Source organism: Ranitomeya variabilis, chromosome 4, assembly GCF_051348905.1.
Source record: "Ranitomeya variabilis isolate aRanVar5 chromosome 4, aRanVar5.hap1, whole genome shotgun sequence".
Lineage (NCBI taxonomy): Eukaryota > Metazoa > Chordata > Amphibia > Anura > Dendrobatidae > Ranitomeya > Ranitomeya variabilis.
Genome location: NC_135235.1, coordinates 474,436,462 through 474,508,550, shown reverse-complemented (window position 1 = coordinate 474,508,550; position 72,089 = coordinate 474,436,462). Strand labels below are relative to the sequence as shown.

The window sequence follows — 72,089 nt, the reverse complement described above, 5'->3', positions numbered from 1 at the left end:
GTTACCTAAAAATCCTAGACGTCTCTTCACGGCCTGAGAAACTGACTATTCCTGGAGGGAAAGAAAGTCCTCTCTTGCCTCAGTGGAATGACCGCAAAGATATAGAATAGCCCCCCACAAATATTAACGGTGAGTTAAGGGGAAAGCACAAACGCAGAGATGAAATCAGATTTAGCAAATGAGGCCCGCTAATACTAGATAGCAGAAAATAGGAAGGGAACTGTGCGGTCAATAAAAAAACCCTATTCAAAATATCCACGCAGAGATTGCTCGAGCCCCCGCACCAACTAACGGTGCGGGGGAAGCAACTCCGTACCCCAGAGCTTACCAGCAAAAAGAAATCACATATTAGCAAGCTGGACTAGACTCATCATACACAGAAATCATATTGCAGGCAGATGAGCAAAAAAATATTCAAACAGAACTTAGCTTATCCTGAAGAGGCAGAAAACGAGATAATCAGGAGTAATCAGAATAGCACTGAATACATTGACAGCCGGCAACAAGTGGAAGTGAAGCAGAGCTAAATAGGAGCCTCCCTGGAGAATAACGAGGCAGCTGATCCAGCCAGACCCGCAGGATAATAAACCAAACCACCAGGGGGAGCCAAAAAACCAAAGTCACACAATACCATCTGTGACCACAAGAGGGAGCCTGAAAACGGAGTTCACAACACTGTGCACAGTTCTGGTCTCCGGTGTATAAGAAAGACATAGCTGAACTAGAGCGGGTGCAGAGAAGAGCGACCAAGGTTAGAGGACTGGGGGGTCTGCAATACCAAGATAGGTTATTACACTTGGGGCTATTTAGTTTGGAAAAACGAAGACTAAGGGGTGATCTTATTTTAATGTATAAATATATGAGGGGACAGTACAAAGACCTTACTGATGATCTTTTTAATCATAGACCTGAGACAGGGACAAGGGGGCATCCTCTAGGTCTGGAGGAAAGAAGGTTTAAGCATAATAACAGATGCGGATTCTTTACTGTAAGAGCAGTGAGACTATGGAACTCTCTGCCATATGATGTTGTAATGAGTGATTCATTACTTAAAGTAAGTATAATGTTACAGGTTATGTACACTAGTTTCCTTGATAGGGCGTTGATCCAGGGAACTAGCCTGATTGCCGTATGTGGAGTCGGGAAGGAATTTTTTTCCCCAATGTGGAGCTTACTCTTTGCCACATGGGTTTTTTTTTGCCTTCCTCTGGATCAACATGTTAGGGCATGTTATGTTAGGCTATGGGTTGAACTAGATGGACTTAAAGTCTTCCTTCAACTTTAGTAACTATGTAACTATAATAGCCAAACCAGAATCACAATTTGCAGACACTGTGTTTCAGGGTACTGCCCCTCGTCAGTGCAAAGCGGAGATCTGGATTGGCTGTGTGAGAGGCGTCGCAAGGAGAAATGATACTTCTTGGATATCGGTCTGACACCTCTCACTCAGCCAAACCAGATCTCCACTTTTCACTGACAAGGGGCAGTACCCCGAAACACAGTGTCTGCAAATTGAGATTCTGGTTTAGCTATTATCCTAAGTCATGTGACAAGACTCGTTAACCCCTTCCCGACCTTTGACGCCACGTAGGCGTCATGAAAGTCAGTGCCAATCCGACCTGTGACGCCTATGTGGCGTCATGGAGGGATCACGTCCCTGCAGAGCGGGTGAAAGGGTTAACTCCAATTTCACCCGATCTGCAGGGATAGGGGGAGTGGTGCGTCAGCCCGGGGGGGTGGCTTCACCCCCCCATGGCTACGATCGCTCTGATTGACTGTTGAAAGTGAAACAGCCAATCAGAGCAATCTGCAATATTTCACCTATGAAAATTGGTGAAATATTACAATCCAGCCATGGCCGATGCTGCAATAGCATCAGCCATGGCTGGAGACCCCGATCTGCCCCCCCCCCCCCACCACCGATCTCCTCCTCTCCGTCCTGCCATGTCCCCTGCTCCCCTCCATCCTCCTGTCCGCTCCCCCGTCCTCCTGTCTGCTCCCCCCGTGCTCCGATCCCACCCCACCGTACTTACCGAGCTCCGATGTCCCTCCCGGTGTCCGTCCGTCTTCTCCATGGGCGCTGCCATCTTCCAAAATGGCAGGCGCACTGCCGGCCGGCAGATTCTTTCCAGGTACATTTTGGTCGCTGTGATAGGTTCTATCACAGCGATCAAAATAAAAAAAAATAGTAAATAACCCCCCCTTTATCACCTCCATAGGTAGGGAACATAAAAAAATAAAGAAATTCTATTTTTATTTTTCCACTAGGGTTAGGGTTAGGGCTAGGGTTGCACTTAGGGTTAGCGTTGCACTTAGGGATGCTCTTAGGGTTAGGGTTGCACTTAGGGTTAGGGTTGCACTTAGGGTTAGGGTTGCACTTAGAGTTGCACTTAGGGTTAGGGTTGCACTTAGGGTTAAGGTTGCACTTAGGGTTAGAGTTGCACTTAGGGTTGCACTTTGGGTTAGGGTTGCACTTAGGGTTAGGGTTGCACTTAGGGTTAGAATTAGGGTTAGGGTTGCAATTAGGGTCAGGGTTGCAATTAGGGTTAGAATTAGGGTTAGGGTTACAATTAGGGTTAGGGTTACAATTAGGGTTAGGGTTAGAATTAGGCTATGTGCACACGGTGCGGATTTGGCTGGGGATCCGCAGCGGATTGGTCGCTGCGGATTCGTAGCAGTTTTCCATCACGTTTACAGTACCACGTAAACCTATGGAAAACCAAAACCGCAGTGCCCATGGTGCGGAAAATACAGCGCAGAAACGCTGCGATGTATTTTCCGCAGCATGTCAATTCTTTGTGCAGATTCCGCAGCGTTTTACACCTGCTCCATAATAGGAATCCGCAGAAGAAATCTGCACAAAAAACACTGGAAATTTGTGATAAATCCGCAGGTTAAGCGCAGTGCGTTTTACCTGCGGATTTTTCAAAACCGGTGCGGAAAAATCCGCACACAAATCCGCAACGTGGGCACATAGCCTTAGGGTTAGGGTTGGAATTAGAGTTAGGGTTGGAATTAGGGTTAAGATTAGGGTTAGGGGTGTGTTGAGGTTAGGGTTAGGCTTGTGGTTAGGGTTATGGTTAGGGTTAAGGGTGTGTTGTGGTTAGGGTTGGGATTAGAGTTAGGGGTGTGTTGGGGTTAGGGTTGGAATTAGGGTTAAGATTAGAGCTAGGCTTGTGGTTAGGGTTATAGTTAGGGTTGGGATTAGGGTTAGGGGTGTGTTGGGGTTAGGGTTGTGATTAGGGTCAAGGTTAGAGTTTGGATTAGGGTTAGGGGTGTGTTGGGGTTAGTGTTGGAGTTAGAATTGAGGGGTTTCCACTGTTTAGGCACATCAGGGGGTCTCCAAACGCGACATGGCACCACCATTGATTCCAGCCAATCTTGCGTTGAAAAAGTCAAATGTTGCTCTCTCCCTTCCGAGCCCCAACGTGTGCCTAAACAGTGGTTTACCCCCACATATGGGGTACCAGCATACTCAGGACAAACTGGACAACAACTTTTGGGGTCAAATTTCTCCTGTAACCCTTGGGAAAATAAAAAGTTGCGGGCTAAAAAATTATTTTTGAGGAAAGAAAAATTATTTTTTATTTTCATGGCTCTGCGTTATAAACTTCTGTGAAGCACTTGGGGGTTCAAAGCGCTCGCCGCACAACTAGATAAGTTCCTTGGGGGGTCTAGTTTCCAAAATGGGGTCACTTGTGGGGTGTTTCTACTGTTTAGGCACATCACGGGCTCTGCAAACACAACGTGACGCCCGCAGAGCATTCCATCAAAGTCTGCATTTCAAAACGTCACTACTTCCCTTCCGAGCCCAGACGTGTGCCCAAACAGTAGTTTACCCCCACATATGGGGTATCAGCGTACTCAGGAGAAACTGGACAACAACGGTTGGGGTCAAATTTCTCCTTTTACCCTTGGGAAAATAAAAAATTGCGGGTTAAAAAATTATTTTTGAGGAAAGAAAAATTATTTTTTATTTTCACGGCTCTGCGTTATAAACTTCTGTGAAGCACTTGGGGGTTCAAAGCGCTCGCCGCACAACTAGATAAGTTCCTTTGAGGGTCTAGTTTCCTCAAAATTGTTAAATAAAAATAAAAATCTCTAGAATACGGGAATGATCTAAGCTGTGTGAACATGTAAACCCTTAAAATACTTTTTATTAAATATCTTAAAAATACAAATATCCCAGTGACAAAAAACAGGATAAAAAAAGTGCACCTCTCCTAGTGCTATCCCTGCACTTAACTCCTCTCCCTACCTATCAGTGGAGGTTGGCACCCTGATAGAATGATTTTGGCGCCCCCACTCAACGGTGGCTGTCCACTGCTACCCCTGTTTTTTTCGTAGATGGCTACAGGTGGGAAAACAATGAGCTATAAAAAGAGATGAAATAAAGCGCAAGGAAAAAACAAACAAACATTAGGTGCACATAAAAAATCCCCAATTATTATCCAATTAGGAAAAAATTCACATAAGACAATGATGGCATGGGGAATATAAATATGTCAATATAAAAGAATGGTTCAAGAAGCAGATAATATTTCACCAGAACTAAAGCAAAGTTAGTCTCTTACGGCCACAGATAGAGACTGCCCAGTAGTACAGTCAGTATCCTCTTTTTGCACCAAGGCATATAGTTGAGGGCCGCAAAATGACCAACAAACATGAAAAGCCAATGATGTATAGTCTGGTAATGTATGCGAAGTTATTATGGGTAGCTAGCCAGGGATCATAACCCCAGATTTATAGTACTTAGCTTCCCAGCTTCGCAGCAGTCGTCTCAGTCGCCTCGACGCGTTTCCCCAAACTACGGTTCATCAGGAGGCAGTTCAGAACAGGAACCATTAAGCCAAAGATACAGGCGCCATGATGCAAAGCAGACCTGAAGATCCAGGGGAAGGGGAGGTGTTTTTATAGCAAGAAGTAAACTCTCACTGGTCGGTAATAACCAGCCAGCGAGGTATCCGCCCCCTATCTCCGGAAAAAACTGAGTAGTCTGATAACTTAATCAAACATATGGACTTAATTAATATAGTCATGTCTACAAGCGTCCGTGGGTCCCTCCCCACAGACAGGACAGATCATTAATGAACATATCTAAAATGCATAACATACCGACAGTATAGATACAGTGGCGTACTCATAAGCATGCTCGCACTGTGTCATGGACGGCGCCATCTTCATACGCCCAAGCGCGCACGCGCCGTCTTCATACAGCAAAGTGCGCACGCGCCAGGATGACAAACTCGCGCATGCGCATAATGCCCATAGAACGAGATGATCAGCGGTGCAGCGTGCATGACAGGGATCCCCGTTCATGATCTAAGCTGCGCAAGTGTGCACAATACGAGCCCGCAAATTACAGGCACGCAGAACGTAACAGGCATGATGTCTAAAAGCTGTATGGCCCTATGTACAAATATTAATGTATACCTGTACCAGATACAAATCATGTTATTGTTTAGATAAATGTTGAGTATATATGGACACAATAACTTTAATATAATATAGGCTGCTTTAAAAAAAGATATCAAAAATGCAGTCTAAGATATACAGGTACATATAATGCAGTGACAGAAAATGTCACTAGGCCAATATACAGTATGAAAAAACCATTACTTGGCTAAAGTTTCATGTCCAGATGGACATACTATTTTATCGTTAGATACAATGTCTAAATTAATTAAGCCTAAAAAGGAAAAGATTTAAATACCGGGAATAATATCCCTTGTTGCCATAAGTTCTGCTTTGTATTAGTACATAGACTACAAAAGGATATATAAGTCGGTACTACACAAAAAGATATAGATGATAAAGGGATAAAGAATCATTTTAAATATTAGTCATAACAATAGACTCCTGCAAAAAATAAAATGCAGTTTTTTATAGCAGTCCCTAAATCAGTTTGCCCCTTCTGAATATATAATAGCGCAGAGTGCAAATCCAGAGTAAATGAAAAAGATTTTTTATTATTGGAATGATGGACAGAGAGTGTCATAGAAAGCAGGTGTAGGTCAAAGACTCATTCAGTCCCCTGGGTGATACTGATTGCATGCGAAAAATCCATTCTGCCTCCCGTTTTAGGAGGGCCTTATCAAAATCACCTCCTCTAATTCTTGGTTTTAACAACTCAATCATACAAAATGTTATTCCCTCCAGGCTTCCTCCGTGTGTTTGATTTACATGCCGAGCCAATGGGGTGTCCCTACCATGTTTAATGTCACCAAGATGTTCCCCAAACCTGGTTTTTATCTCCCTGGTGGTCTTCCCTATATAATCCAGGGGGCAGGGACAAGTGATCTTATATACTACTCCCACTGACCGGCAATTACCAAAATCCCTTATATCAAAACTCCTCCCATTGGCAGCACTCGTAAACTGCCTTGTTGGTTTCACGTATTGACACTTAGTACAATTTCCACATTTATAGAAGCCAAGCGGTTTTCTGTCTAGCCACGTACCCTTTGGTTGTGGTTTTTGATACAAACTATGCACCAGCCTGTCTCCGATGGACTTTCCCCTCCTATACGTGATACCAGGTGTATATGGGATAATGTCCCTAAGGTCTGGGTCCGCCCGAAGTATCCCCCAATGTCTTTTCAAGATCTGGTATATTCTTTCAGATTGATTCTCGAAGGTCCCTACCAGTCTGACAACCAGACAGCCACCGTTGAGTGGGGGCGCCAAAATCATTCTATCAGGGTGCCAACCTCCACTGATAGGTAGGGAGAGGAGTTAAGTGCAGGGATAGCACTAGGAGAGGTGCACTTTTTTGATCCTGTTTTTTGTCACTGGGATATTTGTATTTTTAAGATATTTAATAAAAAGTATTTTAAGGGTTTACATGTTCACACAGAGGGTCTAGTTTCCAAAATGGGGTCACTTGTGTGGGGTTTCTACTGTTTAGGCACATCAGGGGCTCTGCAAACACAACGTGACGCCCGCAGAGCATTCCATCAAAGTCTGCATTTCAAAACGTCACTACTTCCCTTCCGAGCCCAGACGTGTGCCCAAACAGTAGTTTACCCCCACATATGGGGTATCAGCGTACTCAGGAGAAACTGGACAACAACGGTTGGTGTCAAATTTCTCCTTTTACCCTTGGGAAAATACAAAATTCTGGGCTAAAAAATTATTTTTGAGGAAAGAAATTTTTTTTTTATTTTCACGGCTCTGCATTATAAACTTCTGTGAAGCGCTTGGGGATTCAAAGTGCTCAACACACATCTAGATAAGTTCCTTTGGAGGTCTAGTTTCCAAAATGGGGTCACTTGTGGGGGGGTTTCTACTGTTTAGGCACATCAGGGGCTCTGTAAACGCAACGTGACGCCCACAGATCATTCCATCAAAGTCTGCATTTCAAAACGTCACTACTTCCCTTCCAAGCCCCGACGTGTGCCCAAACAGTGGTTTACCCCCACATATGGGGTATCAGCGTACTCAGGACAAACTGGACAACAACTTTTGGGGTCCAATTTCTCCTGTAACCCTTGTGAAAATAAAAAATTGCGGGCTAAAAATCATTTTTGAGAAAAGAAAATATATTTTTTATTTTCACGGCTCTGCGTTATAAACTTCTGTGAAGCACTTGGGGGTTCAAAGTGGTCACCACACATCTAGATTAGTTCCTTGGGGGGTCTAGTTTGCAAAATGGGATCACTTTTGGGGGAGCTCTAATGTTGAGGCACACAGGGGCTCTCCAAACGCGACATGGTGTCCGCTAACGATTGGAGCTAATATTTCATTCAAAAAGTCAAATGGCGCTCCTTCCCTTCCGAGCCTTACCGTGTGCCCAAACAGTAATTTACCCCCACATGTGAGGTATCAGTGTACTCAGGAGAAACTGCCCAACAAATTTTAGGATCCATTTTATTCTGTTGCCCATGTGAAAATGAAAAAATTGAGGCTGAAAGAAATTTTTTGTGAAAAAAAAGTACTTTTTAATTTTTACGGATCAATTTGTGAAGCACCTGAGGGTTTAAAGTGCTCACTATGCATCTAGATAAGTTCCTTGGGGGGTCTGGTTTCCAAAATGGGGTCACTTGTGGGGGAGCTCCAATATTTAGGCACACAAGGGCTCTCCAAATGCGACATAGTGTCCGCTAAAGATTGGAGCCAATTTTTTATTCAAAAAGTCAAATGGCGCTCCTTCCCTTCCGAGCCCTGTCATGTGCCCAGACAGTGGTTCCCCCCCACATATGGGGTATCAACGTACTCAGGATAAATTGGACAACTACTTTCGGGGTCCAGTTTCTCCTTTTACCCTTGGGAAAATAAAAAAATTGTTGCTAAAAGATCATTTTTGTGACTAAAAATGTAAATGTTCATTTTTTCCTTCCATGTTGCTTCTGCTGCTGTGAAACATCTAAAGGGTTAATAAACTTCTTGAATGTGGTTTTGAGCACCTTGAGGGGTGCAGTTTTTAGAATGGTGTCACTTTTGGGTATTTTCAGCCATATGTCACGAAAAAACAATCTCAGAATCGCTAGGATCCGTTGAAGCGTTCCTGAGTTATTACCTCATAAATGGACACTGGTCAGAATTGCAAAAAATGGGCAGGTCATTAAGGTCAAAATAGGCTGGGTCATGAAGGGGTTAAAGGGTCGACATTGACTTGTGGGATTTCTACCTTCTAGTGATGAGCGAGTGTACTCGTTGCTCGGGTTTTCCAGAGCACACTCGGGTGTCTTCCGAGTATTTGTTATTGCTCGGAGAAATAGTTTTCATCGCCTCAGTTGCATGATTTACGGTTTCCAGATATGCTGAATACATGTGATGAATGCCTGTTTGTTAGGGAATTCCCATATGTATTCAGCTTATCTGGAAGCCGTAAATCATGCAACTGAGGACAATGAAAACTATATCTCCGAGCAATAACAAATACTCGGAGGTCACCCGAGCGTGCTCTGGAAAATACCGAGCAACGAGTATACTCGCTCATCACTATTACATTCCAATAAGTGGCACTAGAGTTCTAGTTCTCTTCGTCTCTGAAGAGACAATTTGCATAATTAGCATATCTCCCTCCTCTCTACTTCTTGGTTGCCCAAAGAACTCTGACCACTGCAGGCCGCGTTGTCAGATGGGAATTTTTTTTAGCAATTCTTCAACTAAGGCCTTCTGGTATTGCACCATTTTATTGGAAAGTTCTCCTTGTAGCGTGATTCGAGATGGGTGAACAACCAGTAATAGGTGGTGGCCAAAATGCGTATAACGTAAGGGTTACGTGAAAGGCAGTGGGACATAAAGTCAGCCATTTGTGCCAGACTCCCAACAAGCAAGACTTCCCTGTCCCACCAGGAGGACGACTCTGCATCTCCTCCCTCCTCCTGCTAATCCTCTTCAGGCCATCCACGCTGAACAGACAAGAAGCTGGTTTTGGTAGTACCCTCTGTAGCAGAGACAACTATCTCCTGGGCCTCCTCCTCCTCATCATCACCCAATCTGCGTTGAGAAGGTGAAATGAGTCAGGGCTGGGTAGTATCACTTTGTCTACTTTCTTCCTCCATCGCCACCTGGTCCACATGCAAAGCTTCATCTTTAATAGTGAACAACAAGCGTTTCAGTCGACACAGAAGCGAGACGGATAAGCTGATTATGCCTTCATTCCCGCTCACCATATTGGTTGATTTCTTGAAGTTTTGGAGTACTGCACAGATCTCAGACATCCATGGCCACCCTTCGGTTATTATGTGTAGAGGCTGAGCAAAACACCGACGGGCATGTTGAAGCTGGTATTCAATTACTGCCCTCTGCTGCTCACAAAGCCTGGCCAACATATGTAATGTTGAGTTCCAGTACATAGGCAGGTCGCAAACCAGTCCGAGAAGTGGTAGTTGTAAGCGCTGCTATAGCACTGCCAGACCAGCGGCAGCAGTGGGTGACTTGCGGAAATGGATGCACGCGTGGTGTACCTTCACAAGTAGCTCAGGCAAATCAGGGTAGTTTTTCAGAAAGTGCTGAACCACTAAGTTAAGCACTTGGGCCAGGCATGGTATGTCTGCGAGCTTGCCAAGCATCAGAGCCGCCATTAGGTTCCGGCTAGTGATGAGCGAATATACTCGTTACTAGAGATTTCTCGAGCATGCTCGGGGGTCCCAAATGTGCAAACTTACAACAATAGAAAGACAGGAAACCGGCACCAGGTGTATATCCACTACTCCATACTTGCTTCAGCTGACGGGGAATAATAGCGGACTCTCTGGAGCGCGTAGGGAACCAGCTGTGGGTGGTGCTCAACCAGAAAATACTGTCAGGTTATTCCAAGAATCAAATACGAAAAGAAAGTGGCACTCACCCAGATGTTGCTGAAAAAATAATTCGTCCTTTATTGAACTTTACATGGAGAGGCGGCTGGTAAAGAACGAGGGTGCGGGGAGTGAAGAGAGGACTACGGCCGTTTCACGCTTATGCGCTTCTACGGGTCCATGTGCACAGCTAAAAACGTCATTTCCTTTATAAGGAGGCAGACGAGTATTTTTTAGTGCTCGGAGATTTAGTTTTTCTTGCCGCAGCTGAATGATTTACATCTGTTAGCCAGCATAAGTTCAGGTGGGGGTTGCTAGGGAATCCCCACATGTACTTATGCTGGCTAACAGATGTAAATCATTCAGCTGCGGCAAGAAAAACGAAATCTCCGAGCACTAAAAAATACTCGGAGGACCCCCGAGCATGCTTGAGAAATCTCGAATAACGAAAATATATTCGCTCATCACTAGTTCCGGCCATTATCACACACTACCAGGCCTGGATGTAGGTTCAGTGGCGAGAGCGACAAATCTGTCTGGTCTGTTATACCTTTCAATGACTCTGCGGCGGTGTACGGTTTGTCACCTAAAGATGAGTTTCAGTAGAGCCTGGTGCTGCTTCACTAAGGCAGTACTGCAGATCTTCCAGCTGGAGACTGTTATGGATGATAATTCAGAGATGGAGGAGGTGCAGAAACTGGGGTAGAAGGATGGGAAACCCTGATGAAACTTGGGCCCGCAATTCTAGGCGTTGGTAGCACGTGTGCCGTCCCAGGGTCTGACTTGGTTCCGGCCTCCAGCAGGTTCACCTAGTGTGCCATCAGGGAAATCTGGCGTCCGTGGCCAAAAGCACTTGTCCACGTGTCAGTCGTTAAGTGATCCTTCCCAGTTGGTTAGGACATAAGTGATGTTTTGCAACACGTGCTGGTGTAAGGCCGGGAAAGCTTTCCGGGAGAAATAGTGGCGGCTGGGGACCGAGTACCAAGGGATGGCCGCAGCCATGAGGTTTCAGAAAGCTTCAGTGTCAACAAGCCTAAAACGCAAAATTTCTAGGGCAAGGAGTCTTAAAATGTGGGCAAGGAGTCTTAAAATGTGGCCAAGTAGTGTTTGGGCCTGTGGCTGGGTGACTGCATATTTCCATTTGCGCTAAAATGCCTTTGGTAGGGACAGCTGAACGCTGCGCTCAGATGAGGAAGTGGACATGGTTTCTGATGGTTGTTGCGTATGTTCAACATCAGGTGCAAGGCGGGAGTCATCCGCCCCTGCCTCCTGAACAGCGGATTGGCAACCATGTAGCACAGGGGATGAGGCAGTGGTGTCACCTGCAGACACTGATTGTGGACTCAGGCGTTCTGCCCACCTAGTCGGGTGTTTAGATGACATGTACCTGAGCATGCTGGTTGTGGTCTGACTGGTACTGGCCCCTGCTGAGCTTGGTACAGCACAGGTTGCAAATGACCGTTCTCTTGCCTTCTGCACTTTCTGTAAAAAAGCGACAGACTGGGGAACACCTAATCCTTGGCCTGGGATCTTGCAGTGTATGGGTACTCTGGGGAATAGTTGACCGCTTTCCCCCTCGGTCAGTCCCACAGCCTATTCCTGCCTGTTGCAGTGCTGCAGGTCCCTCCCCCTCTTCGCTGCTGGCCACGCTCTCCATATCACCATGACAGGTTGGGTCAGTGACTTTATCATTCACCACCCTGTCTTCCAGTTGCTTTGCTCACTCAAGTCCCCCTCCTGACTTGTTGTCTTAGCATGACTTGTTGGCAACTGTTTCATCATCATCCACCTCTTGAGACAGTAATTACCATTCACCACCGTTTGCTTCTTCTGTGGCTGCTCAAATATTAGACAAAATCTCTTCATGTCCCTCTTGAAATGTGCACCATGAGAGGCCAGAAGCCAAAAATGGAAAGGTAAAAAGCTCCACAGTGTCCAAGTATGGAGTTACTTGTCTCCTGGGACTCTTCATGGTGGGAGGAAGGAGGATCAGGGTGACGATTATGTGGTCCAGACTCTTGGCTAGTGATACTGGACCAGGGCCGGACTGGCCATCGGGCATTTCTGGCAAATGCCAGAAAGGCCGGTCCCTGCAGTGGGCCGCTCAATCTGTTGCCCCCCTTCAAGCTGTCAGCCGGCGTTGTTTTCTGCAGCCAGCACACTAGGCAGCATCAGCTTGCCTTGTGCACACGATCACGCTGCACTTCCAAAATCACCGCTGCCGACAGGATGAAGTTGATGGCCGCGGTCTGATGACCTGATCACCAGCTGCGGTGAGGTAACAGCCACAGGGCATGAGGAGGGGGAGAGGCGCGCTCTGCTCTTCTGTGCTGTCCCGACCCTGCCACTTAATGCAGCCGCTTGTTGTCAGGAGTCAGGACATCAGACCGCCCACTTCCTCCTGTCCAGCAAGGCGGCAGGGACAGAATGGATTTACGAGCTGCTGATAACCTTGCCCTGCGTGCACGGAGCAAAAGCACAAAAGCCCCAGAGTTGTACCTGGAGCTAGCAAAGAAGTTACAGGCAAGCATTAATAGAATTAAGAAAAAAAAAGCTGTGTCCACTCTTCTTCCATGGCACTATCTCAAAAGAAAACCACCATTCCTGTGAACTATAACTCCCAGCATGCCATAGGAGCTGCTGTACATGCTGGGAGTTATAGTTATCCTCAAAAGCAGGGATAATAGTCAACTATGGGATCTTAAAGGAAATCTGATGGCTGAGGGTATGTTTCCATGTGGCGCATTTGCTGTGGATTGGATGCAGCGTCCAAATGTTACAGCATAGTGGAGGGGATTTTATGAAATCCCGTCTCCACTATGCGTGTAGGGGTACCTACGGCTTCCCTGCGGGGACGAACATGCGGCGCATCTCTCCAGACCGCATGTCTATTTATCTTACGGAGACGCTCAGTCTCCACAAGATAAATATCACAGTCTATGTTACAGGATGCGGTGATTCTGCACGGTTAATGATCATTTGCGGAATCACCGTGAGTACAAAAGCTGGCAGCGCTTTGGACGGGGCGGGTGTCCACTGCGTCCAAAGCGCTCGGAATACGCCACGTGGAAACATAGCCTTAAGCATTCACAGGCCGCATGTATCAGATATTGGCTGCATGATTCCAGAAAGGTATGGTTGACTCTGAAATGTTGCTGTGTTTCAGGGTAAACGCTGCTGAGGACCAAGGCATACCGGGCTTAGATTATACAGACGGTGCCGAATATGTGCTGCCCATGGGTCACTCAGCAAGTATCAGCGGTCAAGTTCACTTTAAAGGGTTTGCTCAGTGCTGCTTACTTCTGCATTGGGAGGAGAGCAGCGGTGAAGACATAGTGTACAAATACCCAACGGGACAGATGCCTGAATGGCAGCTATCATGGCCGTGTCTTGGTGGGTATGGTTTCACCGCAGGGTATCAGCACCACTCAGTTCCCAATGTAGAAATAAATGATGCCGGAGTAAACCTTTAATTCAATTGTATATCAATGACAACTCCAAACAGAAAAATTACTGTTAGTGGTCAATGATTTTTTTTTGAGGAAAAGAAAAATGTAAAAAAAAATAAAAAATAAAAAATTAAATTTGATATCTTTCTAATCATATCAAGAGCCAGAATTAAGTTATCTTGTCATTTATACTTCAGTGAGCTTAAAAAAACTAAATTTAGATATACATACATATATAAAATATGTACAATTGAAGACTTACACCTGTTCCTCCTCTGCAGTTTGTTGTAAAAGAATACCCACTGCTGCTGCGCCCGGCGTCTCTTATTGTCTGTATCTCTGACATCACGGCAATAGCGATGCAGAGAATTAGCTTCTGAGCTCCTGATTGGCTGCAGCGTTAATGACGTGACATGAGAACTGTAGACACTAGATCTGCGGAGTGTGGATAAAGCGCAGTTTGTTTGGGTGTAGTTCTATGTGATGTATCGGATAGCACTCGGCCCAGTGTTATTCTATGGGGCAGAGCAGCTCAGCGATTATTTTCTCATGCTGAATTGGCATGAGAGAACAATGGCAGCATGCCGTAATTGGCAGCGAGATTTGGCTCACTCGCACCCCCATACAAGTCTATGGGTGCGAGTGATACAACGCACTGCACTCAGATATCATACCAGTGCAGTCAAAGATATGCCAAGTGTATGACCCCGGCTTCAGAGCAATAAATAATTCTGAGCTGTAATACTGGGCCGTCTGTGACTGTATGTTATATAGTTGTGTTACACTCCCCTCACTTCTTGTAGCCTACAGGTGCACAAAGATATTATACAGTCACCATGTGACAAGTGGGCCTGTGTGACTTCAAATGCCAGGGCTGAATTTTAGTCCCAGTCCGGCCCTGTACTGGACAGTGTGAAATAGAGGGTGGTGCTGGGAAACAGACTGGAAGCATTATCTGCCATCCAACCAACAACCTGCTCGCACTGTTCTGGCTTCAATAGTGGTGTCCTGCACCCCCCTGAAAATTGGAACAGGAAGCTAGGTTTCGTGGCTAAGCATATTTGTTGTGCTCCCGCAGCAGGCCCAATTTCACTTGAACCAGGGCCTTTGCCTCTGCGTGCACCATCAGCAGCACGTCCACTTCCCCATCCATTATCACATGCCTTGTGCATTTTAAATTATCTATGCAGTTAAGAGCGGTATTATTAGATCACAGAATCTGTTTAAATTGGCCCTGAAAGGACTTTTGCTTGTATGTGGCAGCACCAAGGACTGTAATGCAATGACCCCTGCTCTAAGTACTTCTAATACACTATTCCTACTCCAGCAGCTAGTCCTAACCTAATTGCAGGTAAGCACGGTAATATAGAATAGAATCTATTTGCATTAGCCCTGAAAAGGCCTGTTGGTTTAATGTTGCACTAGCAGGTACTAGAACCCTATATAACACATATAACACACTGTCCCTTCTGCAGCAGCGACTCTCCCTACACTATTTCCAGGCACAAAGCATTAAACATGGCGTCACCGGGTCTTATATAGATGCGATGACGCTCTGCGACCAGCCAATCACAGTAATGCCAGTAGCCAACATGGCTACGGCAGTACCGAGATTGGCAGACAATCCCTGCATGTTTAGTGGCTGAATATCAGTCACAAAACATGCGGGACAGGGAACTGAGCATGGCGCACGAGTACCCGGATACTCGATCAAGTACAAAGCTCGCCCATCACTAAACAGGATCCTATTTGTGTACCGATCCACAGAAGTACTGTTGCTATCTTCTATGAATAGAGCACCAAGACCCATCCCACAGGCCGCTCGGAAGCACGAGCATCTCATTAAGGCAGGTGTCACACTTGCGAGTGCAATGCGAGAAACTCGCGCGAGTCTCGCACCTCAATACCCGGGATTGCTGCCGGCGGTTTGGACCGGAGCGTTCAGCTGCATAGAAATACATGTAGCCGCACGCTCCGGTCCCGAGTGCTGGGAATTGATGTGAGACTCGTGTGAGCTTCCCACATTGCACTCGTAAGTGTGACACCGGCCTAAATGACAAACATTACACAAGAACCACAAAACAGTTTTCTTCACCCCAGGTATCATTTTAATCAGTATAACAGTGCCAACCTGACAGTGCCTGTACTTTACTGAGCAAAACCCTGCTGACAGGTTCTCTTTAAATGCTGTGGTCAGTCACTTGGCTGCATTATGAGTAGTGACGTACTGATTGGTGGGTATCTGACCACTGGCACCCGCACTGATCAGCAGAACAGGGAAGTTTTATCCCTAGCACAAAATGGAGGGGTATGTAGGATACTTGACCTCAGCTCCATTCAGTCACTATGGGGCTGCTGGAAAGTACCAAGCACAGTGCTGGGTAGCGCCATAGAGAATGAATGGACAACATCTGCAAGGAGTTTGTATGTTCTCCCCGTGTTTGCGTGGGTTTCCTCCGGGTACTCCGATTTCCTCCCACATTCCAAAGACATACTGATAGGGAATTTAGATTGTGAGCCTCAATGGGGACAGCGATGATAATGTGTGCAAACTGTAAAGCGCTGCGGAATATGTTAGTGCTATATAAAAATAAAGATTATTATTAATGGACTGCAGGATGAACATGTGCACTCAGGCGCCAATCTAACAGGTGATAAACGCTCCCATTGGTCGGACCAACACGATCTATGTTACAGATGATAACTTGTATTCACCAGACAACCCCTTTAACTGCTGCGGTCCTGGGATGCTTCTATATGTTGCCATGCCAACCAGGTACCTATCAGCTACCATAAGATAGAGGCGTTTAAAAAAATCAAAATGCCTAAACAAGCCCTCATACAGCTCCATCAACCAAACATAAAGGTGCAGGAAGATGGTGACGACGTTATGGACACATTTCCCCAATGTCCTTCCAGCTGTTATGTGGGATGGAGCCTGTTTGCCACTATTATGAAGCCCTATGAGCGGGTCATTTCCGGCAATACTGGATTTGTGGCCGCGGTGGGGCGCTGTTCTGAATGCGGGTAACTTTATAACTGCGCTCAGTCCTGGTCACCCCACCAGACTGCCGCCGCACAGGGGGAAGCCGGTGTTCTGAAAATTGTCGGCATGTCGTAGATAGTAGGGATGGGCGAGGCTACGGAGTCACGTGCCGCAAACTGACCAATCACGGCCAAGCAACAGCTGAAGATGCAGGGTGGAGAGAAGAGGAGCTCTGGGCGGGGCTCTGGGCGGCAACATGCCTGAAAATTTCAGGGACGGGCGTGATTATGGCACCTGGGGGCCTGGTTAAAACCACAATAGTGAGGGAGGGGGCGTGACAAAGGGAGGGGGGCGTTACTATGCTCAGAAATTTCAGGGCGTCTTCATTTCTGCAAAGGGGGGTGATTAAAGCAGCGGGGAGTGACTACATGCCGAGAAGGGGAGTGTATCCATGCCCAGAAATTTCACCAGAGGGACGATGCTGAAGTTGGTTTCTTATTCGTTCAGTTTCTTATTCGGCTATTTTTTATTTTCTGTTTTTTTTCAGGTTTTTCAATAAAAATAAACCATTGTAAGTATATAATATTATGCGGTCATGTGCCCTCTTGTGAATACACTTAAAAACAGATAAAAATATTAGAAGGCTGGCACAAAAATGGGCATCAAAGTGGGCACTGAGGTATGGTATTAAAGGTGTTAAATGGCTTTGTGCCACTGATCTGACACCTGACTTGCATACCTTGTGATGCCACACATCAAGTTCCTGTCAATCCAGCCTGGCACAAATGGGTTCTGGGCATCAGAACTGGCATCAAAGTGGGCAGAGAACCAATTTTCACACATGCGAATAAGTAACAGCTATTTTTAAGGGGTTAAATGCCTTTGTGCTACTTATTAAACACCTGATTTACATACCTACTGATGCCCCACATGAAATCCATGTCACTCCAGCCTGGCACAAATGTGTTCTGGGCATCAAAACTGGCATCAAATGGGGCAAATCGCCCATTTTCACTGATTTGAATAAGTAACAGCTATTTTTAAGGGGTTAAATGTCTTTGTGCCACTGATCTAACACCTGATTTACATACCTACTGATGCCCCACATGAAATCCATGTCACTCCAGCCTGGCACAAATGGGTTCTGGGCATCAGAACTGGCATCAAAGGGGGCAAATCGCCCATTTTCACAGATTTGAATAAGTAACAGCTATTTTTAAGGGGTTAAATAGCTTTGTGCCACTGATCTAACACCTGATTTACATACCTACTGATGCCCCACATGAAATCCATGTCACTCCAGCCTGGCACAAATGGGTTCTGGGCATCAGAACTGGCATCAAATGGGGCAAACAGCCCATTTTCACAGATTTGAATAAGTAACTGATGTTTTTAAGGGGTTAAATGCCTTTGGGCCACTGATCTGACACTTAAAATACACAGACAGTGATGCCCTGCATCAAACCCAGGTCCCTTCAGCCTGGCCCAAATGGGTTCTGGGCACCAGAACTGGCATCAAAGTGGGCAAACAGCCAATTTTCGCAGATTTGAATAAGTAACTGATGTTTTTAAGGGGTTAAATGCCTTTGGGCCACTGATCTGACACTTAAAATACACAGACAGTGATGCCCTGCATCAAACCCAGGTCTCTCCAGCCTGGCCCAAATGGGTTCTGGGCACCAGAACTGGCATCAAAGTGGGCAAACAGCCCATTTTCACAGATTTGAATAAGTAAGTGGTGTTTTTAAGGGGTTAAATTCCTTTGTGCCACTGATACCAGAGTGCATACATATAGAACAGGGAGCCCCACAATAAAACCAGGTCTCTTCAGCCTGGCCCTAATTAGTTCTGGGCATCAGAACTGTCATCAAACTGGGCAAACAGCCAATTTTAACAGATTTGAATAGGGACCTGCTGTTTTTAAGGGGTTAAATGGCTTTGGGCCACTGATCTGACACTTAAAATACACAAATAGCGATGCCCTGCATCAAACCCAGGTCCCTCCAGCCTAGCCCAAATGGGTTCTGGGCACCAGAATTAGCATCAAAGTGGGCAAATATAGTGGGTTGGTGTCGGGAATGCCTTGGTTACAGCATCAAAACCCTGTTATTAACTGGGTTACTGAGGAAATTGTTCAATGGTCCTTATCTAAGTCCTTGAAGTGTGTATCTGTGTTGTCTGTCGGTCTGGAAGCTATTCCGGAGTATCTGAAGGTCTTTGAAGACGTGTTCTCTGAAAGCGAGGCTGAGGTTCTACCGCCACATCCATCTTTTAATTGTGCCATCAATTTAATCTGTCTTGTCCTGAGCGGCTGGCCATGAAGGAGTATATTGCCGAGAGTCTTCGTAAGGGGCATATCCGCCCTTATGTTTCTCCTATGGCAGCTGGCTTTTTCTTTGTAAAGAAAAAAGATGGTGGTTTGAGTCCTTGCCTCGACTTTCGGGAACTCAACAAAATCACTGTGAGAAACACTTACCCACTTCCTCTCATTCCTGACTTGTGTAACCAGTTGTCTGGGGCCAAATGATTTTCAAAGTTGGATTTGTGGGGAGCCTATAATTGGATAAGTGTTTGAGAGGGAGACGAGTGGAAGACGGCGTTTCTCACGTGAGAAGTTCTTTTTGAGAATCTTTTTACGTCCTTCGGGCTAACAAACACCCCTGGCCATTTTTCAAAATTTTATTAATATTGTGTTTGCTGATCTGATCGGTCACTTTGCGATTATTTACCTTGACGACATCTTGGTTTACTCCCCTGACAGTGAAACCCATTTTCACTATTTGCGTACTGTCCTTCATAGACTCAGGGAAAAACTACTTTTTTCAAAATTTGAAATGTTAATTTTTTGTACAGGAGTTATCATTTTTGGGTTTGATTGTTTCCAATGAGGGGTTTCACATGGATCCCAAGAAGGTGCAGGCTATTAGTGATTGGGTTCAGCCCCGTGACTTGAAGGGTTTGCAACTAGTGATGAGCGAGTATACTCGTTACTTGGGTTTTCCCGAGCACACTCGGGTGGTCTCCAAGTATTTATGTCTGATCAGAGATTTAGTTTTCCTTGCCGCAGCTGCATGATTTACAGCTACTAGACAGCTTGATTACATGTGGGGATTCCCTGGCAAACAGGCAACCCCCACATGTACTCAGGCTGGCTAGCAGCCATACATTATGCAGCTGCATCAACAAAAACTAAATCTCTGAGCAGTCACAAATACTCGGGAGACCACCCGAGCGTGCTCGGGAAAGCCCGAGCAACGAGTATACTCGCTCATCACTATTTGCAACGCTTCTTGGGGTTTGCAAACTACTATCGAAAGTTCATCAAGTGTTTTTTGCAGGTAGTTAATAGTGATGAGCGAATATACTTGTTGCTCGGGAAATCTCCGAGTATTTGTGACTGCTCAGAGATTTAGTTTTTGTTGACGCAGCTGCATGATTTATGGCAATTATGGCACTTAGCCTCTCTCTTCCCACTGCCCTGTAGCGGTGGCAATGGGGTAATAGTTGGGTGGTTGATGTGACCTTTGAATTGTAAGGTCACATCAAGCCCGGCTTAGTAATGGAGAGGTGTCAATAAGACAGCTATCCATTACTAATCCTATAGATCTCCTGTAATGAATAAAAAAAAACAAAAACAACAATATACCTGTCCGTTGTTCTGTCCCACGCAGTAATCCATATCTGGGGAAAATACAGTTTGCAACCAGGACTGTACTAAGATGCTACCAGCCCAGCTGCAAACTACTGGGGAATGAGGAGATGCTGCCAGCGCAGCCTCAGTGACTAGCGGTGAAGTCACTGCGTCTACCCTCCCTGCTTTCCTGACCCGCGCTGAACTCTGGAGCGTGGGAAAATGCCAGTTCATTTTCCCACGCTGCAGAGTTCATTGCAGTTCAAGCCGGAAGGGAGGGCAGACTATGTGACATCAGCACTAGTCTCTGTAGCTGCACTGGCAGCATCTCCTCATTCCCCAGTAGTTTGCAGCCATGGCGGTTGCATTTCAGCACCGCTCCTAGTTGCAAACTGTATTTTCCCCAGATATTGATTACTGCGTGGGACAGAACGACTGACAGGTATGGTATATTGTTGGGTTTTTGTTTTTGTTTTTTTTTAATTACAGGAGAACAAGGGCGTTGTATGTATTAGCTGGATAATAAGGATGAAAAACTGTGTTTAGTGTTTTATTTCATTAAAAGACTTTATCCTGGCTGCGTCTTTATTGAACCTGTAACAACTATAGGATTAGCAATGGATAGGTGTCTTCTTGACACTTCTCCATTACTAAGCCGGGCTTGATGTGACCTTACAATATAAAGGTCACATCAACCCCCAAACTATTACCCCCTATACCACCGATACAGGGCAGCGGGAAGAGAGAGGCTAAGTGCTGAAATTGGTGAATCTTAAAAATGTGACATTTCTGGGGAGGCTGAGAGCTAGTGTTTGTAGCCATGAGGGGTCAATATCCATGGCCCCTTCCTAGGCTATGAATATCAGCCCGCAGCTGTCTGCATAGCTTTTTCTGGAATTTAATTATAAGGGTACCCCATGTCATTTTTGGGGGCTACCCTATTTTAATAGCCAGTAAACACTAAAAATACAGCTGTGGGCTCATATTCATAGCCTGGGGAGATCCATGGGTATTAACCCCTTCTTAGGCTATAAACATTGGCCTCCAGTCGCTGGCTTTCCCTCTCTGGATTGGAAAATTATGCGGGAGCCCGCAACATTTTTTCCCCCCAAAATAATCTTTTATTAATTACATACATGTCCTCTAATTTGCACACACACTATACTAATTGTATTGATCACTGACATATACAGTACATATCTAACTATTCTGCATCTACTTAGTGTATGTAAACCATGTCTTCTATCCTGTCGGCTCCAGCAGTGATTTTAGAGAGGCTGACAAATGAATTACCGGCTATTCTTCTATGTATCTCTCTCTGCAATATAAAGACTATATATATACAGTGTATATATATATATATATATATATATATATATATATATATATATATATATATAACCATATGCAAGAAGAAAGAGAAGGCACTCACCGATCTAAATTTCCCAACTTTATTTCATCTTAATGTTAAAAAAATTCCATGGCCGGGGGAGTGAGGAGCGGAGTTCTTGTGAGCAGGGATAGACGACGGCCGTTTGTGCTTGCGCTTCCACGGGTCAGTATTTTGTTAACATGAAGATGAAATAAAGTTGGGAATTTTAGATCGGTGAGTGCCTTCTCTTTCTTCTTGCATATGGTCATGGATTTTCGTGTATTTTCAGAAGAGCACCTATGATCTTGATGCATGGCTGATGCTAGGACTATTATTCATTAATACCTGAACCCGAAATTTTTGGATAACCTCGTTTCACAGACAGTGCCGTTCGTTTTTGGTCTTCTTGGCGTTATATATATATATATATACACACACCCACTAGCTATTGAACCTGTTCTACGCCCGGGTGGCGAGCATTTGTATTGGTATATGGTCTCCATCCTGGTATGCGCCTCTTCCATCCTGCCCCCTAATCTTGTCATGTGCTGCTACCATCTTGCACCCCCATCCTGTCATACGCTGCTCCCATCCTGCGCCCCCTTCCTGTCATGTGCAGCCCCATCCTGTGCCCTCATCCTGTTTTGTGCGCCTCCATCTTGTCATGTGCTACTCTTTTCCTGTGCCCTCATCCTGTCATGTGCTGCTCCCATCCTGCGCCCCCATCCTGTCATGTGCTGCTTTCATCCTGCGCCCCATCCTGTCATGTGCTGCTCCCATTCTGCGCCCCCATTCTGTAATGTGCTGCTCCCATCCTGCGCCCCCATTCTGTCATGTGCTGCAACCATTCTGCGCCCCCATTCTGTCATGTGCTGCTCCCATCCTGTGCCCCCATTCTGTCATGTGCTGCTCCCATCCTGCGCCCCATTCTGTAATGTGCTGCACCCATTCTGCGCCCCCATTCTGTCATGTGCTGCTCCCATCGTTGATGGCCCCCATAAGATGCTCCATAGCATAATATGCCCCGTATGCTGATGCTGCGATTTCAAAAAAAAAAATGACAGACTCACCTCTCGTCGCTGGGCGCCGAGTGCCTAAGCAGGCGGGAACACCAGCGCACTATGGGGGTCAGGTGCTGGAGTCGCCGCTGGCTAAGGCCCCCGGTGTAACAGCGTGTCCCTCCCCCGGCCTGTGTCCCTGGACTGCTATGTAATCAGGCTTGAGTCAACAACCAGAAGGGGGAGCTTTCCCTCATGGAGGGATGGATCCCAGGACACAGAACAATAGACTCATGTGTTGGCTGATTCAATTGTGTGGTGACTTGCGAAGGGCTGGGATCGTATGCTGAGGCGAGATCCTGGTGCCCGTGTGTGGAGGATTAAAAGCTGCCACGTGGAATGGTGTTGTGTCCCTCATCTGCTGGATCCAGTAAACCCATCCCAGGATTATTTTTCTTTTGCCTGGCTTCGGATTGCCAGGTGGCGCCCCCGGATCTGCTCCCTTTGTGTGGACTCATTGTAGACTAATTACGGACGCTGCAGAATTACTTTGATTTGTGTTGTCCCAGTTCCCTGTTCCGATAAATTTTATTGGATTGATTACTGGCGTGGTGTCTCTTCCTGCTCTGTCGCATGCCCCGTCACACCCGGCACTTGCGATATTCACCTGTCTCTGTTCCACCGCCGCGCGCCACTCTGTCATCCGTGTCCTCTGGCTGTGACTGTTGAGGCAGGGGGCGCGCACTGACCACGTCATCGCGCCCTATGACCTGAACGTCACAGCCAGAGGATGCGGAAGACCCGGCGGTGGAACGGGGACAGGTGAATATAGCATGGCTCACCCTCCCCCTTCATACTCACCCTCCTGGTGCGTCTCTGCTTCTCCGTTGGAGATAGCGGTATGCGTTCAGTGCTTACTCATACCGCGATCTCCTGGGCCACAATCCTCCTCCCCGGATGCGTCACACTGTGGGATCCAGACTGTGCAGACGCGTCGCGCTTGCGCAGTCTATAAAGGCTTTGGACAGAGTGACGCTATCAGCGTTATAATATATATATATATATATATATATATATATATATATATATATATATATATATACAGTATATATATACTGTATATATGTATACACACACACACACCACACATTTATTCTATGTGTATATCTCTATTCTATCGTAATCTAACCTGTCACTCTGATTAAAATGTACGTGGCTGATCATTTGCCGGCTTTTAATCTATCTATCTATCTAGAATATATATATATACATTTTGAAGAATATTACGTTTTAAAACTATGTGTAAATGATTAATAACATTTCTGTATGTAAAATCTCATGTTAAAATCGCACTGCAGTCGGATGTAGATCGGGTGTTAGGTGTGAGAAGTCAGATTGTACTCGCACAAGAAACGCCTGACACTCGCATGACACTTGCATTGCACTCGTCAGACTTTCCTGCAATAAATAGGACCAATTTTTAAATCGCTAGTGTGTCTCCAGCCTGTGTATGTCATAGTGGTGTGAGATCAGTGGCCAAGGTCATTTAACCCCTTAAAATTCAGTTACTTATTCAAATCATTAAAATCAATGCCAACTTTGATGCCAATTCTCACGGCCAGAACCCATTTGGGAAAAGCTAAAGTGACATGAATTTCATGCAGGGCATCAAAATGCATGTAATAATGGTGTCAGATCAGTGGCCCAAAGTCATTTAACCTCTTAAAAAATCACTTACTTATTCAAATATGTGAAAATGGGCTGTTTGCCCACTTTGATGCCAGTTCTGATGCCCAGTACCCATTTGGGCCAGGCTGAAGGGACCTGGGTTTGATGCAGGGCATCACTGTCTGTGTATTTTAAGTGTCAGATCAGTGGCCCAAAGTCATTTAACCCCTTGAAAACACCAGTTGCTTATTCAAATCTGTGAAAATGGGCTGTTTGCCGACTTTGATGCCAATTCTGGTGCCCAAAACCCATTTGGGCCAGGCTGAAGGGACCTGGGTTTGATGCAGGGCATCACTTTCTGTGTATTTTAAGTGTCAGATCAGTGGCCCAAAGGCAATTAACCCCTTAAAAACATCAGTTACTTATTCAAATCTGTGAAAATGGGCGATTTGCCCACTTTGATGCCAGTTTTGATGCCCCGAACCGATTTGTGCCAGGCTGCAGTGACTTGGATTTCATGTGGGGCATCAGTAGTTATGTAAATCAGGTGTTAGATCAGTGGCACAAAGCTATTTAACCCCTTAAAAATAGCTGTTACTTATTCAAATCTGTGAAAATGGGCGATTTGCCCCCTTTGATGCCAGTTTTGATGCCCAGAACCCATTTGTGCCAGGCTGAAGTGATTTGACTTTGATGTGGGGCATCACTAGGTATGTAAATCAGGTGTTAGATTAGTGGCACAAAGGCATTTAACCCCTTAAAAATAGCTGTTACTTATTCAAATCAGTGAAAATGGGCGATTTGCCCCATTTGATGCCAGTTTTGATGCCCAGAACACATTTGTGCCAGGCTGGAGTGACATGGATTTCATGTGGGGCATCATTAGGTATGTAAATCAGGTGTTAGATCAGTGGCACAAAGGCATTTAACCCCTTAAAAATAGCTGTTACTTATTCAAATCAGTGAAAATGGGCGATTTGCCCCATTTGATGCCAGTTTTGATGCCCAGAACACATTTGTGCCAGGCTGGAGTGACATGGATTTCATGTGGGGCATCAGTAGGTATGTAAATCAGGTGTTTAATAAGTAGCACAAAGGCATTTAACCCCTTAAAAATAGCTGTTACTTATTCGCATGTGTGAAAATTGGTTCTCTGCCCACTTTGATGCCAGTTCTGATGCCCAGAACCCATTTGTGCCAGGCTGGATTGACAGGAACTTGATGTGTGGCATCACAAGGTATGCAAGTCAGGTGTCAGATCAGTGGCACAAAGCCATTTAACACCTTTAATACCATACCTCAGTGCCCACTTTGATGCCCATTTTTGTGCCAGCCTTCTAATATTTTTATCTGTTTTTAAGTGTATTCACAAGAGGGCACATGACCGCATAATATTATATACTTACAATGGTTTATTTTTATTGAAAAACCTGAAAAAAAACAGAAAATAAAAAATAGCCGAATAAGAAACTGAACGAATAAGAAACCAACTTCAGCATCGTCCCTCTGGTGAAATTTCTGGGCATGGATACACTCCCCTTCTCGGCATGTAGTCACTCCCCGCTGCTTTAATCACCCCCCTTTGCAGAAATGAAGACGCCCTGAAATTTCTGAGCATAGTAACGCCCCCCTCCCTTTGTCACGCCCCCTCCCTCACTATTGTGGTTTTAACCAGGCCCCCAGGTGCCATAATCACGCCCGTCCCTGAAATTTTCAGGCATGTTGCCGCCCAGAGCCCCGCCCAGAGCTCCTCTTCTCTCCACCCTGCATCTTCAGCTGTTGCTTGGCCGTGATTGGTCAGTTTGCGGCACGTGACTCCGTAGCCTCGCCCATCCCTACTATCTACGACATGCCGACAATTTTCAGAACACCGGCTGCACGCCCAGACAGAAGGGGCGGGGACAGTAGACAATTAACCAATCAACTGAGCGGGAGATGCTTAACCCCGCCCCTTTTCTGCTACTCCGAAATAAACTTTTACGTCGGTCTAATAATAGACTCTCCGTAACCTGCGCCGGGGCAGTATGGGAGGTGTGTGCCTGTACAGGAGCCGGTACAGGTACCAGGAGGTTCCGTCACCCGGCTGTAGGGGGCGCTGTGCGCTGTGGGAGGTAGGAGGTGGGTGTGGCGTCCTGCAAGGTACTGGCAGCTCTTATCCCAGCTGCGCTCACTCACTACATGTACATGACAGGGATGGAGCCGGAGGGGGTCTCTCTCCAAGACTTGGCCACACTGGCCATTGGGACCCCAGAAGTCGGGGCAGTGAATTTCACTGCACTGCACACTCTTCTTCATGCCTTCATCAAGCACCTACAGATCCAGAATGTTAGTGTACAGCTCCCATGTGGCACCGGACAGCACCCACCATCAGGAGGAGTCCTGGTGCTGAAAGAGAAGAATGGGCAGGTGGACAGGATGGAAAACAGGATCCTGCACTTGGAGAAGCAGCTAGAGGCATTAAACACCTTGCCTTCTGGGTTAGATCTTATTGAAATTAGTAAATCTGGACAGGAAAGGGGAAGTGGTGCTGTGGAGGACATGTGGCAGATACTGCAGCTGAAGAAGAGACTGGAGGTGAATGAGGAAGGAGTGAGCAAGGTAATGGATGTCCATCACCTTACTGGGTCTTGGGGTTCAGACCGGAATATGTCATAGACCACATATCACTGATCAGGTTCTGGGGGTCCTGTATGAAGAAGACAATACTGACCAGAATATGTCATCTCCAGTAGTCACCAGTGTAGACCACATATCACTGATCAGGTCCTGGGGGTCCTGTATGAAGAAGACAATACTGACCAGAATATGTCATCTCCAGTAGTCACCAGTGTAGACCACATATCACTGATCAGATCCTGGGGGTCCTGTATGAAGAAGACAATACTGACCGCAATATGCCATCTCCAGTAATCGCCAGTGTAGACCACATATCCCTGATCAGGTCCTGTGGGTCCTGTATGAAGAAGACAATACTGACCAGAATATTCCATCTCCAGTAGTCACCATCACCAGTGTAGACCACATATCACTGAACAGGTCTTGGAGGTCCTGTATGAAGAAGACAATACTGACCAGAATACGTGATAACAAGTGTAGACTACATATCACTGATCAGGTTCTGTGGGTCCTGTATGAAGAACATATGACCAGAATATGTCATCTCCAGTAGTCACCAGTGTAGACCACATATCACTGATCAGGTCCTGGGGGTCCTGTATGAAGAAGACAATACTGACCAGAAAATGTCATCTCCATGTAATCACCGGTAAATATCACATCTCATTGACCTGGGGGCCCTGTTTTAACCATTTAATGCTCTATGTTGGATATATCTGTTATGGAGCTGGTCAGAGTGTGTGGACCGGGCTCTGGAGCTAGTTCTGATCACTGCTGTATGTCGCTGTCAGTCACTTATACCGGCATTTAAGCCATGTGATCTTCTGGGTGCCCATCACCCTCCTTCACGTGAAATAATCGCTGGCTACCTATGGCTTGCAATGACAGCCATGGGCCTGTTGAAGGTCCTTGTGACTGCCTTGCTGGTACTCCTGTGAAGCCAGGGTTTCATAGATAGGAGACCAGGATTAGGACTATGTATTGTAGTATATTGTACAATGATAGGTTCAAGTCCGCTATGGAAACTACAAAAAATAGTTTTGAAAAATAATCTAAAAATAAATTACTGTAACCCCTTTTTCCAGTTAAATTAAATACATGTAAAAAAAATAAGCATAATGAATATTGTAGCCTCTGTAAAAGTCTGATGTATTAAAAAGTTTATCCCGTACAGAAAACATAAAGAAACCAAAAGTTGAAACTGCAAAATTACCATTACACACCCCATCGACAGAAAACTAAAAACGTTATGGGACTCTGTGTGGCATAATTATACACACAGCACATAAACATGCACGTCTATACACAGCACACACACACACATATATATTCAAAGCAAATAGATACACATCTATATACACACAGTACATACATATACATGTATATACACAGAGCATGTACACATGTACAGTATTATATACGTACATCACATGTATTCACATACTGTATATATACAGGGTGGGCCATTTATATGGATACACCTAAATATAATGGGAATGGTTGGTGATATCAACTTCCTGTTTGTGGCACATTACTACATGGGAGGGGGAAACTTTTCAAGATGGGTGGTGACTATGGCGGTCATTTTGAAGTCGGCCGTTTTGGATCCAACTTCATTTTTTCCAATGGGAAGAGGGTCATGTGGCACATCAGACTTACTGAGAATTTCACAAATTTCACAAGAAAAACAATGGTCTGCTTGGTTTTAACATAACTTTATTCTTTCATGAGTTATTTACAAGTTTATGACCACTTATAAAATGTGTTCAAAGTGCTGCCCATTGTGTTGGATTGTCAATGCAACCCTCTTCTCCCACTCTTGACACACTGATAGCAACACCGCAGAAGAAATGCTAGCACAGGCTTCCAGTATCCGTTGTTTCAGATGCTGCACATCTCGTATCTTCACAGCATAGACAATTGCCTTCAGATAACCCCAAAGATAAAAGTCTAAGGGGGTCAGATCGGGAGACCTTGGTGGCCATTCAACTGGCCCATGATGACCAGTCCACTTTCCAGGAAACTGTTCATATAGGAATGCTCAGACCTGACATCCATAATGTGGTGCACTATCTTGGGTGTCAGGTCCTCTGTGGTACATCAACTATGTGGCCGGTAGTTACCTTACTGTATATACACACAGCCATACATACACTACAGAGGGCTTACCAGCCTCTCTTCAGTTCCTCTAGACTCTCGCAGTGTAAAGGACCTTTGGTGACATGGTCACATGATTGTGATGTCTCCAAAGCTGCTTCCGAAGTCTTAACCTCGGAAACTACATTGATGATACAAGTCTCTTATTATCACTTCAGTCTCTGCTTGAAATGCTGGGGGCACCTAAGATGGCGGAGGCTATGGCAAACAAAATGGGAGGAATAGAACTAAGCATCAGCATGTGTGAAAAAGACTTGGGTATACTAATACAGGTCCTTCTCAAAAAATTAGCATATAGTGTTAAATTTCATTATTTACCATAATGTAATGATTACAATTAAACTTTCATATATTATAGATTCATTATCCACCAACTGAAATTTGTCAGGTCTTTTATTGTTTTAATACTGATGATTTTGGCCTACAACTCCTGATAACCCAAAAAACCTGTCTCAATAAATTAGCATATCAAGAAAAGGTTCTCTAAACGACCTATTACCCTAATCTTCTGAATCAACTAATTAACTCTAAACACATGCAAAAGATACCTGAGGCTTTTAAAAACTCCCTGCCTGGTTCATTACTCAAAACCCCCATCATGGGTAAGACTAGCGACCTGACAGATGTCAAGAAGGCCATCATTGACACCCTCAAGCAAGAGGGTAAGACCCAGAAAGAAATTTCTCAACAAATAGGCTGTTCCCAGAGTGCTGTATCAAGGCACCTCAATGGTAAGTCTGTTGGAAGGAAACAATGTGGCAGAAAACGCTGTACAACGAGAAGAGGTGACCGGACCCTGAGGAAGATTGTGGAGAAGGACCGATTCCAGACCTTGGGGAACCTGAGGAAGCAGTGGACTGAGTCTGGTGTGGAAACATCCAGAGCCACCGTGCACAGGCGTGTGCAGGAAATGGGCTACAGGTGCCGCATTCCCCAGGTAAAGCCACTTTTGAACCATAAACAGCGGCAGAAGCGCCTGACCTGGGCTACAGAGAAGCAGCACTGGACTGTTGCTAAGTGGTCCCAAGTACTTTTTTCTGATGAAAGCAAATTTTGCATGTCATTCGGAAATCAAGGTGCCAGAGTCTGGAGGAAGACTGGGGAGAAGGAAATGCCAAAATGCCTGAAGTCCAGTGTCAAGTACCCACAGTCAGTGATGGTGTGGGGTGCCATGTCAGCTGCTGGTGTTGGTCCACTGTGTTTCATCAAGGGCAGGGTCAATGCAGCTAGCTATCAGGAGATTTTGGAGCACTTCATGCTTCCATCGGCTGAAATGCTTTATGGAGATGAAGATTTCATTTTTCAGCACGACCTGGCACCTGCTCACAGTGCCAAAACCACTGGTAAATGGTTTACTGACCATGGTATTACTGTGCTCAATTGGCCTGCCAACTCTCCTGACCTGAACCCCATAGAGAATCTGTGGGATATTGTGAAGAGAAAGTTGAGAGACGCAAGACCCAACACTCTGGATGAGCTTAAGGCCGCTATTGAAGCATCCTGGGCCTCCATAACATCTCAGCAGTGTCACAGGCTGATTGCCTCCATGCCACGCCGCATTGAAGCAGTCATTTCTGCCAAAGGATTCCCGACCAAGTATTGAGTGCATAACTGAACATTATTATTTGATGGTTTTTTTGTTTGTTATTAAAAAACACTTTTATTTGATTGGACGGGTGAAATATGCTAATTTATTGAGACAGGTTTTTTGGGTTATCAGGAGTTGTAGGCCAAAATCATCAGTATTAAAACAATAAAAGACCTGACAAATTTCAGTTGGTGGATAATGAATCTATAATATATGAAAGTTTAATTGTAATCATTACATTATGGTAAATAATGAAATTTAACACTATATGCTAATTTTTTGAGAAGGACCTGTAGATCACAGACTGCACATGAGTCAGCTGTGTGATGCAGCAGCAAACAAGGCAAACACTTCTAGGACGTATTAAGAGAAGCATAGAGTCTAAGACATGTGAAGTAATTCTCTAATCCTCCTTGGTCAGGCCTCATTTGGAATACTGTGTCCAGTTCTGGGCACCATATTTTAAAAATGATATTGAAAAACTGGAGCAAGTTCAGAGAAGAGTTACCAGGATGGATACCAGGACTAAGAGGAGACTTAATAGCTGTCTACAAATCTGAAGGGATGTCACAGTGTAGAGAGATCATCATTATTATCATTTGTACATGGAAACACGAGAAGCAATAGAATGAAAACGAAAGGGAGAAGATACATATTAGATATTAGAAGAAACTTTTCGACAGTGAAAGTGATCAATGAATGGAACAGGCTGCCACCAGAGGTGGTGAGTTCTCCTTCACTGGAAGTTTTCAAACAAAGGCTGGACAGACATCTGTCTGGGATGGTTTAGTGCATCCTGTATTGAGCATGGGATGGATATGATGACACTTGGAAGTCCTTTCCAACTCTAACATTCTATGATCTCCATGTAATCATCTGTGCCCCCATCACTATGATAGACCACATGTCAGTCATGCAGCCAGCCTGAGCTCACATCTGCATTTGGGAATTCCCATTGTCTGCTCCAGTCTAGGAACTGATAAACAGAATTCATGTCCAGAACAGATCTGTTGAATAACTGATGCAAATAGAAGCAGAGGGTCTCCACTGATTATTATGAGGTCCCTCTGAGTTACCGTATATACTCGTGTATAAGCCAAGTTTTTCAGTACTTTTTTTGTGCTGAAAACGCCCCCTCGGCTTATACACGAGTCATTGTCCCAGAAAGGGAGGGGGAGTGGCGGATCAGCCGGTCACAGAGGCAGGAGCCGGCGGCTGCGGCTAAAGCCTGTGCCTGCTGCTAAAGAGAAATGAATATTCACTGCGCTGGCAGTGAATATTAATTTCTCTTATAGCGTGCACAGTTACAGCCGCCAGCTCCCAGCAGCAGCCAAGCTTTCACGGGTGCCCGCTCATTCAGGTAATGAATATTCACCTCTCCACTCCCATAGGCATGGAGTGAATATTCATTACCTTAATGAGCGGGGACACGTGATCGCCCAGGGCTGCTGGAAGCCGGAACGAGATGCAGCGAGGGCATGCAGGGAAAGTAAGTAGGTTTTGGGTTTTTTTTTATAGGAAGCATGCATACAGGGATGGGGAGCCATGCATACAAGGACATGGACGGGGAGCCATGCATACATGAACAGGGATGGGGAGCCATTCATACAAGGATGGGGATGAGGAGCCATGCATATCAGGATGGGGATAGGGAGCCATGCATACCAGGATGGGGATGAGAAGCCATGCACATGAGGATGGGGATGAGGAGCCATGCATATCAGGGTGGGAATGAGGGTACAATGTATACCAGGGTAGGGGATAAGGAGCCATGCATACAGGGACAGGGAGCCATGCATACAAGGATAAGGATGAGGGGCCATGATTACAAGGATGGGGATGAGGAGCCATGCATACCAGGATGGGGATAAGGAGCCATGCATACAGGGACAGGGAGACATGCATACAAGGATAGGGATGAGGAGCCATGCATACCAGGATGGGGATGAGGAGCCATGCATACCAGGATGGGGATGAGGGTACAATGCATACCAGGATAGGGGATAAGGAGCCATGCATACAGGGACAGGGAGTCATGCATACAAGAATAGGGATGGGGAGCCATGCATACAAGGACAGGGATAGTGACCCATGCATACAAGGATGGGGATGGGGAGCCATGCATACCAGGACAGTGATGAGGAGCCATGCATACCAGGATGGGGATGAGGGGACAATGCATACAAGAACAGGGACGGGGAGCCATGCGTACAAGGATGGGGATGAGAAGCCATGCATACCAGGATGGGGATGAGGGTACAGTGCATACCAGGATAGGGGATAAGGAGCCATGCATACAGGAACAGGGAGCCATGCATACAAGAATAGGGATGGGGAGCCATGCATACAAGGACAGGGATGGTGACCTATGCATACAAGGATGGGGATGGGGAGCCATGCATACAAGGACAGGGATGGGGAGCCATGCATACAAGGACAGGGATGGGGAGCCATGCATACAAGGACAGGGATGGGGAGCCATGCATACAAGGATGGGGATGGGGAGCCATGCATACAAGGACAGGGATGGGGAGCCATGCATACAAGGATGGGGATGGGGAGCCATGCATACCAGGATGGGGATGAGGGGACAATGCATACAAGAATAGGGACGGGGAGCCATGCGTACAAGGATGGGGATGAGAAGCCATGCATACCAGGATGGGGATGAGGGTACAGTGCATACCAGGATAGGGGATAAGGAGCCATGCATACAGGAACAGGGAGCCATGCATACAAGAATAGGGATTTGGGAGCCATGCATACAAGGACAGGGATGGTGACCCATGCATACAAGGACAGGGATGGGGAGCCATGCATACAAGGACATGGATGGGGAGCCATGCATACAAGGACAGGGATGGGGAGCCATGCGTACAGGGATGGGGATGAGGAGCCATGCATACCAGGATGGGGATGAGGGTATAGTGCATACCAGGATAGGGGATAAGGAGCCATGCATACAGGAACAGGGAGCCATGCATACAAGAATAGGGATGGGGAGCCATGAATACAAGGACAGGGATGGGGAGCCATGCATACAAGGATGGGGATGGGGAGCCATGCATACAAGGATGGGGATGGGGAGCCATGCATACAAGGATGGGGATGGGGAGCCATGAATACAAGGACAGGGATGGGGAGCCATGCATACAAGGACAGGGATGGGGAGCCATGCATACAAGGATGGGGATGGGGAGCCATGCATACAAGGACAGGGATGGGGAGCCATGCAGACAAGGATGGGGAGCCATGCATACAAGGACAAGGATGGGGAGCCATGCATACAAGGACAAGGATGGGGAGCCATGCATAAAAGGACAGGGATGGGGAGCCATGCATACAAGGACAAGGATGGGGAGCCATGCATACAAGGACAAGGATGGGGAGCCATGCATACAAGGACAGGGATGGGGAGCCATGCATACAAGGACAAGGATGGGGAGCCATGCATACAAGGACAGGGATGAGGGGACAATGCATTCCCAGCTTATAGTCGAGTCAGTAAGTTTTCCCAGTTTTTGGGGGCAAAATTAGGTGCCTCGGCTTATACTCGGGTCAACTTATACATGAGTATATACGGTATGTGTCAGTTTTAGAACAGAAAAAGTGCAGTCTGCAGAACTTTTTATGGTTCTAAAAGAGAACGTAAATAAAAGTTCTGCATACTGCACATTTTTTCTTTTCTAACAACTGACACATAACAGAACCCTGACGGACCCCACAATAATTAATATGGCCCCTTTGCTTCCGTTTCCATTTGTTATGTGACAGATCCGTTTTGGACATGAATTCTGTTTACATGTTCTGTTTAAGGAGCAGACAATTGGTATTCTCCAATGCAGATGTAAAGCCATCCTTGGGGTTAAGTCAGGTCATCTGTTTGTGAGATGCTGGAGAATAGGAACTAAGCAACATTGTAATAGAAGAATGAAGTGCAGCTATAACTAGTAACACTGCATCTTCCCTTCCCTGCGGCTCTTGTCATTCTCCATAGGGATCACATGTATAAGGACTTTACACTCGGCTGGTGGAATAAGATGCCATTTGGGGAATCAGCCACAGACAGAATTGACCATTTCACCTTTGGAGCTGTTTTATTAACACTGTCAGAATCGACGGGTGCTGTTTATGGCAGCCTGGATGATGTCATCAGGGCACTCTTCTACACGGTGCAGCTCATCCACACATAGAAACTTTCCATTCACCGAGCAATTTGCTATAAGGGCATGAGCAGACGATCAGGAATTGGCAGCACATGTCCGCTGGATCCAAACCTCTGCCGTCTATTGAACGCAGATGAAGCCACGTGATCACTGAACTGATCCAATAGATTGTATGGGTGAAATTTCTCTTGCGTAGACTCACGGGTGAACATGTACGTCTCTGTGGGTGATCCGCGGGCGTCGGTGCACACATAGTGGCCATGGGGATCCTGGAAATCCCATCCACTATGCTGTAACATCTGGACGCTGTATAAGTACGTAACGTTCAACCGCAGCGTTTACTGATTTTTGGTTTGCCCATATTTCTGTAGTCTTAGGATCAGTTCATCGCTGTAGATTTTACTCTTCCATTGGGCGTTTTGGTATTTTTTTGGCACAAATGTTGCCATCTTTAGCCCTATTTCTGCTGACAAATCTAGCCTTCTTTATAAGTCAGTGGGGATTTGCCATTACTCCCAGGTCGGTGGGAGTCTGACTGCTGGACCGCCAGCGATCCTCTGGAGGAATGACCTGCAGCACTAGCTAGAGAAAGCTGAGGGGTCTATGGTTCCTTTCTGCTCAGTATTGGGAGATCCCAGTGGTCGGCCCTCCGCGAACTGAGCTGTCCTCGATTATGAGGAGCTGTAGTGGAGCGTTCAGCTGTATAGATGAATCGCTCATCCGTCTTAAGTGGATTTTGCTGCTTAGAAACTAGGCAGGGAAAAAGGAGAGCATAGGAAGGAATGTCCTGGACAGGAGGTCTGAACCACAGGGACACTAGATATTAATTTACCAACCAGAGCACTTGACATGGTAACAGACTGTCTGTGCCTCCATAGAACAGCACTCACATCCATGTCACTCATAGTTGTCCCCTTTTAACTCATTTTAGTCCATAGGATCAGCGATGTATGAAAGACCAACTGAGCTTTACAGAAAGGGAATCTGTCAGTAGGATCAACCCTCGTAGGCCTTCTATATGGACATGTAGGTCATAGGAAGCTGAATAAAGTGATACCTTTATATCTGCAATCCGATGTCTTATTCCAGGGAAATCCATGTTTTTCTTATGGGAGGGTTGATCCTACTGACAGATTCCCTTTAACTTCCCCAAGTCCAGTGTAGTATCTCTTCCACCGCCTCTGTGTTAAGTGGCTGCAAAGGTGATGTCACTTTGACAGCACTGCAGCTAATCACTGAGCTCAGCGACTTGTGTCATATACATTTAATTCACATGTGCTTTAACCAAAAAACAACTTCGCATCGACCAGTCGCGTTTGTTATTCAGATGAGACTGCCCATAGAACTCCAAGCGTGCATGCTTTAAAATGGATGCCATATTGACTGTTTGGATTGCATGTTTTTAAAAGGTATCTGTCACCAGGTTTTTGCTCTGTAATCTGAGAGCAGCATTATGTAGTGGAAGAGAACCTTATTCCAATGTTGCGTCACTTTCTGGGCTGTGGTTTGCTGTTTCAATACAATCAGTGTTTTATCGGCAGGAGATAATCACTAGAAAACAATCTGCCTCATGCATCCTAGTCCAACCATTTTCCTTGCACTGATTAACAGCTTCCAGTTATTGCACAATGTACACAGAAAAAAATGTGGTGTGGTCGAGGTTATACACAACTCAACAACTGAGATCTGCTGCAGAGAAAACTGTGACTATCATGACTGCTGCACCCAGTAAACTAAGTGATAAATCGCAGGAATCAGGGTCTCTGTCTCCACATCTTACTGCTGTCAGATTATATAACAAAACCTGCTGACAGATTTCCATTTATGCATCCATTGTTTGAAAAAGTGGATGCAAATAAACAGGATGTCATTCATATGACAAAAATGGACATGCCAAAGACATACAGACGTGAAAAATGCACATATGGGGAACACCCTACAGATGAAAAATTATCTTTTTTTTTGCGGGTAAATATATTTTTATTAAAGAGAAGAGAATTTTACAAGAAAAACAGTAGTTGAAAACTATGACAATGATCAAAGTACTTTTTCTTATAATATACAATTCGAGAAGAGTAACACAAAAAATACTCGTTCACAAACCTTGCATAAATCTTACATAAAAGAAAGAAAAGAAAAAAAAAAATTAGAGGGAGTAAACCCTCTAGAATGACTACGGTAACTTTAACATATAAGCAATAACTCCTTGGTCCCGCAACAGGCGAGGACTTTCATTACCGTGAATAAAAGAAAGCATACCTAAAATCAGTTCGCCCATGTCCCCTAGAGCGAGACATGCACGCAAATAGTAACATTATAAAAGTAACTGGTAAATCATGGTACAGACCTATCACACCGAGCAGGTGGAAGGTGAACAGCTCACCCAGGGGGGAGATAGAAAGAGGAGGAAATAGAGGGGGGAGCCCAAGTAGGTGGGGCTCAAGAAAAGAAATATAAAATGAGAACACGAAAAGAAGAGTAGCTTAGTAATCGACTGTAGAATAGACAGGTGTATTCAGGTAAACAGGTCAGGGAAACGAGCAGAATCTTTAAATAGAATCCATTCAGTCCAGATACCTAAAAAGGAGACCCTTGTCTGTGAAAGGTCTGCATCAATTTCCTCCATCCTAAAGATGGTTTCAAATTCTGAAAACCACTCCAGAACATCGGGGGGAACCGGGTCTCGCCATCGGCGGGGGATCACCGTCCTAGCAGCTGCTAGGCAAAATTTAAGGATGTCCTTTTTTTGGGATCCCACCGAACCGGGAATCATGGAGAGCAATGCAATCTCCGGAGTACCGGTGATGTGCTTGCCTGTGATCAAACCATAATTTCGGAACACTTGGTCCCAGAATGTTCTAATCAAGGGGCAGCCCCACCAGATATGCAAAAGGGAGCCAATGCCATTTCCACACCTCCAGCAGCAGTTTGAAATTGAGGGAGAAAATTTGTGTAACCTGTCAGGTGTGAGGTACCACCTATATTGCAGTTTATACCCCTTCTCCGAGGCCTCACTGGAACTCGGGAGTTTATGGTTCATCAGGAAGCAACGCTCCCATTCCTCATCCGACAAAGTCCGCCCTAAATCCTTCTCCCAAGCAAACTGGAAATAGAGCCTTGCGTCAGAGTCAGGTGTTGAAAATTATCTTTTTTTTTTAATAACAGACATTTTTTTAAACACTCATCTGAACCCGGCCTTAAGTTTGGATGGACAACCTTGGGGGCGCATAACCGCACGAGCCATTATAAAATATAAATAGGTACCAGGCTGTTGCCAAACTACAATTTCCAGCATGCTGGAGGCATGTTTGGAGTTGTATGGCAATGGCCTGTCACAGGTTGGGGCAACTGATTTGGGTCAATGGAAAATATATATTAGGCCTCTTTCACACATCCATGTCTCTGGTGACAGTTTTCACACGAACCGGAGACACACATGTAGACCCATTCAAATGAATGGGGCTGTGCAGATGTCAGTGTGATTCCACGGACTGTTTGACCATGGGCAAAACACGTTCAGATGTCCGTTTTTACTGGCAGCACGGGCCGCAAAACATTGTGCACACAGATCACACACATGGAATGGCATCGGTGCCAGGGAAGCAGCAGTACAGTAATCGCTGTTCCCGAGTGCTGAAGACGGCTTTCATCATTCTCCCCTGCTCTGCAGTCAATCCGTGCGAGCAGGAGAGAATGATGAGAGTTATATCCAAGTGACAACAGGAGCGGCTGATGAGAGTATTCCTCACCTGCCGTCTGCGCTATAAATAAATAAATTTCAAAAAAAACCTGCTTGGGTTCCCCTGTATTTTTGATAACCAGCCAGGCAAAAGTGACAGCTGGGGGCTGCAATCCTCAGCTGTCAGCGTTAGCAGCCTCAGTGACCGGCGATAACCATGATGATGTCACCGCTGGTTAATATACTCGCAGCAGTTTATTCACTAGTGGTTCTCAGCCTGGACGTTCGCATCTTGGCACTGTCCAGTTTAAAAACGATTTATCCCCCTGACATGGATTACGGCGTGGGACAGAACGACAGGTGAGGGATATTGTTGTTTTTTTATTTTTGTTTTATTACAGGAGACAAAGGATTCAATGGAATTAGGCGTTAGGTGAGTATAACTGTGTTTGTTATCTTTAAATAAAAATGGAAAAGTGTGTTTTGCTTTATTTCAAATAAAGGACTTTATACTTGCTGTGTCTTTATTTACCAGATAATTATAGGATTAGTAATGGATAGGTGTCATACAGACACCTCTCCATTACTAAGCCGTGCGCTTGATGTCACCAGACAATACAAAGGTGACATCAACCTCACAAATATGAACCCCATTAGAGCCGGGCAAAGTTAAAGATATGCGCCTTTTCTGGGTGGATGTGGGCTGCTATTTTTAGGCTGGTGGGGTCAATATAAATGGCCTGAGAATACCTGCCCCCAGCTGTCTGCTTTAGCAAGGCTGGTTGTCAAATATGGCAGGGTCCCCATGCCGTTTTTTAAATTATTTTATTTAAACCCCCTCTATTCTTCATAACCATCCTTGCTGAAGCTGACAGCTGAGAGTTGCTGCCCGCAGCTGTGAGTTTTGCCTGTCTGGTTATAGCAAATACAGGGGAACCCACGCCAGACTTTCTATTTATTTATAACGCAGGCCGCTCCTGCTGTCACTGTTATTAGTGGTAGCAGGTGTAGGCTGATGGGAGTAATAGTCCCAATAGCCGCTGACTGCTGTCATTGTTATTACTTGAATATAACTCATCATTCTCCCCTGCTCGCGCTGATCGCCAGCCGAGCAGGAGAGAATGATGAGAGCCGTGTTCAGCACATGGTGCCATTGAACAGCGCTCACTGTACCGCTACTTCCCTGGCGTCCATCCTTATGGTGCTGTTGCAGTACACGTGTGCCACACGTATCACACACATGGACACTGACATCTCCGGTAGTTTTTTTCCAGTACCGGAAATGTCTGGATGTGTGAAACCAGCCTTAGAAAGATGCGAACGGTCATCAAAATCAGTTCTGGAGCAAAAGCCATTCCAGTGTGAACCCAATCTAAGGCTATGCTAATACGGAGGGGGGTTTTTGTATTCACAGGCTATCACTTAGTGTCTGCCACTTTTTTCTGCAGTGCATGACTGCCTGTGTTGTCTTCCAGTATAAGACCTGCTTCATAACCTGTATATTATTTCCTGAGTACATTGTAACGTGATCGTCTCCACTGAAGGCATTTTCTTTCAGGACATGAAAGCTTTTCCCATAGAGATGGCATCTCTTGTTAACAGGCAGTAAGTCAAGGTTACACTGCCTCAGGAGGCGGCCTGTTTTGTGCAGCTTCTCCCCATGGATGTTGTTTATCTGGTTAGAATTATACAAGTGCTTCTTACTAAATTAGAATATCTTCAAAAAGTTAATTTCAGTTCTCCAATGCAAAAAGGGAAACACACACACACACACACACACACACACACACACACACGTATCCAGGACATGGGCTACAAGGGACGCATTGCTTGTGTCAAGCCACTCATGACCAATAGGCAATGCCAGAAGCGTCTTACCTGGGCCAAGGAGAAAAAGAACTGGACTGTTGCTCAGTGGGCTTCGGTGTTTTCAGATAAAAGTAAATGTTGCATTTCCTTTGGAAATCAAGGTCCCAGGGTCTGGAGGAAGAGTGGAGAGGCCACAATCCAAGCTGCTTGAGGTCTAGTGTGAAGTTTACACAACCAGTGATGGTTTGGGGAGCCATGTCATCTGCTGGTGTAGGTCCACTGTGTTTTATCGAGACCAAAGTCAGCGCAGACGTCTACCAGGAAATTTTAGAGCACTTCATGCTTCCCTCTTTGGAGATGGAAATTTCATTCTCCAGTAGGACTTGGCACCTGTCCACACTGCCTAAAGTACCAATATCTGGTTTAAAAACAACAGTATCACTGTGCTTGATTGGCCAGCAAACTTGTCTGACCTTAAAGGGCCACTGTCACCCCCTCCAGCCGTTATAAACTAAAAGAGCCACCTTGTGCAGCAGTAATGCTGCAGTCTAACAAGGTGGCTCTTTTAGTTTTTGCTTCTGTTATTCCCTCAATAAAGCGTTTTATAATTTTCCCCAAATACCTGTCTTTGTACCTGGAGGCAGGTCTGAAGCCTCCTCTGTGAAGCGCCCAACTGCCGTCACTCATCTCTTCTGGGGCGATGGTCGCCGCCCCCTGCGCGCTGTTCTTCTTAAATCCGGCGCCTGCGCTGTGCGTGCCTGCCTGGGGCAGGCGCAGTGTTCATTGGCCGTCATAGCTCAGGTGCCTGACTGCGCCTGTGCGGGCAGTGCGGCCACCCTGTTACTGAATCCCCGCCCCGCACTGTGTTATGCATTATGCACAGTGCGGGCTGGGATTCCTGGGCAGATACCTGCACAGACCGACGCTGGAAGGCGGGGAACCTGGGGGAGCGTCTGACAAGCGCAGTGAAGTGCGCATGCCCAGGAATCCCAGCCCCGCACTGTGCATAATGCATAACACAGTGCGAGGCGGGGATTCAGTAACAGGGTGGCCGCACTGCCCGCACAGGCGCAGTCAGGCACCCGGCATCTGAGCTATGACGGCCAATGAACACTGCGCCAGGTACAAAGACAGGTATTTGGGGAAAATTATAAAACGCTTTATTGAGGGAATAACAGAAGCAAAAACTAAAAGAGCCACCTTGTTAGACTGCAGCATTACTGCTGCACAAGGTGGCTCTTTTAGTTTATAACGGCTGGAGGGGGTGACAGTGGCCCTTTAACCCCACAGAGAATCTATGGGGTATTGTCAAGAGGAAGATGAGAGACACCAGACCCAACAATGCAGACGAGCTGAAGGCTACTATCAAAGCAACCTGGGCTTCCATAACACCCCAGCAGTGCCACAGGCTGATCCCCTCCATGCCACGCCTCATTGATGCAGTAATTGATGCAAAAGGAGCCCCGACCAACTAATGAGTACATTTACTGAACATACATTTCAGTAGACCAACATTTTGGATTTTTAAATAATTTTTTTATGCTGGTGTAATAAAGTATTCTAATTTACTGAGATAATGACTTTAGGGTTTGGCTGTAAGCCATAATCATCAACATTAACAGAAATAAGCACTTGAAATAGATCACTCAGTTTGTAATGACTATATAATATATGAGTTTCACTTTTCATATTGAAGACCTGAAATGAATTAACTTTTTGATGATATTCTAATTTAGTGAGAAGCACCTGTAAGTTGTCCTGTAAAAACATTATTATAAACTTGTATGTCCTTACAGCGTTACCTCTGCTCCCAGAACCTAGACAAATGCAGTCCTGGAGGAAGAGATCAGGGCTGTTACCGTATATTGGGCTTGTAATGACTGATAAACATTGCATATTAATTACTTTCGTTATTGTGTTGTTTTACACAGGTATGGCAGAGCCACAATCCCCACATGTGTTGCGGCTGTCTATCGCCACAAAATATGCAGCCGCAGGTACTCGAATATTCTATCCGAGCATACTCGGATAACACCTGAGCATGCACGGATAACATGTTATCCCTCATCACTAATAGTCAGTCATTCCTTTGAATAGATGCCATGTAATAATACATCGTAATGTGCAGCTACTCACAACTTTCCTCTGCCATGGCACACCATCACTGAATCTAGATGTGAGAACCCTACAATCAGCTGATCAGCACCAATTCCTAATTCCCAGGAAGAGATATCCACATGGGTCCCTTTATCCACAATGGCTGGGATATGTCTAAATCCTTTTCACTCCAATGGAAAGTTTTCCCATGTTTTTATTTAAACTGAAAACCTAAACTTTTTCCTGCCAACATTTATAAATGATATTGGATCTTATCAATTTAATTCATATGGCCCACTGAACAGAATTCCTTAAAGGGAATTGTTTAGACAAAGCTCAGGTAGACCCTTAACATGGTGGCCAAATAGTCCAGTGCTCCTTCCCACCTACTTGTTTTCATCTGTCTACTCAACCTTTCTTCTTGATTCACATCTCTGGCTGCACAGGAGCTAGAGGAAGCTAGAGATAGATGAAGAACATGTAGGTGGTTATGTGCACTAACCTCTATGGCCACACCAAGGGTGCACGTGCGCCAAATGCCTATGCTTGGTTTCGGCAGTCCTTTTTTGCTGAAGACTCCCTTTGAAGCAATTCAAAGCTTCCATTCTATTCTTCAAATTCCCTCTAAAAGACTTTGGGGCAGAATCTTCAAGCAGTATACACCAACTTCCTGGCTTTGCAGGTTTTTTGCAACTTTTTTCATGCCAGTATCGGCTAGCTCTGCCATCTTCTGAAAATTTGGAGGGACTCGGACAGGAAGGGACGTGTCCCAGCTGGTCCGGACATTTTAATGATGGTGCACAACTCTTTATGAATTTGGCGCTTCTTACACCTGTGCACACTTAGCGAAAACTGTCTTACAAAATGAGAGTCTTGATAAATAGGGGTCTTTGTGTTTCACTCATTGGAGGGTATCCAATGCATGGGAAAAGTAGTCATAAGTTTGATGAATAAAGGATGGCTTCACCCAGATGATATTTAGTAGCTATGATATAGCTTCCTGCAATAATGTTTCTTGATATTGTTATTATATTGCCCCTCATCCTGATGTTTCCTCTCCTAATTTCAGGCTATGGCAGTGCTGCAGGACCTCATGCTGGAGGTCAACACCATCAAAGGTTCACAGCTTAGGATAGAAGATCAGATACAGAACATGACCGATACTGCAGCGTTGGTACGTGGCATACATTATTAGTAGTGGCAGAAGAGACTTTAGCTGATAGAGAAGTGGTAGACGTATGATCTCCCTACATGCTTCGAAGCTAATTAGAATATTTTGTAGTCCATAGATCTTTCAGAAGGGCTGACCCAAATTCTACTGTGCATGATTATTCTCTATGAGCACCCGTAGGAGAGCTGTACGTGCACAATATTAGAATAAGAGTATTATCTCAGCATGATTTCATCCAAATCCATTTTTATCTAAACTTTATAGACTTGAAATGTTAAAAATCCATATGTTATTTGATATAAGAGGAGATATTCATTTAACTTGGATGTTACTGGGGTTGTCTCCAGCGGACCCGGCTTCCTAAGACCCTGGCAAACAAATGATTTTACTACGGCCCCTTTCACACATCAGTTTTTTGCCATCAGTCGCAATCCGTCGAAATTTGAAAAAAACGGATCTGTTTTTTTCTCATAGACTTGTATAAGCGACGGATGGCCTCACGTTTCATCCGTCGTTCGCCGGATCCGTCGAAAATTGTTTGTCTGGTGGCCGGAGACGACCGACATAGTAAAGTTTTTTGTGTACGTTGAAAAAACGGACAGCGACGAATCCATCGCCGTCTGTCGTTTGCTAGAATGGAAGCCTATGGCGCTGGATCCGTCAAATGACGGAATCCGGAGACGGATTCTGTTTTTTTTTAACTGAGCATGTTCCGATCCAATTAGCCGGATCCAGTAGTCAGATCCGTAGAAAAAATGAATCTGTCGCATCAGTTTTTGCGACGGATCCGTCTATCCAACGGATTGTGACTGACGGCAAAAAACAGATTGTGAAAGGGGCCTAAGGGAAGCTGTGGCCAACCAGATATTTCCACGGCAGGGTGTTGCCTACAACGCGAGATTACTTGGGGAAAATAGTAAATTTCTAGAAAATTGGATTATGGGTTTTCCCCAGATCACAGGTCTGGCTTGTGAAAACCCTCTGATATCATTTGGGAAGCACTAGATGTTCACAGGGTCTATTCAGATGGATTGCAGGCTGAAGTTACATGGTCGTGCTGGACCCTTTGTAACGGGAGTAGCTCCTTCTACCTTTGATCAGTGGGTCCCTGATATGTGTATAACAAGTATATATATTTAGTGGTCAGATAGCTACATGTCCTTCTGACTTGGTTAAATGTACTGTAATATCGTCCTTCTAGAAGGCCATGCAGACATTGGAGCAGAAGCACGGTCATGGGAAAAACGAATTGGAGATGGGAAGTTTAGCGGAAGAGCTGGAATTGTTGAAGACCCAGATGGTAGGTATAAAAGATGGTGACGCTATTTTATAAATTGTAAAGATTTCACCAGACTCTTGTAAGTGGATCCTACATATACTGTAGTTAAGATGTTCAGTGTATGGACATCAGATGAGTCTGTGAAGGCAACTACATTGTACTATTAGGGTAAATTGATGTCATAAAATAGACCCCCCATCTCTAGACCACTCTGAGAACCAGTACTTGTGACGAGGCAGCTCCCTTAAGTCAAATTTTAATGCCCCTTTAATGCAAACCTCACTTATTCGATCCCTGCCAGCACGTGCTTTACCAGCAGACCACATTCATGGGTCCTTTAAATTTGGATGAGGATGTTAGTGAATGGATTGCAGATGTCATTTCGTTGCCAGAAACGGGGTGTGATTGTAGTCAAGTGCGTGTTTTGGTGTGAATTATAGATTGATTACACATTAAGGTAACTGGAGGTGGCACCAATCAACTCAGTTTACATTCTCCATGTGTAACCCAAACTGTTGTAATGAATTGCATTGTGTGCTGCAATAGGATAGTCTCATATTGTACCGTACGTTTAGTGAGAACAGCAAGGAGCTCTGGAAGTAAGGGAGAGTGCCAAAAGAAGCCAAGGAGGGATCGTTACGTGCGCAATACTGGTTTATTGAAAGAAAAACCGTTTGTCTGTTTTTTCCTTCATATATACCTTAGGTGCTGCATTTAGCACTGACCGCGGCATATAAGTGGTTAATTGGCTGGGGTTAAAGAGCACGGTGAAAATGGAAGTTCAAGTAGCTTGCAAAGGGGAATCTGAAGGGACAGATCCTTGGGAGAATGTGCTTGGACGTAGGTCACCACTAGTTTGATGTGATTATATATGGAGCTGTGACAAATCTTTCACCTTTTTCTTATAGATGGAATTGGAAGAAACATTTAAAGTTTTCCATGAGACTTTGGCAAGACGCCCAGGGACTAAGGTAACCAGTCCATTGGGGAAATTGACCAGTACTACCTGTGGGGGTTAGTAGTGGGATGTAGGACTGCAGCCTGGTTTACCTTTTGGGGAAGAGCACTGTGTACCATGGATCTCACTAACTTATGTACAGTGACTCTTGCTCACACACCTGATGAAGGGTGTTATAGCCAAAACATTGCGTCACTTACTTCTGCACCTAGACGGTGGAATTAATGGATATGCTCATAATACATCCTATTTATAGCATCCCCTCTGCGCCTCTTGGTTGCAGTTCCTCCCTCCTATCTGCTGCAGTCTTACAGCTCAGTGGTGGGCTCTGAGGGAACTAGCACCTCTATAATCAACACTATTTCCTAAGGGTGAGCCGCCTACTCTATTGCTGATTTGAAGTCCATTTAAAGGGAAGCTGTCACCAGGCTTTCTCTATATAAACTATATCCCCCAACTATCACTCATCTTTATTGGCATTCCTACAACCTCTTCATTAGAGCTCGGCTGCCCCGATTACCTACGAAAATATCTTTTATAATTATCCCTTGCCATATACTAATTGGTGCCATCTGGTCCGAGGGGTGTGTCTCCACACCAAGCTCGGTGCCTCCTCTGTGTCCGCGGTCACTGTCCTCCTGCCTTCGTTGACATGGATGACATCATCCACATAGCCTGTTGCGCCTGCACGGCTCTTGATCCCTGCTGATGTGAGAGTTGAACAGATTGTGGAAGATGCAGGAGATGTCGGCCTTGTCAATCTGAGCAGGAGGACATCGAATGAGGGGACAGAGGAGGTGCCATGTGTGGTCTGGAGACAACCATCAAGCTGGATGGCACCAATAAGTATATGGTGCGGGACAATTGTAAAGGCATTTCCTTAGGTATGTGGGGGAGCTGGGCTCTTATGAAGAGGCTGCCATAGCGCTGTTAAAAACTACTGAAAGGTGCTGGATACAGTTTATATAGGGAAGACCTGGTGACCGATTCTTTTTACCCCTGAAATGGAGCCAGCAGAAGTATTGTAGTTAGTAGTTGTACAAACGTGACATTCTTGCTTATGTGTTTACTTACTTTTCAGCTGAGGGACAATGACAACAGTCGTATGTATGACCCTATTCAACATTCTAAATTATCACATCAAGATGGACCCATATTAACTACGTCCCAGATGACAGAGTCTCTGACACAAGGGTCCCTTCAGGCTGAAGACTCTGCTCTCCTTGTAGAGACCCCACATGTTGCTCAGGATGGTATGACAACAACTACATTGAAGGACACTGAGATAGAGATGTCAGGAGAGCAGCATGAGAGAGACCTAACCCACGCTGCCCCTGCGGCCCCTGTACCTCACAATACTGAGATTAACCCCACTATGACTGGCATGGATAGGACTGCTGCCCCAGGGTCACCTGGAGCCACTTCTCAGGAGTATGCAGTGCTTCATACAAGAATAGAAGGCCTGGAGAAAGGCAAGGCGGACCGTAGTGAACTGGGACTTCTACAGAAAAATACAGGTAATGCTTCTCAGGCACTTCAATGCAGATAACTTATGGCAACTTTATCAGCAGAAATTAACACTTTTTTTATTTGACTTTTGTACCACAATGTGGATATGTCATAGGCAGATTATGATTCCGACGTGACAGTTTGAGAAGCAAAGTGCCATTCACAATACATGCATTGAATCTCTGTGGGACAGGGCTAGAAAGCCTATAAAGACGCTGAGCCTGTGACTGCATTATGTGGTCAGCAACTCATTATATACCCTGATCAGGACATTGGCCGGAGGACGCCTAGAAAAGGAGGCAAAGTTTGCAACACTGAATCATTTTTATTATTATTATGAATTGTATGAAATCTTATGAAGATTAGAGAAGATGTTTAAGGCCAAAATGGAGCAGTGTGTTTTCTTACATTTTTTGGGTCATTTCATGGGGGGGGGACAGGAATCTTGGGACGTCCTAAAACTTTCCCTGGGATGAGAAGACCAAGACCAGTATTACATAAGGAAGAATAGCAATCCTTCAGGTTAGCACCCAAGCAATTACCGCCGGTAGTGCCCCTAGGGCGCAGTAAGCTGGCCGAATAAATCGGACGGAGATCGGAACACAGTTCTCAAACTGGCCAATGGCTCTCCTGATCCACGTGTGACAGCTTCATGTATTTTATGTAACTGTCATGCCCAGGTCGGGAGACCCGCCGGCCAGTCGGATTATTGCGTCCCATTGTTGGTGCGATTTGTACAGCCGACTGACTGCGGCCTTATGCTAAGACTTGCGTCCCTAAATGCAAAGGTAAAAGGTCTATAAGAAAAGAGAGAAGGTTAGCGCCTAACCTACCAAGTGCAAGAATGGTCTGCATACCCATGTCTGCCTCTAACTGACACTGAGATAAACTATGGAGGCCTGGTGCTAGCAGGCGAGGTATCGTCTGGCTGAAGAGGAGCCAACTTTTTTTTAAGGTACCGTATATTGTTAGTTCCAGCCTCTAGGTGGCAGCAGACTAACCCATGCTTCCTGTGTCCCCCAATAAAGCCCCCAAGAAACAGGTATTTTCTTTATCGTGGATTTACTGCTTTGCTGTGCTATTTTTACCACATTTGCAACAAAATCATTAAAAAATGTGGATTTTTACAATTGATATATGAATTAGTATTTATTACCTGTAAACACTGCACAGTAAAACTGCTTTCTGATTTTTTTTTTATCTAGTTTCATCCGCAACTCCTAAGTATACCCTTACGTGGTTCTCCTGTCCTTCCGCTTGTATACGGTTCTAATTACTTATTGGGAAACCCTCCTGATAACTATTCTGCCTTTTCAATGACCAGAGCATGCCAGGACAGGACCCGAGTCCTGCGAGCAATAAAGAAGCTATTTTGTGGCCTCCAATTGTGCAACATTTTCCGTCATTAGTTTGAGTCACCCTTGGCTCTGTAACCATATACTGTACATAATAGGATGTGTTTCACTCTTCCAGATGAGCTTGTTATGACTGTGCAAGACCTTCAGGAGACGCTGTGCAACCTGAACGGAGACATGCAGGACATGAGAGGAGATGCTGATACGGTGAGACAGTACTCTTATGTCAAGTTTGAAGAACAAGACGAGCACTCTCGCTAATGGTGGTGCAGACTGTACATGGAGGGATACTCCAGACTGTAGTTATATAACAACAGTCGCACTCAAAGAAAGATATTCAAAGATTTTGACTGAAAAAAACGTAGTTTTCTTTATTACAAACACCAAAATAAAGTATCACCGCAGTGATTCAAGGTAGGTAACGTTTCGACCCGCAGGGTCTTTTTCAAACCTTAATGAAACAAATAAAAAGTACAAGGTATCACTAAATCTGAATATACAATATGTACAAAATGTATACAAAAATTATAACAAATAAACAAACAAAAGTCCCTATAAATTAGAGGTACATGCTATACCACTGTGAGCAAACTCTAAGACAAGGCGACATACTAGGACTAAACGGGTACACAGGTGTATGGCTTCAGGTTAAACCTAGACCAATGGTCTAGGGATGAGATAACATAAATAGATAACCGAAAGGCGGAGGGCTGTAGGAGTGAGATACGTCATGGCGACACTGGCGTAAGGAAGCAGGAGTTCAAATCAAATATATCCGGATATCACATAGCACAGCAATAGATAATGTACAGCATAATACATAAACATGATAAACTGGTACAGTTTTGTAGAATTACAAATGAGACTGAACTACCCAGGTGGTGGACTTTCTAAAAGGCAAAAGACTAACCTTAAGACTGTAGGAGCAGAGTGGAGGGCAAAGGTCCCTGGACAAGTGCAGGAGTCCCGTTTTGGGGCTATGAAAAAAGAGAGAGGAGGAGGGGCCACCGCATTAAGATGGCAGCGTGGAAATACAGAAGGCTATAAGGTCAAGAAAAGGACAGCGGTACGGTATAATTACCTATGGCAGCGGAGGTACTGGTGTCTGCGGTGGTGGTGTGTGGAGAGCCAGGGAAATGAGCGCCCTTAAATGCAGGGCGACAGGAAGTGAAGACTGCGCAGATGCATGGAGTGTGCGGCGAGGACGAGGTGTGGAACGCATAGAGCCAGGTGGCGCAGGCGCGGTGTATACGGCATTGAAGAGCCGAGAAAAGCGCCTGAAGCAATGGGCAGGGTGGGAGCGCCGAGAGCCGTGCCGCGCATGCGCACTAAGGGAAGAGCTGCGTTGAAGGAGTAGGGGTGGAGGGAACAGGAAAAGTAATCTGCACTAGAGCAGGAGGCACAGAGGAGTCTAGAGGAGAGCCCTGATACTCAAGTGTGGGCTGGAGTATGTAAGATGTGCAAAATACTTGTTTGGATGAGGGGAATAGAGGGATGGAACAAAATGGGGGCCCGGTGGGGGCTCATAGTTTATGACATGGTATATGGGCAAAATGAAGGGCAAAAATGCTAGAAGGTAACATTGTGCATGAAAATAAAGGGAATAAATCATGAGATAAGTACCACGGCAAAAAGATGGTGAGAACATAAATATAAAAATAAAAATAAGAATAAGAAAAATAATAAAATAAGAAAAACAAAATAAAACAAAAGTAAAATGGAATGATGAGTGGAACATGAAGATTGAACGACAAATGTAGAAAATGTAAAAATAATAAATAATGAAAAAAATGAAAAAATGAAAAATTGAAAAAAATGAATGAAATGAATGAAAAAAAGAAAAAAACGAATGAACTGAAGGAAAAAAAAATGATGAAAATAATGAATGAAAAAAATGAAAAAAATGAATTTTGAAAAAGAACGGTTTTATTAGAAAAATTATATACTTGCACAATGTACCATACTCACCCCCCGGGCAGGCAAAGGGCTAATGTGTCTGAAAGAATAAAGTATTAGTTAGTAGGGTAGAAGATACAGATCCACCACCTAAATGGGTAGAAAACAAGGGTTATATGCATAAAAGAATTTTTTTACACACAAGATAGACATATGTTTACTTGAATGTGAGATCCACTTTTCTGTTGAGGCCTCTTGGGGCCAATGTTTGCAGGGTATAGATCCAATAGGCCTCTCTCTCCTTCAATAGTTTGATGTGATTTCCGCCTCTTCGGGGCCTCTCGACCTGTTCAATCACTTGCACTCTCAGTTGCGATACACTGTGGTTCGCACTGATGAAGTGGTGTGGAACTGGTAACCAAGTCTTCTTGCAGCGTATGGTGGATTTGTGACTAGAAATTCTGTCACGTAAATGCTGGGTGGTTTCTCACACATAGAGTAAGCCGCATGGGCATTTCAGGAGGTATACTACATAGTTGGTATCGCATGTGTAGAAGCCTTTAATGTTGTAGTGTTTTCCCAAGTGGGGGTGAGTGATTCTATCACCCTTGATGATGTTGGAGCAACATGCGCAGCTGAGGCACGGGAACGTGCCTCTGCGTTCTGTGCCGAGGAAGGTCTGTTTAGGGACCCTGGAGAAACTCCCTATGTCTGCTTTGACTAGGCTATCTCTGATGTTCTGTGGGCGTCGTTTGCACATAAGTGCTGGAGTCTTGAAGGCCTCAATGTTGGGGTAGGATTTGGTCAAGATGGACCAATGTTTATGAATGGTAGTGTAGATCGCGGGCATTACCGGATGGTGTGTGTGGACGAACCTAACCCTTTCTCTAGCGGGGGTAGTAGGTGTTTGCAGGTGGGGTTCCAAGGCCCTGGCTTTCTCCTTAACAAGGAGTTCCTGAGGGTATCGTCTGTTTTTAAATTTATTGGCCATCTCGTCAAGGCGAGTGGGGACAAGGTTCCTGTCGGATACTATCCTCTTGATGCGTGCGAACTGGGAGCGGGGTAAACTGTTTTTAGTTGAAGCAGGATGGCAGCTGGTATAGTGGAGTAGATTATTGGTATCAGTAGGTTTTGTAAAGATGTCAGTAGAGAGGGTACCCGTGTCATTCTTAATCACCAGGGTGTCTAAGAATGAGATTTGTGTCATATGCCAATTTAGTGTGAATTGTAGTTCTGGTCTGACAGAGTTGAGGACCTCGGTGAAAGAGACGAGGTCCTCCGGGGACCCTACCCATAGGCAAAAAATGTCATCAATAAAGCGTAGCCAGCACTTGCTGAACTGTTGGAAAAGAGTGTTGGTGTAAACGTGGGAACGTTCAAAATTGTCCATATAAATATTAGCATAGGCGGGCGCCATGTTTGCGCCCATAGCGGTCCCGTGTATCTGCCGGTAAAATTGATCCCCAAACAGGAAGTAGTTCTCCCTCAGTACAGTAGACAGGAGATCAAGGCACAGTTGGGTGGAGTTATTGCTGAGGTGTGATGACCGAAGAAACTCAGTAACTGCATTGATACCTAAATCGTGTTCTATTGAGGTATATAGACTCTTCACATCGAAAGTTGGCAAAATACAGTCAGAGGGGATGTTAGTAATCTGACTGATGGAGTGGAGGAAATGGCCTGTGTCCAAAATGAATGATTGGGTTTTTTTGGTTAGGGGTGTCAGTATTTTCTCCAAAAATACGGAAAGTGGGGCTAAAATGGAATCAGTGGAAGCCACAATTGGACGGCCTGGAGGGCTAGTTAGGGATTTGTGGACTTTAGGCAGGGTGTAAAAAACTGGGGTGACAGGGTTCTGGTTAACTAAGAAGGTGGCAGTTTTGGAATCAATGGTGTTCAAGGCTATGTATTTAGAGAGAATCTGTTGTATTTTAGATTTTATAGTAAGCACCGGGTCTTGGGGGATGGGTAAGTATGTGGTGGTGTCAGACAGTTGGCGACGGATTTCATTGGTGTAATCAATGTGGTTCTGAATTACAATAGCACCGCCTTTATCCGCAGGTTTTATGACTATATGTTTATTATCTTTGAGGGATTTAATGGCCTGCTTCTCAATGGGTGAAATGTTGTTGCTTGTAGGTAGGCGGCCCTTTTGGTGTTGGTATAGAACCTTATTGATATCTGTCTGGACTAAATCAATGAAGGCTTCTGTGGCATTAAATGAGCGGGGTGGACAAAAATTGCTTGGGTTTCGTAGACCCAGCTCCGTAATGGATAGATCGGGGACAGGATTCCCTGTGAGTGGAGGGACTCCATTCCCTCTGGTATCTTGTTCTTGTCCAAAATACGTTTTTAGACGAATGTTTCTATAGAAGTGTTCTAGGTCTTGGGATAACTGGAATTTATCCCATGGGGGGGTGGGGCAGAAAGACAGCCCTCGTTGCAGGATAGCTAGTTCAGTCGGGCTGAGTGTGTATGCAGAGATGTTGAGAATGGAGGTAGAGGGATTACCTGTGATCTGGTCGTCATCCGATCTGCGGTGTTTGCGGGCGGACCTCCTTGTGAGTCTCCTCCTGTCTGTCGGCCACGAGCTTTTGTGGGGGGTCGCTTCTGAAAAAAACGGTTCTGAGAGAAAGTGCCTGTGGAACTGTCGCTGTCTGTACTGTGTGAACCAGTGAATCTTGGATTGTAGTTGTAGTTTCGTCGCCAGGAGCCCGTATTGGTTGAATCTTTCCATCTGTACACCCGGTCTTGAATATAATCGTCGGAGTCCCTTTGGAATTTAGATCTTTTCTTGTCCTGTAGGGCCTTACGGTGGTCTTCGATGATTTTGTCTGTTTTGGATTTTAGATTTTGCCAGTCAGTGCCAGAGAGGGTGGAGCAAAGTTGTTCCTCAATAGAAGTAATTTTTTGTGCTGATTCAGTAATAGCAGTCTGGAGAGTCTCTATGGTAAGTAATATGATATCCAGTGAACACTTGTTGAGTATTGACTGGAATTTCTCGCAGAATTCTGGTTTATCCGAGAACAAGGTGGGTCTCAGGTGGCACCGCAAGCCTCGTGGTATTCTGCTGAGCTTGTGGTATTCAGCTAGGGTAGTAGCGTGTAGATCGTATGAAGTCAGCCGTTTCCGTTCTCTCTCATAGTCCCTGGTCCGTATTTCTTGTGCAGGAGTTTTCAAGAAATCACCTGATGTGGTAATTTTAGAGAGTGACTATCCAGCTTGCAAGGCCAAGAGCAAACTTATCAAGGAAGGTTCACCAGCAATAGCTATGGTGCTCTTGGGTGGCAACGGGTTAATATTGCTGGAGTTCTGGTTGCTTTACAGATGCCTAATATTCCTGGTGTTTTAGGGGATATCTGTATGATCTGCAATGATTTAGTGAAGTGACGGCCTTCACTCATTTTATAATTTTTCATTTATTTATTTTAAGAATTATTGCAATAAAATGAATATTGGAGCTCTATCTTTCTGTAGGAAGCAACATTGCATTTTCATTTCTATTAAAAATACTCTTTGTTCTCATGAACGGACTGTTTTATAATTATATTGTTTATTCCTTGTTACCTTTCTAGTCTATCGGCGGTGGCCAAGCGTGCACACTGCTTACAAGCTCTTTCTAAAAGAGCTTGTAAGTGCTTGCTCTGAAGCTGGCCAAGTTGTTGGAGCACACTGTGAGCGCACGGTACCATCCGGCTTCAGTGTCACTCTGCTGCTCCTATGCTGCAGAACTAACGCTGTCTCATATAGCAGCATAAGAAAGCGGACTGTTCAGGCCAGCGGCTCCACGCTGCCACTGGTCCGAACTGCCAATCACGCAGGAGCGCACTGCCTCTGAGCAAGCCGGGCGAGCTGTGCGCTCCTGCGGGAGATGAGACAACCCCTACTAATGAACTGACACTTGGGGTAGTGGCAATGGATCCTCTACAGAGAACATGGTGACCAAAACCCTTTAATACTCCAGTTATTTGTAGTGTATTTTTCAGTATGTGCAATAATAGAAATGAAAGAATCTGCCTGGTCGTGGACGGCAGTGAGCGAATACATTCTCAGACTTCTTGCTGCGTTTCTCCATTTGCCCAGTAACCCTAGTGGCAGGCATTGTGCACATCTGAGATAAGCTGGACAGTGTATTTTGTAGTCTCCTCTCTACTATCATGCAATCAGTTATATTGGCACATTCTACAGAACAAGATCTCTAAAGGATTTGTCAGTGCTGAAGTGTCCATGCCTAAAGAGCGTATATTTAGGTCTGTATAGTGTAGGCTCCAGTAACGCAAATACTAATTATCTGCATGTTGTTGATATTGTCATGTTAGTGGGTAATGGATGGGCATTTGACATGTGCAGAATTTATGCCAAATGCACATTTTGCAAACTGGTATTCTTCCTGACTTCCCCATACCCATCCACACTCATGTGTTTTTTTTTTTATCTGTTGTATGTTTGGAGTAAGGAAGTCTCCAGCCTCAAGCTCCTGTGGGAGCTGCAGTGTGTTGTGTCCCAGAGGGCTGGAGCCATACTGGGGAAGACTTTTTGTATGGACTTTTTATTTTAATTTGTGCCAAAGGCTGGTTTGTGTTATTACTTTGCTTTGTGGTTTATGAAGACTTTAATACCAAGTGTTCCTGTGTCTACTTCAGGGAGCAGCTGAGTTAGCCGACCTGCCACAATGCTTACTAATCCTCTTTTGTTGTTAGCAGGACCTACTACAGAGAAGAAAAGATCCTACAATGACTTCACAAAATAGTGACCAGACATTGGAGGACACTAGCCTCCGGTAAGTAAGCAGACCTTTTCATAATAAAGAAAAGAAGTGAAACATCAGAATAGGTGATATACAATTGTTTACTTTAAATATCTAATTTTCTTCCTAAGTACTATCATCCAAGAAATTGAAAATGACTTAAAGGAATTGCGTAAAAGTCAGAAGCTGGAAAAATCCTTAATGGAGCATACAGTGGGTGATAAAGAGCCGTACCTGCAAGATCAGGTTAGTGGAGTGCCGGAATTGTGCAATGTTTGTGTACTCATCTTCTCTCTCTCTATCTCTTAGGCTACGTTCACATTTGCGGTCGGCGCCGCAACATCGGGCGCCGCAGCGTCGCCGCATGCGTCATGCGCCCCTATATTTAACATGGGGGCGCATGGACATGCGTCGCACTTGCGTTTTGCGCCACATGTGTCCCTGCGGCGCCCGCGTCCGGGCGCAGAGGACGCAGCAAGTTGCATTTTTGCTGCGTCCAAAATCAATGAAAAAAAGGACGCATGCGGCGCAAAACGCAGCGTTGTGCATGCGTTTTGCTGCGTTTTTGTTTGCGTTGTGCGTTGCGGCGCCGACGCTGCGGCGCACAACGCAAATGTGAACGTAGCCTTATATGTGTAAATGGATTTCTTTTCCCCTTAATAATAAAGACCTTCATTTATAAACTGCATTTTGTGGTTACTTGTGTTATATTTGTCTAATATTTAAATTTGTTTGGTGATCTGAAACATTTAAGTGTGGCAAACATGAAAAAGAATAGGAAATCAGGAAGGGGGCAAACACTTTCACACAACTGTATATATACACAGAGGTAGAAACGGGAACACCGTCTCTTTAAGAATGTTGCTGGTGTATTAGGTGCAGCATAAACCAAGCTGGAAAAAGTAAACACGGCCCTCTGGGCAAAACAGCAAGCCAAAATAAAACAAAACACAGTCCTTCTGCTTGCGGGGATGAGCCCATTCTGGGCTAGCAAGGTCCACAATTCAGGTTTTAGCATAAAGCATAAAACACTTCGCTGCAGTTTTTCTCTCCAGACACTGAACAACTACTGCCTCTGGAGACCAGCTATTTAAGCTCCAGACCACACCCTGGGGTGGAGATTAGGTGGCCAACCTCCCACCCACTCTATGGTCATTCACAAAAAAATCTAGCTCTTTATTTAAATTGGCTGTTAAAGAGAACCTGTCAGCAGGATTGTGCTGAGCAATTTACAGACAGTGTCAGGTCGGCGCCATTATACTGATTAAAATGATACCTTGATTAATGAAATCTGTCTTGTGGTTGTTGTTTAATCTTTATTTTCAGTTTTGAGTTAATGATATGCTTGTGTTCCCAGGCGACCCGTGGGAGTCTTCATGTGGTGCTGGATTAGGTATTCATCTGTATGGCTGATCCCTCAGTGACCTTCCCCCTATTTTACATGATGAATATTATATATATTGTGAAAAAAAAAATCACCTGCAGCAAGCAGGCACAGGCGCTGCAGCATGATCACATCTATAATGTGCATTAAATTGTTTTATTTGATGATATAAGTAAATTCATTAAAAAAATGCCTCCCACAGATGACGCCGCCAGCGCCTGCGAAGCAGCATCCATCGGATCGCCGATATTTGCTGCTGTACAGGTGCGGCCAGCGCCATCTTAGTTTTTTTTTTACATTAAAATAAGGGTCCGGTCATTGAAGGATCAATGAGCCGTCAGAAGCCACACAGATGAATATGTAATCAGAGCACCACATGAAGACCTCCACAGGCCGCCCCGGAGCACGAGCCTATCATTAACTCAAAACTGAAAATAAAGATTAAAGAACAATCACAAGATGGATTTAATCAACCAATGTATCATTGTAATCAGTATAATGGCGCCGACCTGACACTGTCTGTAGGTTACTGTGCACAATCCTGCTGACAGGTTCCCTTTAACTCCTTTCAACACTTAGTGTGCTGAAGGAAAAACTTCTGGGTTTTTAGATCACTGAAGCAATGAGCCTCAGCAAAACATTTCTCCCCTCCAGCACCTTGCCTGTGACGTTGTCACATATTCCCCCCTCTGCCCAAAGCTGGGTGTTTTGGCACCTTCATTTGCTAAACAGGGGAGTCTGGACAGGGCACCTGCGTTACCATGTAACTTCCCGGTCCTGTGCACAGGGCCGTATTTAGAGTTTCTGCTGCCCTAGGCACTTTTAGTGCTGCCTCCCCCATTGGTGAGTATGACACTATCGGCAGTGACTTTGGCAAAAATCGCTGATGTGAAAGTTGCCATTTGCAGCAGATCCGGCAGTTTTTCCGCATCTGCCGTGTAACAGATCACTTACGGCCACAGTGCGTTCGGCCTCATTCATTCCCTATAGGACTTGCAGACATGTGTTGCACTTGCGGTTTTGCCGCGATCCGACAAATGCGGTACTTGCAGCAATGGAAAAAAACACTGCTAGCAGTGTTTTTTGTATCACCGTAAGTGCAAAACCGCAATTGCCGCACATGTCCGCAAGTAGCCATCACTACCTGTCCCTGCACCTTGCTAGCGCATCCCTTATCCATCCCTCCCTGACCTAAAACTACACTATAAAGCTTTAGAAAAACAATTTATTAACTGACATATTCCTCTGATAATGAGGACTCCAGGCTACAGCGTAGACTGGGATGGGCAGTCTCCGGGTCTCCATTCTCTCTGTGCACATCCTCAGTCCCTGCCTCACTGCCTGTGCACAGACCTCCCTCCACCGGACCCCGTAATCACCGCTCGCAGTAGCATACCGGCAGAGGTGTATCTAGGGTTTCTGGCACCAGGGGCAAGAATTCATTTTGGTGCCCCCCCTCCGCCAAGGACATATGCGATTTGCACACTCAGTCATGTGCCCACGAGCTCCTCTCCCTAATGCTCTCAATGTTCAGTGACAAACTGAGAAAAGCGGGAAGAGAAGCTCGGTGTCACAGGACCATAAGTGTAAAAGTCGCATATGAGTGAAGTGTCCATGTGATGACTACTGGAACCTGCAGAGCTGAATCCTGACATCGCAGCTTCTGAATTCTCACAGCTAATGCACTGCACACTTTTAGGATGCTCCCTTGCCGGTGGACGATCATGTCAGCACAAGTATATGATTTGTATACTTCTGACCACATTCCGACTAGACGTGCCCGGCCTCGCTCAGTTCATTTTCAATGACGGAGGCCACACATGTCTAGTCAGCATGTGACCGCATTAATGTAAATCCCCAGCATGAGAGAATCCTGACAGCGTGCAGTGCGCACTGTGAGAATTCAGAAGTCTGCAGTCACAAAGAATGACTGCAGACTCATCACAAACCTGGACATCCCCTTTAATGCTCCTAACATAAATAAAAACATGAGAGTTAGCATCACAAATAACATTTACATCCAGGTACCTTATAGATGACGTCGCCTCTGGAGCCGTTCTTCTTTTCTTCATCTTGTCCAGATCCCATGATGCATTTTCTCATCCACAGCCGTCTCTGCAGACTTCCATCTTCTCCGCTCTTTTGCAGAAAGTCTCCACATGACGCCCTTAAAGATACAAGTGTCATTATAATGCTCCTGAATATAAAATTGCCCCTCACTATATTGTCTGCACAAAATATGACCCCCACACTGTCCCTCTTATGGTACATGCTCTTCACACTGACCTCTCCTTTCTATACCGGCCCCCTCTTCACACTGTCCTCTTACACTGTGTCCCCCCTATAGGGCCCAGTATTTATACTCCATATTTATACTCCATTCTCCCACCCTGTGTGCATGGCTCCCCCATCTTCCCACTCTGCGTGCATGGCTCACCCATATTCCCACCCTGCGTGCATGGCTCCCCTATCCTCCCACCCTGCGTGCACGGCTCCCCCATCCTCCCACCCTGTGTGCACAGCTCCTCTATTCTCTCACCCTGCGTGCATGGCTCCCCCATCCTTCTCCCCTGCGTGCATGGCTCCCCCATCCTTCTCCCCTGCGTGCATGGCTCCCGCATCCTTCTCCCCTGCGTGGAAGGCTCCCCCATCCTTCTCCCCTGCATGCATGGCTCCCCCATCCTTCTTCCCTGTCATACTCACCTCTCACCGCGTGGCGCAGAATTTCCCGGCATCTCTGCAGCGTCTTCCTTCCTGTATGAGCGGTCACGTGGTAGCGCTCATTAAGGTGATGAATATCACGGGGCACTTGACCCCGGAGTTTTATAAAAAAAAAAAAAGAAGAAGAAACCTAGCTCAAGTGCGCCCCCCGCATCCCTAGGCACGTGCCCTCAAGTGCCTAGTGGCAAATACGGCCCTGCCTTTGCACCATATGAAAACTAAAGTAATGGAGCACTAAAAACCACCTAGTCACCCGGGCATTCTTCCCCTTCTTTTTCCTAATCCATCTTACGAGTGCACTAGCCTGAACTTCCTGCCTACAGGTAGTATCTCATGGTGTCAATTGCCCACTTGATAGCCAAGCACTCTTTCTCCATGATGGCATAGTTCTTTTCACAGGAGGAGAGTTTCCTTCTCAGATATAGGACTGGATGTTCGTCCTCATCCATTTCCTGGGACAACACAGCTCCCAAACCGACCTAGGAGGCGTTCGTCTGGAGCACAACCTCCTTGGTGAAGTCAGGTGCGACCAAGATCGGCTGTTTGCAAAGGGCGAGCTTAAACTCCTGGAATGCCATCTCAGCTTCTGAGGACCATTTGGCCATTGAAGTCTTTGTGCCCTTAAGAAGATCAGTCAGGGGGGGCGGATATCATGGCAAAATTCGGGATAAGTCACCGATAGTATCCCCAATTCCCAGAAACGCCCTAGCCTGCTTCTTAGAGACCGGCTGTGGCAACTTTTGTATTGCCTCCACCTTGTCTATTTGTGGCTTTATCTTGCCCCTTCTGACAATATAACCCAAGTATTTTGCCTCTTCTTTCCCAAGGGCGCACGTCTTTGGGTTTATGGTAAACCCTGCCTTCCTTAGTGCATCGAGTACCACCTCGACCTTCTGCATACATCTAGTATTTTGTATGATCTCCATAATTTTTAAGGACAACACCAAGTCTTCTAAGCAATAAATGAACAAGTTAGCTACAAATTGCAATATTTGTCTGTTTCCATAATTCAAGAACGACCTATTTAGAGCCTGAATGCTGGATGGAGAGTGACACTCAACTTGTCTCTTCAGAATTCCCCATAGGTGTTGGACAGGCTTCCGATCAGGAGACATAGTAATCAATTAATCACCTTCACCTGTTCTTCTTCAGAAATGCAACACATGTGTGTGTTTTGGATCATTGTCATGTTGGAAAAGTGCATGTCTACCAGGGGCATTGGGTGATTGTATCTTCTTGTCTTTCAATATGGAGCAGTACATCTGTGAATTCATGATACCTTCAATGAAAAGTAGCTCCCTGACACTAGGAGCACTCATGCAGCCCCACATAAGGACACTACCACCATTGTGTTTCATTGTAGGTACCATGTATTTTTCTAAATTAATTGTTCTAAATGCATGGTGCCTACAGTGAAACATGGTGGTGGCAGTGTCCTTATGTGTGGCTGCATTAGTGCTCCTTGTGTCAGTGACCTGCATTTGATTGATGGTATCATTAATTCACAGATGTACTCCTCCATATTGAAAGAGAAGATGCTATCATCACCCTGCCCTTGGTAGACTTGCACTTTTCCAACATGGCAATGATCCAAAACACACAGAAGGAAAGGGTGAAAGTGATTCAGTGACCTAATATGTCTTCTGCTCCTGATCTTTTTTTTTTTTTACTTTATTTTTATTGCGCAAAACTGAGAAAAAAAACAATAAGATACAGAAAAAGGCACTAACCGTGCCAGGTAGTATGCAGATAAACAATGACTAAGCAATGGAGCTATTATCCAAAACAATTTATTGGTTGCTCAAATCCTAAGGATTTTGTAGAATAACACCACCACATGAGCATTAAATTGCTGAAATGAGTTATAGCAAACCTGATGTAAAAGTAAACACAGAGGAAAAAAATAATAAAGAAGAAAATACAGAATAGAAGAACAGTAAAAGAAGAAGCCCACAGTGTCTTTCTTCCAATATATGGGAATGTACACTCTTGCAGCCGCGATTAGATGTCTTAATATCGAATGCCTTTAGATTTTTAAAGGGAATGTCACAGTGATGGAGAAGGATGAGAGCCGGATTTGTGAATTTACGTATCACCAGCTGCACCTTCTCCCAAAAAAAGAGAGAGAAGCCTGCAGGACCAGAAGATGTGTAACATATCACCTTCTTCCTCTCCGCATATCCAACACAAGGGACTCCGGAAAGATAGAGTGTAGGCGAGTCAGAACTCTATACCACCTAGAGAGTAATTTATACCCGGCTTCATGGAAACCGCAACAGATGCCTTAAAGTGAATACGCGCCTCTTCTGATTCTTCCATAACAAAAGGCCCAAATCCCAGTAACATTTGTTAAAATCATCTTTCTTTTAAAGTCAAAGGTATCCATAGCATCCAAGTTTAAACTCATATGTTAACAGATATTCAGGAGGCAAGGAATCGTGGCAGTCGGTATCACAGTAGGTAGGCTCTAAATCTCGCTGTAATATCCAAACAAATGTCCGCACTCTCCAAGATTTTTATTTTCATTTACATTTTTAGAGAGAAATTGCCTCTTTCTACTTTTATTTCCGCCTTTATAAAAGTAAGAAGAAGTGGTAATTAATGTATAATTTGGGATATGTTCTGTCTATCCCAACCATGTTATTTTGCTGGCGTTTGCTGGTTTCTCACGATGTTTGTAACTGTTGTTTTAGGATGGAAAACTGTTTGCTCATATCCAGAAAACAATGAAGCAGCTGCAGGAGGAGTGTGAGCGGCTGGACAGAACAACAGGATCTTTAATTCAGGACCATGAGCAGAAACAGCAACACATTGATGTGAGAACCACTGTGCTGCCAATATTCTTCCGCCTGTTTTTTTTTTACTTATCCCAAACCAAACTTGGTTGCCATTTTCTACATTATTTTAGGAGATTCAACACTTTTCTGTCATTCAGGACCAAAATGACTCTCTTATCAGCTTTGAATAATTTGGATGTTATATCATAAATTTAGTACATATTGGTTAATTGCAAATAATACAGCTCTGTAATTTAAAGTGACTTGCATACAAATTAATCACCTGACCACCCTCCCCTAAAAAGAATATGTAATAAATATTAAACATAATGGGGTTTCCCATGAACAAAGTTCATTTTAATCGATAGATCTTGGAATAATAATAACTTCCACAATTGGATGTGTTTAAATAAAATGTTCCTGTGCTGAGATAATCCTATAACTGTGCCCCTGCTGTGTGCTGTGTAATGGCTGTGTCTGACCATGCAGGAACATGCTCTGATCATACCACAGCTCCTGGGCAGGGGAGGAAGAAAAAACTATACAGATTTACACCACGTGATCGCAAATAATTATTTCTTTTAGGTAAAATATTGCTTAAAAACAGGCAAAGAAATGCTTTATCTCACAAAAAGAATCAGCTGTGATCCCCTGCTGTCCTGTCTGTATACTCTATTTTGCGTCCTCCCCTGCCCAGGAGCTGTGGTATGATCAGACCATGTTCCTGTATGGTCAGACACAGCCATTACACAGTACACAGCAGGGGCACATTTATGAGATTATCTCAGCATGAGAACATTTTATTTAAACACATCCAAGTGTGAAAATTATTATTAGTCCAAGATCTATTCATTAAAATCAACTTTAAAATTAACTTTGTTCGAGGGAAAAACCCTTGAAGAAAAAAAATTAAAGTGATATGGTCGTTATGGACATTACTCTCTATTTGCCCTACATCACTGTATTGATCACATTTCCTACAGGTCCTTTATCAGACAGTGGCGAACCTGGATAAGAACAAAGTAGACAAAGAACCCATCGGATTGGAGACTGATGTCGTGGTGAGATTGTAGTCCCCGTCTGCCACAGCTGCTTGATGCTTTACCTACCTTTCTCTCTCACTTTGCTCTGCTACTATAGTCTAATGGTCTCTAACCTTTCACCTTTATAATACATGGATTATTCCTTGCTACGGTTGAGCAGAAAGCAGACAAGCGTGCATTAGAAAGCAAACTTGGCCGCACGCATTTTGATGCCAGCACAGAACATCTGAGCAGAATGATGCAGGAGCTGCTTGGCAAAGTGAGCGCCCAGGAGCAAGACTGGCAGCGACTATTGGAGAAAATCAATGTGGAGATGCAGAATAAAGTGAGTAGGGATATACAAGTATTAGATTTAGTTTCTGTTTCTTACACATTGCCTTAGGATGCGAAGAACCTACGTTATAATTAAAAAATGCATATCCCACTGTTATGTCATTAATATTTTATAAGACAGCACCTGTCTGATTGGTGCAGGTCTCCTTGCTCTAATGAACACTTCCCAAGGCTGGAAATAGCGGAGTTGATGCACTGGTGTAGATCATCAGCACCACTGCCACTTTGCTTTAGTTATTGGACCACTTCTGAGTGGACATTCATGGTATATTATAGAGAAACACCATTGTTGTTGCTGAGATGACTCCTCTAAAAGACTTGTACCATTATTGTAAGTTATCACTTATAGCTAGCTGATCGCTGAGAGTCCCACTGATGAAACCCCCATTTGATGCTCTCTGGAGTCTGCTATTTGAATGGAAGATGGATCCAGCAGTGGCTTAGACGATGAATAGAGTAGTGGGGCCCATAAGGCACCATGCTCCAATCCAGAGCAGCATTCTTGGAGATCAACAAGTCAACATTTATCCTATCGATAGGTGATACTGTAGCTCACATTTGTACAACCCCATTGGGGATGAATAAACTATGGACTGGCTTTTCCAGTAGAAGGGTTCTGGCATTGCTTTATTCTCATTTACCTCCTTCCACAAATTCAGCATCATGAAAGAACAAGGGAAAGGCCTGGACCTGCGTGACTAAATAACCAATGTATGCTGAGACCTCGTAGCGCCAGTAAGCACTATGACTTGGACAGAGTTCAGTAACACCGCAGACTCTAACATGATCACACACTTTACAGCTGGACCGCATGGAACTGGAGCCAATGAAGAACATCTTGGAACAATGCTGGAGAGACCTACGGGGACAGCTGCAGGAACATCCACCGCTGTACGAGGCTGATGAGGCTGCTGGTATCCGCAAGTAAGGGGACAGAGCTGCAGATGACAGCAATAGCCCATCATGTACCAAAATAGGGCTGTGCTCATGTGTGCAGGGGGGCGGCATGAGGTATGTTCTTGGGGGGCATTGAAAGTACTGAAGTAGGTGGCTGAGACTGAAATCTAGAGGACATCATGGCTGACACTTTGCAATTAGGGGCATCCTAGTTGGCCGTGAGAGACTGTGTTACACTGGGAACTGTGTAAAGTGTTCTGGTGGACAATGGTGAAAATCATAGTAGTAACTCACTAACTTACAGAAAACCAAGGGCGTTCTACTGAACGAGTCAGTACAAAAATGTGTCCATTCTAGGATAGTAGAAGACGTAATTGTTGTAGTACGACTAAGAACAAAAGCAAATCTGTTCTATATTGGATAACATTAATGCTGAAATAATTAAAAATAGTCTGTCTGCCACCCAATTTTCATTGTTAGTACAGTCATGTAGGGGACTTAGCCCCTGTACAAAATCATGTCTGTACTGTAGATGTTACTGCTTTTGCTGTCCAGAAAAAAAATATGTGAATCAGGATTCCTTAGTGCACATTGGAGTTGCAAAGGGCTTCTTGCACTGTTCCGCCTCCTCATACTGCCCCTTAGCATGAGTGATAGTGCTCACTTGCCCAGAGTAAGCTTTGCTTTAAATGAATTGCACGTGCGTACTGACACTGTAGGATCCATTAGGGCATGCGTCTTCCCCTTCTTTGCTCCTAACTAGTGACTGTCCACTAGACTTACACACCCGTCATTGTAGCTAGAGACCGCTGATACACCCGTCATTGTAGCAGGAGACCGCTGATACACCCGTCATTGTAGCAGGAGACCGCTGATACACCCGTCATTGTAGCTAGAGACCGCTGATACACCCGTCATTGTAGCAGGAGACCGCTGATACACCCGTCATTGTAGCAGGAGACCGCTGATACACCCGTCATTGTAGCAGGAGACCGCTGACACACCCGTCATTGTAGCAAGAGACCGCAGACACACCCGTCATTGTAGCAGGAGACCGCTGACAAACCCGTCATTGTAGCTAGAGACTGCTGATACACCCGTCATTGTAGCTAGAGACCGCAGACACACCCGTCATTGTAGCAGGAGACCGCTGACAAACCCGTCATTGTAGCTAGAGACTGCTGATACACCCGTCATTGTAGCTAGAGACCGCAGACACACCCGTCATTGTAGCAAGAGACCGCAGACACACCCGTCATTGTAGCAAGAGACCGCAGACACACCCGTCATTGTAGCAAGAGACCGCTGACACACCCGTCATTGTAGCAAGAGACCGCTGACAAACCCGTCATTGTAGCAAGAGACCGCAGACACACCCGTCATTGTAGCAAGAGACCGCAGACACACCCGTCATTGTAGCAAGAGACCGCAGACACACCCGTCATTGTAGCAGGAGACCGCTGACAAACCCGTCATTGTAGCTAGAGACTGCTGATACACCCGTCATTGTAGCAAGAGACCGCAGACACACCCGTCATTGTAGCAAGAGACCGCAGACACACCCGTCATTGTAGCAAGAGACCGCTGACAAACCCGTCATTGTAGCTAGAGACTGCTGATACACCAGTCATTGTAGCTAGAGACCGCAGACACACCCGTCATTACAGGAAAGGACCGCTGATACACCCGTCATTGTAGCAAGAGACCGCTGACACACCCGTCATTGTAGCAAGAGACCGCAGACACACCCGTCATTGTAGCAAGAGACCGCTGACACACCCGTCATTGTAGCAAGCGACTGCTGATACACCCGTCATTGTAGCAAGCGACTGCTGATACACCCGTCATTGTAGTGAGTGGCTGCTGATACATCCATCATTGTAGCAAATGGCCACTACTGTGAGAGGTGAGTCAGGAGAGCGCGTACTTGCTAACACAGTGGATTCACTACTTGGCATCAGGAGTGTCAGTGTGCACATGCAATTCATATAAGACGTTAAGCACTGGCTGTTGGCAAGCGAGTGCTGTCAATTAAGCTAAAGGACAGTGCACCCCATGCTAATTGAGGGGTGGAATGCTGCAAGGAGCCCTTGTCAAGATTGCACTGAGGAGCCCTGATTAAATACTAAATAAAACTTTTTTCTAGACAGAAAAGTGGAAAAAAATCTATAGTACGGCAATGATTTTTTATAGGGGCTTAGGCTCTTGCATGACTGTACTAATGAAGTCTTACTGACCAGAACAGGAGCAGTGATATAAAGCTGCCAGCAGGGGGCATCCGTACTCTGTGTCTGGAGTGTCACATAGAAGTTTACTGATGTTGCTATTGGCCGGATTTCTTCTCATTTTATAGATTTTCTTGTTTATATATCAATGAAAGATCGAGTCTATAACCAAAATTACCACTAGGGCACAAAACTCTAATTGTTATACGATATGTGTCTATATGTCAAAAAGTTAATAAACATTAGAGGTACAGTCTGAATATAAATGAGTGTTTCCCGTTCTCCAATCCTGACGGCCCACAACACGTCATGTTTTCAGGATTTCCTTAGTATTGCACAGGTGATGGAATTATCAACATATCAGCCATTGCCGCAGGTTCTCTCACCTGTCAATACTGAGGAAATCCTGATCTGTTGGCTGCCATGGGGACTGGAGATTGGGAAACACTGCTATGAATGGTTCCATGCACAGTAGATGTTACTATTACACGGAGACAGAGCAATCATTCTCTATAATTATCCTTTACATTCAGGCAGCTGATTCAAAGATTTCACTGCATCTCCTGTAACCGCGTTGTGGACATGGTGGTGCCCGGCCCGTAAGTCTGGTTTTTATGACTTTTACTTGATATAGTCTGTATAGATCACCACTAGTATTGTGTGTTGTTCCTTTCCCTCTATTTCTGGCTTCTCAGGGAGATATTGACCATCCCAAACAATCCTGGCCTACCAGCACGTGGTTCCAGCCGGCCGTACACTGTATTTGAACTGGACCAAGTCCGTCATCACAGCCGGAGGTGGGTAAAGGTGGCACAGAATTAATGGCCAACACTAATAGTTTAAAATAATATTTTTTAAAGACTTGGACGACATTTAAGGCAGCATTTACTAAGGTCACCGTTTCATAAGAGCACTTGAGTAAAATTTGCCCAATGTATTGAGAGGCCCACACCACATGATAAATTTGTCTTTTCTCAAGCAATCTGTGGCCAAAGAGTGAAATCTATGCCGGCCGGCTAATAGCCAGAAACTGCCAGATGCAAGATGGTGAGATGCAGTAGGATTGCGCCACGGTGGGATGAAGCCCATGAGGGGATATTTGTCACCATTTTGTGGTCTGAGGAGAAACATCAGACCCAGCAATGGCATAAGAGGTGGATTTAGGGACAGACTATCACCAGAAGGCAATAATGGTGCACTCACTGGGTTAAGGAGCTCGAACTCTAGAATCTATAAAGTCTATGCTTGTTTCTTACTGAAAGCATTAGCGAAATTGTCATACTTCGAGGCTGGGCGACTATTGGAGACAGGAGAGAAATGCAGACTGGTTGAGCAGGAACACTTCTGACGACAGGTATGAGCCTACTTAGTGATGTCAGTGACTGTGCGGTTCTAGGTAAGGAGCATGTCTTCTGGAGAATAGAAACAGAACAACCCTGACGTCCTAAATGTCCTAAAGCCAAGTATACACCTGAGTTTTCATTCACACATCTGCTTAGTTTTACACCTGTGAAAGTGGACCGTTTTCCTTCTGCGTGTCTTCTGTTTTGCCTCCTTGTCACATCTGTGTTTGTCACATCCATTTTTAAAAATTGAAGGAGATACTGATAAACTTCGTCTTATCCATGGACTCTTAGCAATGGATCAGTAAGAAAACAGATGGAGCACTGAAATGATGAGAATGTCTTACATATTTCATCTCTTTTTAATGGATCCCCGTAGTCATTAATTATCGAGTTGGATCCGCAAAACGGATGAGAATAGGGCATGCTGTGAGTCTCACAGGTCAGACACTCTGCTCCATTTTTAATACAGATGTGTGTATGGATCAGTGAAACTCTATGGGTCCGACCCGGCCGTGTGCTGTGAACGTAGCCTAAGGCAATGGATTAAAGTTAGACTATTTCGGCAGGATCAGCCAAAAATCGAATGCGTATTAATGACGCTCCACAATCCATAATTTCAGGAGAAAAAAAACAGATATGTATTGATTGATTCTGCTTATTCTATATTTTTCATTTTGATCAGTGACCGCTTACCACCACTTAGTGATTTCGGATATACATCTAGCTCCCGCAACTGTGGAGGAAGTCACACGCTGACCTTCCCGCAAAGACGTTATTCTAGGCTGCAGGCCAGTACCCCATGTACTGTGGAAAAGGAAGATTTTATGGGGGATTTAAAGGTAAGAGGGGTGAAACTGAAAAATAAAGCAGGGAAGGCACCGAAAGAGGCAGGAGTCACAAAGACACTAGTGGTGAAGGTTTCGTCTATAAATTACTTGTTTGATTTATCAATGTAACTTTATGCTTCTGTCAAATAAGTGCACATCTTTTTTCAGGTGGGTCCGCTCTAAAATCTGCCTGAAAAAGCATCCTAAACATACTCCAAAGATTGATCATGTGCATTTCTATGTCAAAACAACTTGCTGTTCATATGCTTAAAAAACTCAGTGGGTCCACCCAAGTCTGAAAAACATGGTGTGCACATACCCTAAAGAATATTCTTCAGACTGATTTTCATTCCTCAGTTCCTTAACATTTAGGCCTCATTCAGACATCTGTTTTTCACGTACGAGTGCTATCCGTGTTTTTCATGTAGCGCACTCATACGTGTAATAGTCTGTGGGGCTATTCACATGGTTAATTTTTTCTGCAGGCCACGGAAAATATCAGAGACATGTCCGATTTTTATCAAAATCTGCTATGCAAATTAATGGGTCAATGGAAAAAAACCCAAATCGGACAGCACTCGTACGTCATCCAAATGCAGTCCAATTTTCATGGACTGTAAGAATGAAGAAGGTGAAAAGAAAATATTTTATTTCTCCACGTACGAGAAAATTGGATGACACTTGTACCAAGCTCTGATCAGAATCATCAATCTGATTTTCTCGTACGTGAAAAATGTGGACACCTGAACGCGGCCTAAGTTAGTTTCTTATCAGTCTATGAAGAACCCACATAATCAACAGACAAACTGTATTGGCATTATTTGATATTAAACTGAGAAAAAGGCTACATTTAGAGTCCACTGTCCTGACCTATATTTGCAGTGACTGTAGCATGTTATATCCCAGGCTCCTGATGAAGCCATTAAAAAGACAGAACATGCTGGGAGGAACAAGATGTAGAGGCTTGTGATGAGCATCATACTCTACTGATCTTCGTCCGCAGTGATATAGAATATATACTACTTTGGTTTTAAAAAAGTGGAGCTGAATACATGTCTAAAAAACCAGTACGATAAACAAAATCATTTTGTTAACATGGGACTGACTTTTTCATGTTTTCTGTCTTGCGCCATACATCTCGCAATACGATGGGTGTAGAGACAAGTTAAAGAAGTTGTCCACTACTTGGACCACCCCTTCTCATACCCCACACTTGGCCCCGATAAAATAAAAAAGATTACGGTATACTCCCGTCCCGGTGCCGTTCCAGCGGTGTCGGTACTCGCGTTCCCGGAGCTCACTTGACATTGCGCCACTGTCCCCGCCTTAGTGCGAATCAAGAGGAAATCAGGGCTGCGGCTGCTCTCTGACTTTCTTTTGATGTTTGATTCGTCTGAAGGGGACGCTAGTGCTGATTGGGTGCCAGGCTCACGTGTCAAACATTTAGATCAAGAAAGGGTTGTCCCTAGTAGTGGACAACCCCTGTAAGGAAGGTCACATATAATACGCAGTGATGATTAATGGTTGGTGATCTCCAGTTATACTTCTAGACTATATGCAAGAATATGAGAGGCATTTTTCAATATATCAGCACTTTGATCCTTTGAAATAAAGGCACATTAATCTGATTTCCATTACGTGCCTTGTTATACCCAGCATGCCACAGTGTGTAATGGATCCATAGTCCACATGAGTTCCCAGAATAGAACACAGCGTTAAGTACAGTTATATGGCCCATTGGGTCAGTTAAATGGGCTTGAACTAACTTTTTTTTATAAATTGTACATAAATAATTCTATATTGTTTTTTATTCTACATTTCAATTACAGGGGGACGTTTTTATTCTGGGCCAGGACGGGCACATCTATCGTGGCAGGAGGGACAAACATTCGCAAACCTTAGAGACTAAAGATGGCAAGAAATCTACAGTTGCTCATCAGAAACTTTGTGACTGTAACTTAAAAGGCGAATAGAATTTGTTTGACTGTCCGATATTCATTATGATAAATAGGATCCGCCTAACAATAGTTATTAATGATACGAGGCTGGAAGCACAAACAGTTGATGCCATTTTTCTTCACTAACCAAACATTGATCTAGTAGTTTAGAGTGTCAGTCTTTCCTTTCCTATTGAATTCTTCATAACTGCACCAGAAACTGCCAGTGTGATTCCAGCCTAATGGCCGCCTCGGCATTTTTATGCTGGTGATCAATGGTTTCAAGGACTGGTCAGTTTCTGCTTATACATTGATGGAATATCCTAGGAATATGCCTTCAATACTAATGCTGAAATAACCCCAACAAATCCAATATTCATTGCTAGCTCTGCTAGATTCTGGTTATGTGTCATTGGGTCTGGATATTATACACAACACATAGATGCTATTTTCATTTCTCAGCAATAGAGCCAGTTGTCTGACTAATTGATGCCAGGATAAGTGAACAAGCGCTTTCTTGAGGACCAGGTGACAGCCCCATGGGACATACAATATCTTACTCAAAATCTAAAGACAGAATTCTGGAGCACAGGTTCAATTAAATGTACAAATGAAACACTGCAGCGGCTTAGATGGCCCGATAAATACCTACTTACAATTCTAATACCTTCATATTTAGTTTAAAAGCATTGTTCCATCCATCTTATCCCTGGCCTATTGTCTCCTCCTGCTAAATACATGTGTTTTTTCTTTTTTTTTTTAAAGAGTACCTTTCAGCAGGATTTAGCGTTATAAAGTAAGGGAATGGCAATAATGGTGCTGTTATGCTGATTAAATTGATACCTGCGAAGAAGGAATCCAACCAGTGGTTGTTGATTAATCATCCTCTAAATTTTTCAAAAAGGAGGCAGGTCACTGAATAGTCAGTGACTTGTCAAAGAACCACACGAGAGGCAGAGGAGCAGAAGCAACCCCTAGTTTGGCCCCGATGCACAGAGATATCATTAGAAGAAAACTGATCAAACAAGAACCACAGTTCGGATTCCTTCACCAAAGGTATTAGTTTACTCAGCATAACGCCACCATGCCTTTACATTAGACCGGTTTCACATGTCCTGATATTTTGAGTACCGGAAAAACTGGTGTGGTAACCGTGTGCTGCATCAGTACCACACGGACGGCCGCCGAGGAAGAAGTGTTACAGTAAGTGCTGTTCCCCGG

General features: G+C 44.9%; 1 protein-coding gene across 1 annotated transcript; it reads left to right on the top strand.

The window, feature by feature from the left end:
• The first annotated feature begins 26,384 nt into the window (after positions 1-26,384).
• Positions 26,385-71,038, top strand: QRICH2 (glutamine rich 2). Its single transcript, XM_077251811.1, has 16 exons — positions 26,385-26,949; positions 43,533-43,637; positions 44,836-44,934; positions 45,822-45,884; positions 46,953-47,388; positions 48,854-48,942; positions 55,335-55,411; positions 55,510-55,624; positions 62,177-62,299; positions 63,244-63,321; positions 63,464-63,628; positions 64,439-64,560; positions 67,292-67,357; positions 67,454-67,555; positions 68,787-68,943; positions 70,761-71,038. Exons 1-16 carry the CDS (start codon positions 26,530-26,532, stop codon positions 70,902-70,904), a joined length of 2,361 nt encoding a protein of 786 aa, XP_077107926.1. The 5' UTR covers positions 26,385-26,529; the 3' UTR covers positions 70,905-71,038.
• Positions 71,039-72,089: the final 1,051 nt, after the last annotated feature.

What these genes read in the sequence shown, in the direction of transcription:
- QRICH2 (XM_077251811.1), top strand. Translation starts at nt 26,530, where the DNA reads ATGTACATGACAGGGATGGAGCCGGAGGGGGTCTCTCTCCAAGACTTG. An exon ending in ATGTGGAGATGCAGAATAAA is followed by an intron (nt 63,629 to 64,438) that starts GTGAGTAGGGAT and finishes CACACTTTACAG; the next exon opens with CTGGACCGCATGGAACTGGA. An exon ending in ATTTTATGGGGGATTTAAAG is followed by an intron (nt 68,944 to 70,760) that starts GTAAGAGGGGTG and finishes TTTCAATTACAG; the next exon opens with GGGGACGTTTTTATTCTGGG.